Source organism: Diplotaxodon limnothrissa, linkage group LG22, assembly GCF_057381915.1.
Source record: "Diplotaxodon limnothrissa isolate DT_005_m linkage group LG22, D_limnothrissa_male_GT1.1, whole genome shotgun sequence".
Taxonomy (NCBI): Eukaryota; Metazoa; Chordata; class Actinopteri; order Cichliformes; family Cichlidae; genus Diplotaxodon; species Diplotaxodon limnothrissa.
Window position 1 is genome coordinate 27409809 of NC_140616.1, and position 72089 is coordinate 27481897.

Consider the following 72089-nt stretch of genomic DNA (forward strand, 5'->3'; position numbering starts at 1 on the left):
TGATGCATGCTCAATCATCCGAGTCAGTAAAGGTTGATTCTGTTCATCTGGACGTAGCATTTTCAGTGGGAGAAACATTTCGCCAGTCATCCAAGTGACTTCTTCAGTCATTGTGCAAATGTACTGTTTATAAGACTGGGGAAGCCTGCAGTCAGCTAACACTGAAGAAGTCACTTGGATGAGTGACGAAATGTTTCTCCCACTGAAAATGCTACGTCCAGATGAACAGAATCAACCTTTTGGGATTTAGGATCTTATGCTGTGAAAAGAGTTTGCCTCTTTCTGATTACTCTTTTTTTTATGTTTATCACACTTCAGTGTTTCAGAATGTTAATATTAGACAAAGATAACCCAAGTAAAGCCAAAATGAAGTTTGATTTCCCTTCATATATGAAGAAAACCTTTCACAATTGGTCATGGAATGCTCATTTTTCCCAAGGGACTGGTAGTTGTAAGTTGTTGTCAGGTGGTTATTAGTCAGTCTGTGTGACAAAGGCTTTGTTTAAGTTAACTGTCTGCTGGCTTTAGTGTGAAAGTATTATCAGTCTCCTCATCATTTGAAAACTTAAGCTATGCCAACTGGCTTTTTTTCTCCAGATCCACAGTTACTAGGCTTATATTGGGGTGCAGAACAGTATTATAAATGAAATCTGATCAAATCAAATATTTCATTTTGCATGATATAAGAGAAAAGGGCCCAGGTTGTGCTTCTTCTACTGTTTCTTAAACAATGTCAGAGGTAGCAGTGAGAAATAGTCATGACAGCAATGTAAGCTGACACACAAACAGTTTGGTTTTGCACAGTCTGATGGCAGACTGAGCACCAAACTGATATCCGACTGAAAGACATGCACAGCAGACCTTTTCCACCACATGTGACAAAACCTCAAAGTGGAATGTTAGCTAGCATGTTAGATTCAAAAATCACAGCCCTGACCCTGCATGCTTTATATCAAACTATATTTTGAATCTGACTTTGCTGTTGGCTCTTTTGTTCTCATGATAGATGACAGTCAGTCTGTCGTAGTTTTCAGCTATCAATAGGATCAATAGGATCAATAGGAGCCTTTAGTGTCCTCTGTATTCAATCCCAGTCAGCTGAGTGTGGCTGCGGAGGAGCAGATGGCGTTCACAGCCTGCCAGCATCAGTCTCCCTCTCTAACTGGATCTCTGGTGCTTCGCAGGACAAAGACGGGTGAGTGAGACACAGACACACATTGAGATGGGGAGGGCAAGGGGAGGCACAGAAGGGCTGTCTGTCAGCACTGTCCAGAGGCAGCACCAGCCAAAGTGTGTGTGTGTGTGTGTGTGTGTGTGTGTGTGTGTGTGTGTGTGTGTGTGTGTGTGTGTGTGTGTTAGAGGATTTGGTCTCATTTGGGGAGGCGAGACTTTGTTTGTGTGTGTGTTTGTGATTATCTTTTCATACATTCAGCCTTGTGGCTAAGACTGGGGCCTGAAAAAAAAATCTGTTTTTGTAATCAGGTCATTGCTTTGAATTAGGAGACTTGATTACTCATTTGAAATATTCTGATGAGTTTTCATTAAAACAGAAAAAAATCTATGTTAATATAGAAGTACATAAAAGATTCAATATACTGGTATATGCTTACAAGAAGAGAAACTGTCCATGTCTACATGGACATTTCAAAGCCTTGTGATGAAACAGAAGACAAGCGGTTGCATGATGGGGGGGTTGCATTATCTCCTACTGGGCAGCCACTGTGTCACCAGCAGCTGATCCACAGGAAGCATTCCTCTTTAGTTGTAGGAGTAGTGGAACCTTCTTTTCAAAAGCAGTCAGCCATGCTGGTGTGTGTTGTGGCTGGAGCTGGAAGCCTGACCCATTTTTTAAGTCCAGACAAACACAGTGTGCTGCACCACCAGCCTGCCTCCTCCCCTCTTTCCCTCCCGTCACAGAAACGATGAGATCCAATCATTAGCTGATCTGAAAATGGTAATGCTTTAATTGTGGACAGGAAGCCTGGTAGGTATAATGTGCCTCTGGGGCATGGTAAGGCAAGTGCAGCTGCAGGTAGATGTATCCCAGTGATGTTTAACTGTTGGCGGGTAGCTGTTTAGGACTAAAGTGCAGCTGATGATTCAAATCTCAGAGTAATCAAATGCTACTTTACAGAGAGCCCAAAAGCCCTTTTTGTAAATACTGCATGCAAGACGATACAGTCTGCCTGTTGTTACCATGGCTTTAAATCTATAGGACGTGTTTAACTGTAGCGATAACTTTTATGTAACTGTGAGTTACATAACAACCATCTCAGCTGTTTCCCTCTCTGGGAGTCTGCAGGCTATCTAGTAGTGGTTTCAGCATGCATGCCCCCACCCCCATTCTTGCTCTGCAAATGTGTGCACAAGGCTGTGTGTATGTCAGAGTGATGGCTGCTCACGTGCAGATTGAACCGTAGAAATGTGTTGTGTTTTAAATTCAGAACAAGGGAGGGGATTTGATCATTGTCTACAAGTGAATAGTTAAAAAAAAAACAATAATTAAAAATAAAATATTGATAAGCATTTGTGGCCTGTTGGTTAATATTAAACTGTTGATATATTTTATTCTTTGCCTTAATGTTTGTCTTAAATATGACAGAATAACCACAAATAGAAAGAAAATCACTGTGAATGTAATAGAAAACACAGATCACTGTGTATATGAAATCTATCTGTGATATTCACATGGTTTTCAATTAGGCTCGGCATATCAGGGCCGTATTCTTTCCCTAAAACTAATCCCATTAATCGTTATTGGTCATTTCCAGAATATCTAGACTCCATATTTCTCTTCATTAAGCATGATAATGTCTGGAAAAAAGGAAAAGTGACGTGATACAGACAAATAGCTATATAGACAAATACGACCATTCACTAGCTTAAAAGTATTGTCTAACAGGCGAGCAATGAGAAGGGCCATACCCTGAGGCATTAGGGCAATAATAAAGCCTTCCAGCATGTGGCCCAAAAGAGAAAGAAATGTGGCCCATGTGGATAAAAGTTATTATTTAGAACACACAGGATTACCTGTGAGCAATATTATGGTCTTAAAAGCAAAGTAATTTTTTCAGGATGTTGTGTCTATTTGCTAAGATGTGTTCCTACATAGAGCCCATGTAAAACCTAAACTCTTTATACACTGATCAGGCATAGCACTCTGATAACCTGCCCAATGTTTTGTTGGTCCCCATTTTATACTAAAACAGCCCTGACCTGTCGAGACATGGACTCCACTAGACCCCTGAAGGTGTGCTGTGGTATCTGCACCAAGATGTTTGCAAGATCTTTGTTTTTAAGTCCTGTAAGTTGTGAGATGGGATCTCTGTGGATTGGTCTTTTTTGTCCTGCATATCCCACAGATGCTTAGTTGGCTTGTGATTTGGGGTACCCCGACACCAAGTCACCATCTCAAAGTCATTGTTGTACTCCTCATCCATTCCTGAACTGTTTCTGCTTTGTGGCGGGGCACATTATTGTGCTAAAAGATGCCACATCCATCATGGAATACTTTTTCTGTGAAAGAGTATACAAGGTCTCCAACAATGCTTGGGTAGATGGTACGTGTCAAAGTAGCATCCACATGGATGGCAGGACCCAAGGTTTCCCAGAAAAAAATGCCCAAAAACATCACATTGCTTCACTGGTTTCCCTTCTTCCCATAGTGCATCCTCGTTCACAAGTTAGCATGGGCACCCTGACTGATCTGCAGCTATCCAGCTCCATACACAGCAGACTGAGATGCTGTGTGTATTCTGGCACCTTTTTATCAGCATGACGTTTTTTTTAGCAGTTTGACCTACAGTAGCTTGCCTGTTAGATCAGACCACACAGAACTGCCTTCGGACCTTACTTGGACCACTTTTAATGAATGCTGACCACTGCAGAACAGGAACACCCACAAGTACTGCAGTTTTGCAGATGTTGTGACCCAGTTGTCTTGCCATCACAATTTAGCCCTTGTCAGACTCGGTCAAATCTTTTAATACATCAACCTTGAGGACAAAATCTACACTTGCTCCTTAATATATCCCACCCACTAACAGGTGCCGTGATGAAGTGTTATTTACATCATCTGTCAGTGGTCAGAATGTTATGCCTGGTCGGTGTATGTTCTAACTTCACTTTGTTGCCACTGGTTGAATTGCCAACAGCATCACAAGTAAGAATAGCTGCCCCCTGGTGCATTTTGCCATAACTGACCATATTTAGCTAATCAATAAGATAACATGTACTGATTCTTATATAGCACTTTTCTACTCTCCCAGAATACTCAAAGTGTTGTATACAACATGCCTCATTCACTTCCTTCCATACTTAAGTGCAATCTAAGCATTCACACACATTCACACTCCGATAGATACATCAAAGAACAACTTGGGGTTAGTATCTTGCCCAAGGATACTTGGCATGCAGACTGGGGAAGCCAAGGATCGAACCACTAACCTTCCAGTCAGTAGCTGAGCTGCTCTACCACCTGAGCCACAGCCACCCACAACAATAATGTAAAATATTATAATATAAGCTTGGTTATGCTCAATGAATGGAAAGCAATAGGATGTCAAAATGTTTTTTGAGCTTGGTCCTTGTTGGGTGTGACAAACATGGCACAAGATGCAGATGGAAACATGGCTATGGGAACCAGTATTTTAAAAAACATGTGATTATGTTTTTTTAAAATACTGGTAACCTTCTGAATCCATGCCTCAGATATATCCCTTCTATTATTTAACTCCCCATTATTCCTCCTAATCTCACACCCCAACGCCACCTGCACTGTGGCCTTGTCCTCCCACTATCTTGTTGCCTCAGTGTGTACAAAACAGTCCCTAATGAAGGCTAACAGATGGGACTCACATCCACTCAAATAACAGGCAGGGGGAGAGATGTGAAAGTGATCACCTTTTTTGTTCCACTAGTCTGGACAGCACAGTAGTTTGTGTCTTTGTTCAGCAGTATGTCACTTGTTATGCTGTAAGCATCTAACAGAAGCAAAACACAGAGCTGGGATTGATATTACCTTTAACTCGCTGTTAATAATGCATGCCAGCGACACACAGCATAATGGAATTGAATTGGCTTTGCCGCATCAGCAAGTTTTGAAAGCAGACATTCATGTCTCAGTGTAATAATTTGGCTGTAACACAACTACATACTGTTATCATGGATATGTAATCAAAAGCAATCTAGTCTTTCAATTATTTTTCCCGTTTATTCACATAAATTGTTGCCAGTAATACAATACCAAGTAAATGTAAAAGTGGGGGAACCTTAAAATCTAATTGGGAAAATTATTCTAGTCAACATAAATATGTGTGTGAACTCCAGTAGATTGTTTTTTGTGACAACAGACCGTGTAATGTCCCAAATTCTGGCTTTCAGGTTTTCAGGGTTATGGCTCTTTGTGCAAAGCTTCTAACCTACAGCCATACTATCAAGGTGAGGTTCGACCTTCAACCTTCCCAGTCCATTACTGTAATCACACAGTTCATAGGCTGAGGATGTTGCTGGCTTTCACACAAAAGGATCATTTAATTTGCTGTCAAAGATACATCTCAAGATAAATTGATCGGTAACAATCCTTTTACATTTTTTGGAACATAGTTTTAGTGTTTTGGGTTTTTTTCTTTGTTTTTTAAGTTGGATGTCTTGGATATTTTTTGAACCCCAAAAACTGCTATTATTGGCTGTGGTCAAAATAATATTTTTAAAGCTTTTTGAAGAATGCATCATCAGCCTGGTAGCTGAAAACTTTACACATTGTAGTTTGGGCTGTTATCATGTTATATGAGACTTTAAATGTTTTGTAGGACATGAGCTTTTCTCCCATCACTGGAAGTCAGGCCCTTGAAAATGGAAAGCTATCAAGTCTAAACAGAATCTTAAATATAGAAAATACTTTAGTTTTCTTCTATATATTCAAGGCTTAGATAAATATTTTATTTTGGTGTTGCCCTGTTCCTGTTGTCCTCCCTGACACAGCCTATAGTGAAATAAGAGCCCAGGCCACATGGGAGAGCTTGTTTTCAGCACTGTAAAAACAGCCTAAGCTCTCTTAAGGCCATGGTTATGGGGTAATGGGGAAGAGAGGGGGGTGAGGAAGATAAAAAAGAAAGATGAGAAACATGGGGAGTCACCACTGACTACAAAGTGATGCAGGGTGGGGACATAGATGGGAATAGTTGGTGCTGAATCAGGGCTTGTTACCTCCTCTGGGACTGTGATGTCAGCCCCAGGACAGAGAGCGAATGAGAGGCAAACAAAGGAATAAGGAGGATGGAGGGAGGTGAAGTGGTAAGGGAGATCTTAGGGGGATTGACAAAGAAGACTTGCAGAGAGGAGATGGCTGCTGAAAGCTGCAGGCAAACACTGGATGTTAATGGAGATGCATTGCAGAACTACAATCTAATTTCAGTTCCCGTAATAAAATTACTTTTACAAGTAAAATAATAGTTATTGATTTATCACACTGATTAACTTGAGGAGGTGGGGCTTGCACATTTATTTATTTATTTATTTAACCATTGACCAGATTTGGTGCCTCAGCATTGGATACTGATTTGCACTGTCAGATTAGTCTGGGGTTTCGTAGTTTGCTGCTGAGCAACAGTTATAATCCCAGTCTGGGCGATTATCCTGATAATATCATACAGATGTTTGCATGTGAAGCTCAGCCCAGTTTAATTCAGAGTTTCATTACACACACTCTGTTTCAGTGGCCCTTAACTCTCAGCTCTTAGATATGACACTGATCTTTCACCTCATTGTGAACTGAACTAAGGCCCACACAGCTGTCTGTAAACAATGTAAGAAACTCAGCTCAGTTCGGTTTTATTTATATGGTGACAAATCACAACAACAGTTGCCTCAAGGTGCTTGGACTGTGGATTATGGGTGAAAGCTGGAATAGCCACAGAGAACCTACACAGACGCAGAGCATGACATGTGTGCGAACTCCACACAAGTTTTACATAAATATATGACATAAATTACAATTACAAAAATTACATGCAACTGCAATCCCAGCATTCAGTCCTAAATCAGGTCGTCTTCAGTTCAGCAGTTTGTCTTGTCTGTTGTTTTGTCCAAGTGATGTTCAGGTCAAGACAGATCGATATAAGCGCTGTAGAAGAAACTGCTCAGGATCCTGACATTTAAGTGTGATGAATCATGGCTGTTTTTGTTGTTCTCATGTGTAGAAATTCCTTCTAATATTCTTTTAGCAACTGCATAATGCACTGTTAAATCAGTGTATGGCTGCCAAAAGAGTTCAGTTACTAACAATAGCAATTCAGTGTAGTTCTCTTTGAAAATGGATTTGACTGAGCACCTCATCGATAAAAAGAATGAGTAGTATTTGTAGCTTCTTTGAGAAGGCACTGCAATTCAATTACAGCTTTTTCGAGGTTGAGAAACAAACTTGTGTGCTTGTAGATTATAGTTTATATATGTTTTGTTCACACTGATCACCTGCGTACAATTTCATAATGTTGTAAACCTGCTCAACATTTGGCAATAAAACCCTTTCTGATTCTAATATTGATTCTGATTCTCTAGAAGTCTGTGAAAGGCAGTCTGCAGACTGCGACAGATTTGAGTCCAGTGCGTGGAGGAAAAATGAGAGATGGAAGAAGGACAAGGGTAATCCTCCTTGAATCTGTCGTTGAACATGACCAATTAAGATGGGACTTTATCTGAAAGACGGCAGAGGGGGTCAAGATGTGGGGATTTTGACTGTCTGTCCTTTTTATCTGACTATATCTTTAGAAAGAAAATTCTGGAAAGAGGGAGGAGGGAGATTGGGCCTTTTTAAAAAAAAAAAAAAAAGGTCAAACATGCTAGAGATAGCAGGGCATAATGTTGTTGTAAAGTGACTTGGTCGCCGTGAGAACGGGGTCAGGCTAATGCTTGTTTCATCTTATTGGGAGAGAGTGATGCCAAGCTGAGCTGTCTGACAGAGAGCTTATGGAGGGCGAGGAGTTGTGCTGTCCTGCGTGTGTGTGTGAGTGATGCCAGGCTTACTCTGCCAGTCTCCGCCCCACCACTGTTTGGGTGATGTCATGTTTGTGTGTGTGAGCATGTGTGTGTTTGCAGCCTTGTGATCTGTCCCTGGACAAAGAATGAAGTCACTTGCAAGCTCACACACACTTTAAGGAAGACTGGATGCAAATGGCAAAAACAGTTGTTAATAGCAGCATCTATGCACTGAGGACGGGGGATTAAAATGGATGTTTTGGTTGCACTTACTTAACTCAACTGATGCAGGGATCAGCAGCATGTTCATAGATTGCACACTGCGTAATCTATCAGTTTGCCTAATGGTTTCCAACTAAATATGTTTAGTAGATTATTTTGCCTGTTTTATTTTGCCCTCTTGCTGAAGCCCTCTACCAAAAAAGATACAGAAATATTTGTTTTTTCTGCTCTTACATTCTCTTTGTATCCACTGATCTGTGACATTCCTCAAGGACGTATTCTAGGACGTCCTTAATCTTCTCTTTACATGCGTCTATAAGTGCACAAAAACATTAATGTTTGATCATGAGCATTGAAATGCAGTTAAATGCACTTAATCAGTTAACTGCATTTAACTGATTGGATTACCAAAGTAACTGTGGATAGATGCTGTTCCATCATTTACATTGAGCATCACATTGGTTAGCTAATGACAGCCCACACCACCCTGAGGGTTCAGCTGACTGGCAAACTATATATTCATATATGGTGAGCTCTTTAAGATAGGCTAGCCAGTCCAGAGTTGCTGTACACCTGTCAGCCACATGGCAACCCACCGCTACAACCCCAGCTCCTCCTATCATTTCTGTTAAGTTGATTTGTTTTTATTGTTGCCTGCTCTGTTGTCCACTGGAGTCTACACATGGGAGGATAGTGAGGGATACTCTCCTGACCTCATGCTGTCCACATATCAAATTCAAATTCAAATTTTATTTGTCACACACACAACCATACAGAGTATGACATGAGGTGAAATGCTTGTAGCTTGTAGCTGTGCAATGCCCGACCATTAAATGACAGTGGCTTTACAGTATTTACAATTTACAGGTTATACAAAATTGACAGATTTAACTTAGAAATTTACAGTAAAAAAATGTGCAAATAGCAGAAAGAGATTATAAATTATAGGAAGTGTGCATGAAGAAAAACCAGAGTGCGTGTGGTGATGTGTGTGAGAGTCCAGTCTTATAGTGATGTAATGTGTGTGGGAGAGTCCAGTCCTACACCTGGTTCAGGGCCCGAATAGCCTGGGGGAAGAAGCTCCTCCTCATTCTCTCTGTTTTGGCCTTGAGGGAGCGGAAGCGCTTCCCAGACCTTAACAGTGAGAAGAGTCCATTGTTGGGATGGGAGAGGTCCATCATAATCTTCCTAGCTTTGGTCTTGCACCGCTTGGTGTAGATGGACAGCAGGTCAGGGAGCTCTGATTGAATGATGCGTTCGGCTGAGCCCACCACTCTTTGCAGATCTCGTCTGTCCTGCTTGGTGCTGTCCCCAAACCAGGTGCAGATGTTTCCCGTCAGGACGCTCTCGATGGTGCAGGAGTAGAAGTTCTTGAGCACCTTCAGTGGCAGATGGAAGTCTCTAAGTCTTCTGAGGAAGAAGAGACGCTGATGGACTTTCATAGCCAGCATGTTGATGTGACAGGACCATGACAGGTCCTGAGTGATGCGGACACCCAGGTATCGGAAACTGTCTACTCTCTCCACTGGCGTGCCACTGATGATGAGGGGTTTGTAATTCCTCGCCTGCTTTGTAGTGAAGTCCACGATCAGCTCCTTAGTCTTGCTGATGTTTAGGAGGAGGTTATTCTCCTGGCACCAGGTCTCCAGGTTCCTAATCTCCTCCAGATAGGCCGTCTCGATGTTGTCGGAGATCAGGCCCACAACAACAGTGTCGTCAGCAAACTTGACGATGGAGGTGGTGTCTGATGTGTCTACACAGTCATAAGTGTACAGTGAGTACAGCAGGGGGCTTAAAACACAGCCCTGAGGCGCTCCAGTGCTGAGTGAGATGGAGGGGGAGACTTGTTTTCCCACCCTCACTGATTGGGGTCTGTCTGTGAGGAAGGTGAGGATCCACTGACACAATGATGAGCTGAGTCCTAGATCCGTCAACTTGGTGAAAAGCTTAGAGGGAATTATTGTGTTGAATGCTGAACTGTAGTCCACGAACAGCATCCTAACATAATTCCCTCTGCCAGTGTCCAGGTGACTCAGGGATGTGTGGAGCAGGTGAGATATGGCATCGTCTGTGGAACGATTAGTCCGGTAAGCAAACTGAAGTGAGTCGATGGTGGCAGGAAGTGAAGAAGTGATGTGATCTCTCATCAGTCTTTCAAAACACTTCATTACAATTGAAGTCAGTGCTACTGGACGGTAGTCATTGTGGCAAGCGGGCTGTTGTTTCTTTGGAACAGGGACAATGATGGACTGTTTGAAGCACGTGGGAACCACTGCTTGGGCCAGGGAGAGGTTGAAGATCTCCGTGGTCAGGGCAGGCTCTCAGGACCCGGCCAGGGATTGCATCTGGTCCTGCTGCCTTCCGGATGTTCACCCTCCTGAAGGTGTTCCTCACGGCATGCTCTGTGATGATGAATGCATTGTCTTCACTGGTGCACTCCGAGCGCGCGCAGCCGTTTGTTGTTTTAATTGCTGCGGCGTTGAAGCGAGCGTAAAACGTGTTCAGCTCATCAGCCAGTGAAGCGTCGGCATTTATCATTGAAGAAGCTGGTCGTTTATAGTCCGTTATTGTCCGCAGTCCTTTCCACAGGCTCCTAGAGTCACACTGTCGTAGCTGTGACTCTAGCTTTTCCCCGTAGCTCCACTTTGCCTTTCTGACCGCGCTGCGCACGTTGTAAGACGCAGCCTTGTATAGGTCCATATTACCGGAGACGAGCCCTTCATTGAAGGCAGCGGTGCGTGATCTCATATGTGTGGTATGAGGTACATATGTATGGTAGGGCAGAGAGGTTGCAGAACAGAGCCTTGCCACCACATAGTTGGCATGTTCTCCCCGTGTGTCTACATGGGTTCTCTCCGAGTGCTCCGGCTTCCTCCCAAAGTCCAAAGATATGCAGTTACACAGGGATTGGTGAAGGAGAATGGATGGATGGATGGAAGTAGCTATTCTTTTTGACAACAGTGGATCTGACTGAAATGTGCACTGTGTTTTGTAACACTACAACAAAATTTCCTTAATGTCCCCAAACTATCCTTATCTTTCCCTCAATCTAACAAAGTTGTTTTTGTGCCTAAAACTAGGAGGGCATACACATGATATTGATCTGTTTTTATAATATTCTTTATTTATTTTTTGGTTGCTCGCTGTAACAGAGGGTAATGGCAAAACAACCCTTATATGTATATGTTGATCCTAAGATGTTGGTTTTGATCTTTTTATGGGATTTGCAGCAATAAAAATGTGGAAGCATTTATTTTTTGAATTTATTTATTTTTTAGTTATTTTAGATTGTATGATAAATGATAGTAAAAGCAAGGAATAATTACCAAGCAATAAGAAAACACTGAATCGACGCTCCTGTAACTCCTTAACTTGTAACTCCTCCTCTTGTCCCTTTTGTTTTTAGGATCCCTTTTGTCTTTGACCCTCTCTCATGTCTTCTCCTCTCTTTCCTTTTGAGGCTCTTGGGCGTTGGAAATAGCACGTTGACTTCCACGTGAAGGCTTTTCTTTTCCCTGCCTGTCTGGCATCCTCTCTGTGACCCACGTCTGCATGGCCTCAGTGTCAGTCTTATTCATCCCCTCCCTTTCTTTAATTCACAGTATCTCTTTCTATATGTCTCTTTAACACTTACTCTGTCCTCCACAGCAGCTTTGTCATTCTCTCTTTGGCCTGTCCACTGGTGGTGCAAACAGCACAAAGAGCTATGGAGATTGCAATGGAGAGTAAGTGGAGTATCGTAAAGGATGCTGCTACTGCTGTTCATTCACTTAGCTTCGACTGATAGCACAGCGTTTGGCTCTAATCTGTTTGTCAAAGGAACCACGATGCATTTCTGTAGAGCAATTACACGACATTTTCCTTGAGGAAAACCAATAGCTAACCGCCTCTACCATGCTGTTCAATTATGTAAGAAAACAGAGAGCTTTTCTGCGTGCTGCTCTTCTGTTCTGTGGATTTAGAAACAAACTCTGTAGTAATTTATGATTTGTAAAAGTGTGCACAGTCTGATGTGTTAAGAGAGATGAATGCTAATCATGGAATTCAGAGTTGGCAGTTCACTGCAGCCAAAGCTATTTTTAGATATTGCTTCCACATTTCATGACTTGGTTAAAATAATAATAATAAAGAAAATAACAGGGTCAAGCACAGCTCCATAAACAAATGCATTTTCAAATTAATTCTTCACGTTTTCTCGTGTTCTAAAAAAAAGGGGAAAAACCTCCATAATTGCATTTAAATCAAATAAGGTCCAAGCATCTCTCAAGGCTAGGTTACCCTAGCAACATGTTATGTACCAGCAGTCTGGGTGAGGGAGCCACATCAGAGGAGTGGGGGATGTCTGAGAATGCAGGGGGAGACTTTTAGCAGAGATAATAAATCTCAAATTTATTAAACACTTCTGTTTTACTTGATCAAAAACATACATGGATATCCCATTAGCATGGTAGCGATTATTATGTATTTAACCAACAGTGCCTCCCTTACATAATCTGTGGACCACAGCATCAGTTAACATAACATAGGAGAGACATGTGCTTTACATGGTTCTCTCTGCAGAGAGAGGGAGACAGAGATGGGTGTGTCCAAATGCAAGTCATCACTGGGTTTTTAAATGAAAAGATGTGTGCAGGAATGTTAAATCCAAAACCTTGAAACTGTGATGTTTTTTAAACCATGATATTAATGTGATGCTTGGTACCTCTGCCAAAACTAGTGTAAAACAACTGTATTTCAGCCATTTTCGTTCTCCCAGACATAACAAAGAAATCCTCCCCAAGGTGTACAAAGATGATGTGAGGTGAATGATAATTTAGTGAATGTCTCCATCTGCTGCACACCAAGAGGAACTGCTGCATTATGTAACAGGCAGGTGCCAATATGCTCATACTTGAAGGAAAAAATAAGTGCTTGTGCACACTTTAATTGATCCACACATGCCCTTATTTTAATAATAATGGATTGGATTTATATAGCGCTTTTCAAGGCACCCAAAGCGCTTTACAATACCACTATTCATTCACTCTCACATTCACACACTGGTGGAGGCAGCTACCGTTGTAGCCACAGCTGCCCTGGGGCAGACTGACAGAAGTGAGGCTGCCATATCGCGCCATCGGCCCCTCTGGCCAACACCAGTAGGGCAGAGTGTCTTGCCCAAGGACACAACGACCAGAACAGCGAGCCCAGGGATCAAGCTGGCGACCTTCTGGTTACAGATGCGCTTCCCAACCCCCTGAGCCACGGTCATCCTGTTTTACAGATGTAGAGAGCGATTTTCACAACTTCAGCTGTCTTTAGTTATTATGGCTATTTAGGATTCTGTCTAATCTAGTCTTCTTTTGCCTTTGAACATCAACTAGCTGTCTAATCAGAGGTTTACTTGTCTTTATCAGTTTGCAGTTGACCCCACATCTTTTACATTAGAACTTTCAATCCCATGCTGTGGGACTGTTGCATGTAATGACTAACCAAGTGACAAGTGAAAAAAGGGAGCTGTGGGGCTCACTAAACTACCTTCAATAATTAGTTACTCCAAACGATGAAATGTGTCTGTTAGACTCCATTCCTAACAGACACATTTCAAAGACGTCCTGCCAGTAATTAATGCTTCCATTTTAAACATGACCTCTTTATCTCTGTTAGCACAGGCTTTCAAGGTGGCTGTAATTAAACCACTGTTTAAAAAATCCAGACTTAATCCAGCTGTCTTAGGTCATTATAGACTGATTTTTTTAACCTTTCTCTTTTTTAATTCTTTTTTTTTAAAGATTTGCAGAGGAATTTCCTGTTTGAAGAGTTTCAGTCAGGATTCAGAGATCATCATAACACAGAAACTGAACTAGTGAGAATCCCAAGAGTCAGCTCCGTGTTTGTCTTGTTTGACTCATGCATTCGATACAGCTGATCACAATATTTTAACTCTAGAATGCAGATTTCAGGTTGTGCATGTCTTCTCAAAGGTTGGTTACAGTTCCAGAGGCTTCTGTGCTGGAACCATTGATCCTTAATCAGCTCCAAATACTACAGAGTCATCACTCGCACCGAGTCTAATGACACTATTACCCCTATTCTCATCCAGCTTCATTGTTTCCCCATTCCTCAATGGATCCAGTATAAGATTTTGAATTTCACTTTTAAAGCTCACAGTGACTTGTTACCCCAATATTTTTCAGACCTCAGCCCTGCGCTCAGTTTCAGCTGGTCTTCTAAGTGTTCCTTAATTCAAATTTAACACCATGGGTGCCAGAGCCTTTAGCTCTACTCGCCTCATCTCAGGGGCTATTAGCACTTCAGCATCATCAGCTAGACTCTTTGACACAATTCAAATACCAACTTAAAACCCACCCATTTACATCTGCAAGTTAGCAATAATTATTATTATACTTTTTACACTGCGTATATTTTCAGTGTTATGCAGATGATACCCAGCTATATTCATCTATAAAGCCAGACGGCACAAATTAACTAGTCAAATCATAGGCATGTGTTAAAAAGATAAAGGACTGGATGAACTCTAATGGATGAACTAATTTGCTGTTTTTCTACATTCAGACTAAAAGAAAGTAGAAACTGAGGTTATAGTACTTGACTCAGAAATATGCTGTCTCAGAGTGATGAGTAAAGGCTAGTTCATGCATTCAATACTTCTAAGCTGGACGACTGTAATACATTATCAGCGGGTGCAATGACAAGGATGAGAAAGAGAGATCATGTTTCCTCTGTATTGGATTCTCTTCACTGGCTCCCTGTTAAAGCTAGAATTGAATTTAACACTTGAACTTGTAGTATAAAGTGTCTCCAGGCAACTGTTGTTGTAATTTGGCGCTAAAGGAATAAACTTGAATTAAATCAAAATGAATTGAATTGAACTGAATGTCACTGTTACTTTCTGGAGACATAAGTTAGCATATTTAGAGACTGGAGATTGAAGTTGTCAGCCAACATTAGCAAATAGGTAGCAAGCCACACCCTTGAATATTATCTGTCAGATAAATATATGTGTCAGATAAATTCATTAAAAACTGTTTTAAAATGCAACAAATTGTGAATACAGTTCAGAGATTCAATACAATAACTTAACTGAGGTGAGGCCGAGCACACGGTGATGGGCTAAAGCTCCTGTGTCAGCACACTTTCAAACTGGCCTAACATTAAGCTTCAACTCAAATGTAATCTGCTATTTGTTTATCCACTGAGACATTACTTACTAAAACAGATACTAAAGTATTTTTGTACCAGCTGGACCTCACAAGGCTATTTGAGCAACTGTAAGTGTTTTTGGTTTTAGCCATCAAACTTCCTGCTTGGTTACATGGTGACACTTTTGGCCTGTCAGTTGAGCTTGCTAAATTGGCATTTTCTTTGAAGGTGTTGTCAAGTAATAGTAGGATTGAAATGGATGCAGCATTTCACATGCTTCGTTTCTGTTACAGAGGTCCAGCACAGGGAGAAGAGGCTGAAGCAGGTCATCAATAAGGATATCCTTGTGCACTGCTGCATTTATCTTTCCATCTACCCTGACTACTCTCTCAGTTCCTGCTGCCAAAAACCATCCCTATTGCATGACACTTCCACCACCATGCCCCACTGTAAGAAAAGGTATTCGCCAGGTGACGAGCAGTGCCTGTTTTTTTTCCAAACATGATGATTCAGGTGGAAGAGTTCAATCTTTGTTTCATCAGACCAGACAATTGTGTTTCTCATGATCTGGTCCTTCAGGTGCCTTTTGCCAAATTCCAGGCAGGCTTGCTTTTAGGCTTCCACCTTGCCACTCTACCATACAGGCCTGAGTGCTGCAGAAATGGTTGTCCTTCAGGAAGGTTCTCCTCTCACCACAGAGCTCTTGTTTGTGTTAAATAAATAAAAAGGGGAATGGCTATGTGTTACTCTTAATCTGAGGTCAGAGTTATTTTAAATAATTAAATAATTTGAATCCGGCTGAACCTGATAAGGACCAGATTATTTTTTTTATCATGTCCTCAAAACCTTGGTGCTGAAAGAGGGTTTACTGTCTTTTTCAAATTACTATACCGAATTGTGTCCATAGATCCATACCTTCCCTTTTTGCCTTACAACTGGCAAAAGCACTTCTGGAGGAAATTTACAAAAAACAGACTGAGCTTTTAGGCGTCAAACACAACACCGTTTTTCTTCTGTTCTAAAACAGCATGATCTGAATATTGCAAATCCATCAATTCGACTGTACATGCTATTGGAGAGCTACTTATCAGACAACCCAACAACCCACCCTGGAGGCAAAAAAGCTTTATGCAACTTTACTCACATATGCAGCATTGTGAAATCTGTAAACACATTTAACCTGGTGGTTCCCCTTCATGCCAGGCATCTGTTGTTTAGACTTTTTACAAATACAGCAAATTAAGTTTATAATAGAGATATAATTAATTTGACAAAAATGGTCAGCATTTAGGGTTTTCAGTCAGGGGTTCAGTTATTCATGTTAGTGTATACGATTAGTGGTGGCTCCATAGTGTAGTGGTTCACATGCTCAGCTGGCAAGTAAAGGCTACTGCTCACCTTCTAGCAGGATAAACAAATCCCTGTTGGGGTTGCGTCAGGAAGGGCATCACAGCGTGTGTTGCTACCTGTTGTAGTGCTACTTTGTGACAAGAGAGAAGCTGAAAGTAGCTACAGTATTTACATGCTAACTATGAAAGGTAAACAACTCCTTTAACAGCTATTAGTGATTAAATATTTTGAAAATACGTCAATACGGGCCACATGTCAGACTCGTATAGCCAGTCTTGAATCAAAAATTCTAGCAAATATTAGAATAAGCAAATTAGTAAAAAGTATTCAACACACTGCAGTATAGGTAAAGCTTGGAGATTTAATATGGCAATTTTCACCACCAGATAGAATCAACATAAAGGATTAAATCCAGTTAAGTAAAATATATGCACCAGGACACTACAACATACACCTCTGATTCATCGGTCTCTTAAAATGTGTTGATCAGCGTCAGACAGACCACAGACACTTTATCAGTACAGCATAAAAAACAAAACAAAAAAAGGAATAAAGACAGACTGGGCAGCAGCACGTCAGGTTTTCCTTGTTGCATTTGTGAAACACATCCACATAAAGACAGGCCACCAGTCAACACATCTTCAAATAGAGACAATTACAAAACACCTTTTGTTTGTGGGTACAGTCCAGTAATCATACAGGCAGCATGTATGACACACATGGATTTTACTACAATATAGTATATGTACAGTAGCAGAGAGGGGATAGCTGGCAAAGTGTGAACTCTTGCTGTTGTTTCTCACTCTCCAGCTCGCGTCCTATTCACAGTTCTGCTCATGTGTTGATGAGCGCGAACAGACTTTTCTCCGTGCGAGTGAGACAGAAGGGGAACTGCTGCCATTTTCAGCACTAGAAACACATTGTGGAGATTGCAGCATTTGTTAACGCTTGCTCCCACGCCCAAGCGTATGCTGCTGTCACCGCAGACAAAATGGATTTTACGGCCAGTGTTTTCTTCTTTCATCCACAGTCCAAGTAGTTCAGATGGGTTTTTTTAACGATACCTCCTATTAAAACTGAGGAAATATCAAGAGCCCCGGAATTTGCAATAACAGTACCTCACAGAGAAAGAACACAACACCCACTTTTAGTTGTAAACTGCCACTAGGCACATTTTCAGATATTTGGAAAATGAAGAGACTTTGAAAAGCAAAACAATGAAACAAAAACAAAATGAAATCTTAATTTTTCTCTCAGTATTACAATGAAGTAGTGTTGGCAGTGGGAAACTATTCTCTAAAGGAATGTTTCAAGGTATGGACTACACTTTATTTGGTTGCCATATCATCACGTTGCACCAAATCATCCCTAAAAAGTGCAAAGAGTCCCTGGTTGCTGTTATGGTTAAAACAGTCTGGTGATGAAGGATACAAACTGTACAACTGCAGTGTAGTTATAGACTCATTTGAAAATGCACACTAGATCATACATATTTAGTGTAAAAAGCATAAATGAGCCGGATAACACAGTTCCCAGTTTTCTTAAGTCGTGTAATGAGTTAAAAAGGATCGAGCCACTACAGGCTGCAGTTAAACTACTGTCAAAGAACACACAGAGCTACAAAACAGAGATCTGCAGGAAATGCAAGGAAAATGGTGCGTTACATTTTGACTCGCAAGTTCCTTTTTTCTTTCGTTTTAAATAAATCATAGAAAAATTGTAATAAAGAGTGTACAGGACACAATCAGTCATTGTCCTTTTTATTCCCAATGTAGCGTATCCGCGTTTATGCATATATGCACACGTGCACACACTATGTGGTTCAGAACTAGGTGACGTCTGACTCTTTTTAGAAAGTACCAAAACAGTCCTAAGCTCTTGGCTCCAGTCCTTTGGGAGTGGATCCATCACCCTCCCTCCGTGGCTCAGCTTCCTCGCAAACGGTGTGACTCTCCACAGATCATCACTCATTCTCCCATAGGTCGCCCTCTGCCTCGTTCCTCATCCTCTCTCAGGTTATCTCTGTAGGCCTCCGGGGAGGTAAATAAACGAGTCCCTATGATCCCTCTTTCCCATCTGAGCTTTCTGGCGGTGCTGGTGGCTCCTCCGCCGTGGGTGACTGAGCCCCTCCCGGACCATCTGCACACAAAACTCAAAAATGACTTCTAAAGGCACAAATGTGGAACTTCTTTCCAAAGCTATTGTTCATAAATGACTGTGACAGTGCGTGCCTGGCATTTTTTGTTTTTGCTTTCATTTTAAGGCTGCTATTTTTTTCAGAAACCCCAATGCAGGCAAACAAAGTGTCTCTCTGCCACTGCTGGAGGAATTCCAAAAGATCCGAGTTCATGTGAGCAAACCTGTATTTTCATTTTTGGGGTCTGTAAGATGAATTGCACGACCATGTTGTGTTATGTTAGATGCTAATTTGTTTTCTACACATGCAGCCAAAGATGCTCAATGGCTCAAATTTGGCACTCCTGGTAGCTACACACTTTTAGCAATTGTGATGCATGACAGGGAAATGGGCAGCATTTCCCTAGTGACATTCCTAGCCTAAAGCTCACCCATCTGCTACTAAATGGAGATGTATTTAGACAAGGACAACCTTTCCTAAATCTCAAAAACTTTGCCATAGCTTCAAGCCATAGATGAGCCACATAAAGGCTTCCGGGGATCAAATATCTCAGTCAAGTTCACAAAAACATCTCTCAAAGTGTCCTTAATTTACATTATACTGTTTCTAAATAATCAAATATATTGCTTCACATGCTAAAGTACTAAGTTAAAAAAAAAAACACATTTAAAGGGAAATATCACCTTTTAGGGATAGCTCAGCCAGTTTTAGAGGTAAGTCACCAGGGTTTACACCCGCTGGAGAGCCCAGGATATCAGGCAGGGCATTTCTCCTCCCTGAGCGCCCCGAGGAGGCAAAGTCCAGCACTGGCTCCACTTCGGTCATTTCAGGAACTCTTCAGGAAAAAAAGAAGGTACAATGTTACGATTTTACCCATGTATCATGTATCATACCTTATATGATAAGGTATGATACATGATTTTAACTCACCTGAGCAGTATTTCTGCTAAGTCACAACAACAGTTGCCTCAAAGCGCTTTACATTGTGAGGTAAATACCCTACAAGAGAGCCTATGAGAAAACCCTAACAATCAGATCAACCTATTATGAGCAAGCATTTGGCGAGAGTGGGAAGGAAAAACTCCTTTTTAACAGGAAGCAAGCTCAGGGAGAACCAGACTCTGTCATCTGCTTCAACCGGTGGAGGCAGAGGGGCATAGCTCTCTGTAAAATACATCTATAAGGTATAAAAGGACAAAAAACTGTGAATGTCAAATTGGCCTCTGAAACCTATAAATATAATCATTAAAAAATATTGAGAATGTCAATGTGACATGTTTAACATCTAAAAACACAGCTTATATTTGGTTTGTGGTTCTAATTTTTTTACTTGTAACTTCTAGTTCCTTTTCTCATCTTGTTTTTCAGAGTTTGATATTACGGTAAATGGTCAACCATTTGCTTAGTTCGTTAGTTAGCTAGCAACGACCAAGAAGTTTGTTGAACAAATGAAGGGCTTTACATGCTGAGCAGGCTGCAACTGTTTTCAATGCAGTGTCATAGGAAGGCCTGAATATCACAGTCATTCAAGTTGTGTTTCCATCACTGCCTTGTCCCTTGCACACAGAGACATCTGCAGATTCTCTGTTTGTTTGAATATTGTGACATTTTTAGCAGTTTCACGCTGAAAAACATTATTAAAATATTGGGCTGCTCGCCTCTCAATCTTTACTTCTGGAACACTCGACCTTTCTTTGATGCAAGCAATTAGTTGTAACATGTTTCAACTCTGTTCCCTGTTACATTTTTTTGCGGTGTTGCTGGCACCAAATTTAAATTGGAATATATTTTTCAAAGAAAAAAGTCTTAGTACAACATATCAAATGTTTAAAAGCATGGATGCAGATATAAAATGGCATGCCATTTTTGAAGAGAGGACGTTCCAGGTCTTATTTTGTAACAATTCACTCAATCAACTCACAGTGTGCTGTTTCTGTTTGGTGTGTACTGCACGGGGAAAAGCTGTGTGGGGTACATCTTTAATGATATAGCTAGCCTGCTAATCATCCCTATATGTACCCTAGTAGTTTTAATCCCAACACTTTTAAAAAGTTGACACTACGTTTTATGTTATTTTTATGTTTTACATAGTCTAACAGTGGATATTAATTTTGACATTTCTCAGAAAACAAAATGTACTTAATGTGATTTGAACATCCAGAGAAAAGATTCATCACTGAAAAGGAGGATGTGTCTGTCTGGTCTCATGGCAACCAGCAGCTGGGGAGTCAGCTCCAGGCTACACTGGTGACAGGCAGAATTACATCCCTTGTCTCACAGACTCGCAGCACACACACATACAGCGAGCCATTGCTGCCATGGCAACAGTACAGAAAAAGCACCACTGGCAGGTAAACATATGACTGGAATCCATTCGCTCACTATCTCACTCTCTCTTCCCAGTCTCCCCCTTTTGTTGTGTTGCCTCCCTTTAAATAGCCATACCATTCTGTGGAGCGAAATCTCAGTTCCCATTGCTCTCTCTCAACAAAGGGCTGACGTGTGAGTTAATGCATATGTGCAGCTATAAACTCGCACACACACCATCCTCAAAAAGAGGGCCATAAGTTGACCATCTGTTAGCCTCGAGCACAGTTGAAGCCTTGCTACTGAGCTCATCTAAGCTTTAAATGTCTCCATGGAGAAAGGCACTTTGCTTCCAATATGTTTACATTATTGCATGCTGGCAGCTAAAACTGTGGCTGCAGGTAGGAATCATGGCTATGACTGAGATACTTTAAAACATGTACGTACCTTTGGTTTTAAAATATGTAGCATTTATCAAGCTCAATACATAATTCTGAAAAATCTACCTACGATTAACATAAATGTTTTATATATTTAATCAGTACAAATGTGTAATCACACTTTCCACAAAGCCTGTGTCCACCCTCCTCCATACCACACAGGATGTACACATAGCAAGTTGCTAATAATTCATGCAGCTTTGATTAATTGATGTCAAAATGCTGTTGCACAGTTACCATTACCAATACTCTGTCCGGGGCCCATTCAAACAATTCATTTTCATACTTTATTTATTTAGTTGATTGCATTTATTTCCAATTCAACTGTATGTTTGATTTTTTTTTCCTTTTATTTAATATGCCCAAAAAAATCCATTATTTTTCTCATTCTTAATAGTCAAATCTAAATATACAAAGTCAATAAAAATATAGCTGATCAGTGGGTAGACAATTACATCAAGGCTGGGTAGGATTCAAACAAATGCACAGGAAAACAAAATGTTGTATTTTGAGATTAACCTGAAAATACTACCAGAATTTAAGGACTTAGAGATATAAAAGAAAATAAGCTCTGACATGACAAAAATACTATATATATATTTAAAATTCTTCACTGCACTTCTTCTAGGTCAGCAGTCGAAATAAAACAGCTTACTGGCCATGTCAGCTTCCATCAGTTGTATCCGCCAATTGATGCAGCACTCAGATGGCACTGGATCTAGTTTTCTGCCACTGGTCACCTGTGTATATGATTGGATATCATGATATAAACCAAATCACTATTTCTGTCAAGCTTAAAGGTTCCTTTTCATTGAAACATTATTTATATTCTGTCAGAAGGTGACCACGACAGACAGAACATTATGGAACTTCAAACAAATAACGAAAGAAATGCACAATGAAAAAATCATACTCAATTGTTGTTCACTTTTGCTCCTAGACAATAAATAAATAAGATTTAAAATAGAGAGAGCAGTGGACAGTGAGGCCTGACTACTATCTCTCTGCACTCTGTGTATAGCTGCCTCAGAGAACTTTTTGTGGCCAGGGAGTTGGTAGCGAGGGCCAATTACTTTAATCAGCATCAGCTTCCTGGCAACACATCTTTTAAAAACTAGGCTACAATATTACTGTCTCTTTGTTTCTAAGAAAAATCTTGCATTGTTCAATGCATCGCACTGTACTGATAAACAGGCAACTGTACACTATGAGGATGCCACCGCTGCAGAGGGTGAAAACAATTTGTGGTGTAGCTGGCCTTTGTATGTAGTGTGTAGTGTATGCTACACTGAATTCCTCTGACTCTTCCTTTTAACAATATCCTCGTCTTTTGCACTTTAACCTGTCATATTCAGAAACTCGACCACCCGAGTTTTCTGTTTTCATTTTGTCTTTGATGATGCTCACTCCCTTTCATGTGGTCTGTCAAAACAAGGAAGTAATGGGATTTGCTGACTTTATATTGACCCTATCCCATGTATCTCTAGTGAGGAAAGGTTATTGTGCACCACATATCTTTATTGCTTTAGTGTCTTGCCCTAGCTGTGTGTACGAAAACACCTAAGATATCAAAAGTAGTTATCTGAGTTACTGTTGGCTTCCTATCAGCTTGAAGAAGACTGACTATTCTCCTCTGACCTGTGATGTCAAACAAGATATTTTCACCTGCAGAAGCTCAGCTGACTGGGTAGCTTCTCTTTTTTGGAGCACTCTTTGTAAACCCTAAAGATTTCACCAGTTTCTGAAATACTCAGAGCAGCCCATGTGGCACAAACAACAATGCCACATTCAAAGTTACTTAAGTCACCTTGTTTCCCCAATTCTGATTCTTAATTTAAACGGCAGTCTACATGCCTCCATGTCATTAGCTGATTAGACTCAGTGTATATATAAAACAAACGTAAATATATAGAATGAAATATAATGACAGCTCTTTCGGAGTACTGAATACTGGGAGTCTGTGATCCACGTGCACATCTTCGACTTTTCATAATAATAGTACTTGATTAAACCGGAAAAGTGTATTTTTCTTAGAAAATGTTAAAAAAAAAACAACGCAGAAACTGGCTTCAGACAGAAGATGAAGCAGGTGGTATGTTCAGAAATTTTGCATCTGAAGGAAAAGAAGCAGAAGCCTGTTGACGATTACACAATAATCGGACGCACACTACTTCTAGTTGAGGTGTCAGATGTCAGACTATTCGTCCAAAGAGAGTAAAGGTTTTTTGTGTTTTCCCCCTTGAGGTCCCGTGCTGAGCTTTTACGGTAGCTGCCTTCACTTGCTGCTTCCTTATGGGTCTGTCTGTCTTCAGTTTTCTATTTAATAACTTAAAAAGGTCCTCTATTGGCTTTAGTTTAAAGTGCCTGACTTGACAATTGAAGCGTATCCAATTTCTTTGCTCTTGAGAAACTCTTGCGTTTGTAGTGTGCTTTGGGAAATTATCCATTTGCATCATTTGGCGAGTCTCAGCAGAGTACAGGTCTGTTCACTTCAGGATTCATCCTGCTACTTCTATCAGTCACATCATCAATAAACACTAGTGACCTGGTTCCACTGGCAGCCATGTGATAACACTGCCTCCACCTCTTTGATGATATCGCATGCTTCATATCACGAGCTGTTCCTTTCCTTCTGGAACCTTTTCCTTTCCCATCGTTCTGGTACAAATTAATCTTAGATGTTTAGTCTAATCCAGCCCTCTTGCTCTTGAGTGTAACCAGTGGTTTGCGCCTTGTTGTAAACCCTCTTCATTTCCATTTATGAAGGGACCTCGACACTGATACGCCTCCCTCCCTAATAATGTTCTTGACTTCTTTAGATGTTGTGAGGCTGTTTTTCTTAACCATGGAAATGTCATCATGCACTTTGTCTTTTGTTGTTTTTCCAGGCCCTATTGATGGTGAGCTGGCCCGTACATTGCTTTTTGTAAAGAATATACCAGATTGTGGATTTGGTCACTTCAAGGCTTTGCTCTCTCTGAAAGCTTTATCTTTGGTTTTGGTTTTTTTTTTCAACATAACTGTGGCCTTCTTCACTTAAACTGACAACACTTTGGGATTCAACACTAAAACTATAAAAACAACAAAACACATATTCAACATTTCTTGAATCAACTTCGGATGTTTGCTTCATTTCATAAAATAACACAGAAACCATCAGCTAGCCATGAAACTGCTTGTTAGTCAATTGTCCAATTATTTTCGAGGCTACAAATGGAGGAGTGTGCATTTAAAACAGAAAACTTTCTATATGTAATTTCCAAACAGTTGATGCAAAATTTCATCCGCTAGAGCAGAAAGTCTGAATTTGAATCACATATTGACTGATTTCAAGTCTGTTGTGGTGGTTTATAGAAGCAAAACTACAAAAATTCTGTCTTTGTCCAACAAATTACAGACCTAAGTGTAAAGCCGTCATATTTACCAGTTGGTTTTAAATATTAGATGATTATTTGGCACTCTTAATTACAGTGTTTTGTTGCAATATTAACTGACTCAACGTGCAAGTCAAAGGGGTCAACTGAATAACATCAGCTGTCCTCATGTTTCTCAAATCACTACCATTAACTTCAAATATAAATACAAAGAATGAGCCATCTGTGTTCACATGAACACGTCACACCTGCAACTTTAAGTGATTTCAAGTGAATTACTTTGTGGCTGCAGTACTAAATTTAGCCATTCAGTAAGTTTATACTGTAGGCAAATCCAGAATATTGTTCCAAATTTCACCTCCAGGGCCACGTGTCAAAGCTTCTCTTTGTTCAGCTTGGAGTCTAACAATAGGCGTTTGGGTCACGCAGTAGGACGGATAGCTTGTCTCTCTGTGAAGTTTCAGTCTGGCTCAGAGGCTTCTCAAGCTGAGAAACTGATTATCACTGAAAAGCTCAGCTTTGACTGTTAATCCTGCTAATTAAAACCAAACTTTGGCTCTTACACTGACTTGCTATAACAACTTTTCATTTAATACCAGGTGGTGGCCACAGTCAGTCACTGCTGATCTGACAGCTTTCCAGGATGATTCAGCTCTGGGGTTTTTACACTGTCAGACTGAAGAGGAAGCTGAGAGGTTAAGAAGTTGTTTAGCCAGATAAAATCACTGGCTTTCAGTGGCTTCACTGCTGAAATGTCAGAATAAGTAATAGCTATTGTTATTCCGGTCCTAAGTAGAACACATGGTAACTTTCATTGAGCTACTGGATTAAGCACTGAACAGGCAGTGACCCATCATGTGAACAGTTTAATTTTAGCTGATAATCCAACAACAGTTTAGATGGGATTATCTTGTCAAGTAAACTGACCTACATAAGGTATCTGTGCCAGCTCAGGCAGACACAGGAACAAGCTGCAAGTGAATTATGCAAAAGGTTTATGTTATACAAGTCTTTTCATAAAAAAAACAGAGGTTGAAGCTGGCTTACAATAAAAAAAACTGAGGAAAGGTAAAGTCTATTTTCTCCTCTTCTTCTTTCAAACTCGTCACAGCTCTGCAATTACATAAAAACTCATTAATGTTGCAAATTGCTATCCAGGCTATTCCTAAACACAGCCACCGCTATTATTTTGTACCATATTATACACCACGTACTAAAGACATCCTGTCATGGGGCTACTGTGTAAATAATCATGCAGCTAAAATTATCCACTTACATTTGCCATGTGGGTATGTGCAAATGGAGTAAAAGCACTTTCACGTGTCTGCTTCTCGAGCTTTAAAAGGGAAGGCTTTAAACAGCACTAAACACATTTGATGTTGGAGGTTAGTTTCGACAACAACAGCACAGGGCATTGTCTCCAACCAACCTCACAGGCTCTCGGTGCCAAGGAGAAAGGGTCTTTTCAGAAGAAGCCTTGTTGGCTTTTACAATGGCGCACCTGCTATTCTCAATGGAAATGCAAGAGGAAGGAGGCTAAGCAAGAAAGCTCTCAGTCCTAACAGAAAGAAACCACGAGTAGCAAAAAGAAAGCAACGCTGAGAGCTCGATATCTTAGACTGTGCATCCACACAACTGATGTCAACATAATTTCCCTTCTGTCGTGTGGAGAAAATGCCAAACTTGAAAGTCGATCCAACAAACCTTTACCAACAAATCACAATATGATGCATGTCATTTACTGAAGCTTTTGGTAGCGTCTCTGCTAACATTTACAATATAAAATGCAACGAACAGACATGGTCCTGACTCTGATGACTCAGTATTTTTTCATTAATTAATATTATATTACGTTTTGGTTTAATCTGGTTATGTCTTTGACTAAGATTTCTAGTTTTTAGGTTTTGGTTCCCAGGTTCTCTCTGTTTCCAAGTCAGTCATGTCTCTGTGTAAAGCCCGTGTCTCTGAATCTGTGTCGTGTTTCCTGTTTTACTGAAGGTTCGTGTCTTATGTCCTCCATGTCTCATCATGTTGATTCGGTTCAGCTGTGTCTCCCTCCTGTGTGCCATTTCCTTGTTTCCCTCTGTATATATTTAGTGTGTGTTATCCTTTGTTCTTCATCGGTCCGTCTGCCTGTCATCCCCTGTGTTACCTCTGCTGCCTACATTTGGTTGCCTACATTTGGGTCCACGTCTCTCTCGCGCGCGCGCGCCGCACAATTTGCCTCTGCAAATTGTGACACCAACTCAATATGCTTTAGTTTGGTTCCAGAATTCCCTTTGCATTCATCTGGAATATCCAAAAAGATTTAATTTAAATAACTATGTTGTAAAATTTAGGGAGCAGAACTAAAGTCTGGCTCTAAACATATAGGTATATAATTAATCTTTTTAATTACTGTATGTTTAATTTTGTAATGTTTCACAACTTCAGAGTGTTTAGTGTTCAATTCATATCCGCTAAAAGACTAATAATGCATATTAATTTTAAAAGAAAACAGTTGGCACAAATCTCTCTTTTTTTTCATTAAATAGAACAGACACCATTTCTCTAAATGGAACCATATAAACCACCGAGGACAACATAACCACATAATCATTCCTCTGTGCAATGACTGAAGACACTCGAGGGGAAATTGATTCTAAATAAGGACACTGTGTCCAATGGCGTGTCCAGCGGGGTGGCCTGGGGGGGCACAGGCCACCCCCCAAACCAGACTGGCCACCCCAGGTGCCACCCCAAAGGCAAAACAATAAAATTCAATCAAATATCAAATGTCCGATTATGTTTTCACGGTGACGCTCAGATATCCGAGTGTAAGTGAATGCAGCATCGCTTCTGCGCTATGCGCATCACGTTAGCAAAGGTAGGAGAGCCAAGCGCGAAAGATGGCACTGCAGGAAACAATTTTTCGGTGAAAGAAAATGAGGACAGAATAAATGTCCCGGTAAGTAATATCAAGTTTGTTGAGTTTAGTAAACTTCGGTGAAATTAGAATACCAAGGAAAAAAATAACACTTAAAGAATTATTGCAGCTGTGGAATATTTCAGACAGTATGCTACTGAGGGCAGCTAACATAAGAGTTATAAGATATAATCTAAGTCGTAACATTGCTGTATGGAGCTGCAGATTTGGTTGCAGGTTAACATAGCTGGACTGGCCATCGGGCATATCCCCAGTGACTTATTTTTTATTTTTTTTTTGTAATGGCATGAACAATGAGAGGTGGTGGATTGGCCAGATGCAGGTCGATGTGTAGAAATAACTCCGTTGTTTGGTGGTGGCTATGACGGGGCTTCCACAGAGGCAACAGGTGGATGAGGGAAGGGGAGGCAGGAGGAGAGACCCGAAGCAGCCGCCAGTCCGAGTGTCAGGTGAACTGAACTTCAGGTAAGAAGTTATGACCTGCAGTCTATCTGGGTCAGATATAAACCAAGTTTAGGTGGAGTTTATTTTCATGTTGCTGACTTTTTACTGTCAGTTGCAATAACTCATACTGCGTTCTAGCCAGTTTGACGGAGTTTTTATACAGCTGGGTGGGTGCTATGATGTTACTGATAGTGAACTTTATTTTATTCATAAGGTTAGTAGAGTTGCCAACGGCTCCTTAAAAAATGGAATGGTCCCTCATTCAGAGAAAATATTACACGTTTCGTATTGAGCTGAGAAGAGACGCAGTTTGTCCCGGACTTTAGCTAGAATGGAAAAAAGACACAAAGCTGGATTTATTCTGTCTTTATGCTGCACAGCTGCCTCTTCTCTCATTCTCTCCCCCTCCCTCTCCTGTTGCTACTTCAATCATGAAACTGATCAATGATCAGCTGATCGGCTTTTCTCTCTTGTTTATCGCCCACTTTGTGCCAGAAAGAGGAAACCAGCAGATGTCGCGCTAAACAACAGCAGCACGTTTAAGCTTGATCAGCTGTTGTTAGAATTTATTTAATATTAATTTCTAGTATCAGCTGATGTTTGCTGGAGCCACAGCTGTAAAGCTGCTGGTCATGATGTCTGTTTAGATATGTGGTGAGAGGGAAACATGAAGATGAAACCAGGAGATGTCCTTACTGAACCATCAGAGCTGAACAGGTGATGGAGAAACAGGTTTACCTTTTAGGTGACATGAATGAGTTGAAGGGAAGTTATGAACTGTTTCTGAGAGACAAATAACACCAGGATCCTTTTTTATGTAGCTGACAGCTGGTAACTGTGCAGGGGCGGGTCTAGCAAAGTTTTGCCAGGGGGCCAGGTAGGGCATTAACAGGGAAAGGTGGGCACAAAGAAATACTTTTCTTTCTTATTCTCATTTAAAATACCTAGTTTTTATTAAATAATTATCTAAATCTTACAACCAAAGTTTTTATCTGACGTAAAATGTATAGAAATCATACATATACCAACAAGACTGTACATCACTGTCACAACAGGGTTTGTTTTCAGTCAAAGTCTTTATGGCTTTACTACCTGGTGAGTCGGTCTGTAGTAAAAATGCCCAATTTTTTTGTCCCAGTCCAGCCCTGCAGGTTAATACTGGCAGTGTCACCATGCCAGCTGACTGTATTTTATCATCAGCCAGTGTTGTTCTTGATCAATATTACCAAAGTTTACCATAAGGCAGCATAGAAAGTATTTACTTGCTTTCAGGTTTTATTCAAATGTTAGTCTTTTCAGTTGTTTCCCCACTTTTTTCCTGTTTCAAAATCAAACACCAGTTTGTGAGAAGATTATCTTCTTTTTTTAACAGACAGATAAAGTTTTGCATTGGCATTGGCTAATTTGTCAATTGTTTGTTACAAATGTTCGTATTTTAATTTTCAAAAATGTTTTTGCCCAAAACATATGTGCACTATATGTCAGTAAAAATACTATGCAAATATTGCTGTCCTTGAATGCTGAGTAAACACTGACAAAGCACTGATTGTATCTCTTGTACTTTATCAACGCAGTATCTAAAAACTTTGCACAGTAGTGGTTAAAATCTCATTCTAATAAGAGTTAAAAGTGCATTTGGTTATTAGGTTTATAGGATTATTGAATTATGGTTAAGGGTTGGTAGAATTTTTTTTTAAAACATTATCTGCCAATTAAATCTGCCACCCTTCTCCAAATCTGTGCCCCTACCTGGCCCCCCCAACAAAAATTTTCTAGACACGCCACTGACTGTGTCCCCAAATTACATACATACATACAGCAACTGTAAAAACACTCCATTAAACGTTACTTAACTCAAAGCAATTCAAAGCCACCCAAAATTGAATTGATCATATTTAACCAGATGATACCTTCATTCTTTCTTATTTTGTCCATGGATGGAAATTATAGCCAGAGCTATAAAATGGTTAACGATTGTGATGTGAAAATTATTCTCCAAGCTCATATCTAGCACACATATAGGTCTGGTTCCAATCTAAATGCTGGATGGTTAAGTAAGTTTATGTGACTAATAAGCTGTGAGAGCAATGCTTTCTATGACAGTTTCTCTCACTCCCTCTTATTACATGCAGGATAACAACTGCTGAAGAGATTTTATTGCACTTACGGTAACATAACGAATGAAAGTCCTGAATGCAGCTGATTAATTTAACACTGGTAACAGATGGTACTGAATATCTGCAGATACCTGGAGCAAGGGTGGCATTGACTCAGGAGCTAGAATGGGTTGCCAGTTATTCACAAGGTTGATTATTTGATCCATGGCTTCTTTAGACCATAAGACCAAGTGTCCTTGGCAGTTAGAAAAGCACTTATAAAAACAACGTATGAAGGCTTGAAAGTGGGTTGTATTAAAAAGCTCTTAAGTGTTTATTTACAGTAAAGAAGCACTATGCCCCCTTCCTGAATTCTTTCTCTTTATTTTGTTTGCCACTATAAATGTTTGCATGCTGACACAAACAAATGTCAGGCTACAAATTGGATAAAAGTCATTTTTTGAGACAAAATTATCATTATAGTCAAGATTTTCATAGTTTTATTGTATATTAAAGTATTTTGGTTCTGCAATGTTGTTCAGAGAAGTTAAAAAAAACAAAACGACACACTTTGGACTTTTGATTATACCAGTTGGAACATCAGCGATAACCAATGACATGTGCTGTTAACATAAAGGGCTAAGATCATGAAATTGGACTTACACATTGATAATCTGAGTGCAAAGGTTGTTAAAATGTTTTTCACATTACTGATCGATGTGCATCCATATAGTGCTGTGTAAAAGTATTTGCCCCTATCCTGATTTCTTACTTTTTTTGCCTAAGGGAAATACTTTTTCACAACATTGCGGGTGCCAATCTAATTACTCGTTATCAAGAAAAGACGTCGGAGCTGGAAAACAATGGAATTGTCCTTACTAATAACTTACGCAGTCAGATAAAGACAGATATTCACATGAAGTGCTTCAAATTTGAGTTCAAGTAGATGGACTCCCTAAACTCACTTGATGATATTCTTCACTGCAAAATCCATTTAATCAACCAGCAAATTCAGTGTAGTAACTTTGCAAAGTGACATCCATCAAAGCATTCATCTCGCTAAACAAGAGACAATAATAGATTTCTCTTCCCCGTGCACAGCAATCTGGCCGTGCCTGCTGCCTGAGGCTGACCTCTGCTCAGCTACAACACACTCTCATTCTCGCAGTGTGACAGGCAGACCTACTGCACACTCTACAGCTTCTTACCAAGTATAGCATATGAGCTGGCAATGATTAAATGTAACATTATAAGGCCGTTTTATCGCCATTTGCAGCAACATCAAGAGAAATATTTAATTACACATCAGCCAGCTGTCAGTACGGATGTTTTTCATAGTTACGTGCACCGCTATGCTGACTCTCATGCTCGCTCAGGAAGGACTGAGCGAGCATGACTGTGGGGGTTTAGGCTGGAAAACAGCCCGCCTGAAGAGGAGCTACAAAAGAAGTGATGTTTACACAGCCGGCACAGACACGAGAAGTTTTAGATGAATAAATAATGCCTGGGATTAAGTCCCTCGCTATTTTTAGTTCCTCATACCCTGTGATTAGACCCCGTTCTTCTCCTGACTTTTTTTTGAACTGTTATCCTAAAGCTTAACATGCTGTAGCTGCCATGGAAACTGCACCATTGTTATGAAGGCAGCTACAGTATATAGTGGAGGAGGGGAACCGAGGAGGAAACATTCAACTGCAGTTGTATGTTTGTTTTTTTCTAATAAAAATAAAAATGTGATTACATGACATGTAGTCTTAAGATTGAGACAATCAAAAGTGATGAAATATAAAGACGTGCAGTATTACGCAGTGCAAAACTATCAAGGTATACGTTTAATCACAACTAAGCAAAGCAATGATGGAAATAGCCCTCATCATCTCAGTCACATTAAACCAGGTGCACAGAAGGTCATGCATTTATGAGCGTAGACGAGGTGAAGCATGACACTGATATCAGCAGTTGGTTTTCAAAAAGCTACAATATTTCTTTTTCTTCCTAAGCAGCAGCAGTGAAGAGAGAGACAGAGACAGAAATGGAGGAAAAAGGGAGAGGTGAGACTGATCTAACGAGACACTGTGATCACAGCCTCCTTTCAGATCTCACAAACATCCAGGCAAATCTTCCGTCTTTCCCGCTGATCCGAGCGCCCCGTCTTCTCACCAAGGCTTCCTGCTTTTATGTTTCACAAACCAGACAGAAAATTCACCAGCGTAGGCTTTTACTTTGTAGATAATTTGCTTTTGGGGGGGGTGAGCATGTACATAAAAACCAGGATGACTTGGATGGTGCACAAAATCTCTTAAAAATGTTACATCTTATCCCTTTTTTCAAAAAAAGAAAATGTACGAATGATTTACTAAACATAAATCACATTTAAGGCCCTATATTAATGGTAATTGTTATTTCAGAGGGTAATCTTTCTGAAGGTGAAGTGAAACAGTTCACTTCACAGGCAAGTGAACTGTCCAATTGTAGCTAAGCGACTAACTTAAGTATTTTATTATATTCTATTCTGTACAGTTGTGTACTGTATTTATTATTGTATTCTAATTTTTGCTTCATAACTTTGCACTGTCCACTTCCTGCTGTGACAAAACAAATTTCCCACGTGTGGGACTAATAAAGGTTATCTTATCTTAAACAGGCTTGGCAGGGATTTCAGCTTTGAATTTTTACACATGCCACAGATCTGTGCATTGTACTCTAGTCATGGTACAGATTTTGCAGTGTGCTTCTCTATTTTTAACCTTTCCAAAAGTGAAATAAGTAGATTACTTCGTTAAGTAGTAACCTAGTGTTACATTCAAGGCCAAGGAGTATTGTGTAACAGATCTGGCAGATGATTATGAATGCCGTCTTAAAGCCCTAGAGTCAAATTTTCAGTTGGAAGAGCTCTTTGTTTCTACATAGTACTGTTAGAAATACAACAAAATAAATCTGCTGCTGCTGGCTCTTCACTGTATATTTTATAAGGCTACAGAAGTAGGGGGTCCACTGGGTCATCAAGGCTTACTTAGACTCTTTGCCCTAACATCATAATTTAGGAATTCCATATTTTCTGGTACTTGGAAAAGAATTCCAGTATCACGTGTTTCAGGTGACACGAGAAAAGGCCCCTTTCCCACTGGGAGCCAGTGGGGATATGTTTAAGCTAACATGAGAGGCCCACCACTCTAACGACAGTTGGTTTACTGGTGCATCCTCAGTGTTAAATGAAACTCATCATTTAGAATTATACAAAGCACACATGTGTTTGTTCGTTCTTTGTAATCACCTAAGCAGGATTATGATGAGTCTCAAGCCGATAAACTCAGCACAGACCAATATATCATCCAAATGTTGGATCGGTCATAAGAAACTTCATGTGTGACATCAAAGACTGGAAAGTTGAGATGGCAGGATGAGAAAGGTGTATATCCTTCACGAGGAAAAACAAGGATTTCAGTATCACAATCATTCAGTCCTAACAGAGTTTCAGAAAGAATCCACAACATAACAAGGATTTTTATATCATTCAGCTATACTGTTACTGGTAAAGTCCAAGTAGTACTTCACATCAAAGCCCTTTTAAGCAAACCGCCTTCTCTGTTATTAACCATGTTTAATGTGCAGTGGCAACAAAAACAAGCCTTTCTATAAAACGAGGCCCATAAAATGGGCTCCACTTTGCCAAATATGAGACAGATTGAGCAGCTTTTCAGAAGGGTCAATCACAACAACAGAACACCCAGCTATTTACAGCAATTAGCGCACTTGACAGAAAGCTGTAGAGAATGGCTGGCAGGCAGTGCTGGCAAAAGCTTTGGGGATGATCTGAAGAACAGACTGTTTTGGGGGAAGTACGACTTTTGAACGTCACGTTCTAATTAACTGATCTCGACTGTGCGTAAATAAGCTCCGCATTGGAAAGGTCAAATATTAGAAAATCACATTGTCAAACCCTACACAATGACCTATTTTTTGTATTTCACCATTCATTACCCAACTGTTGCTATTGATCTCTGTGGTGTTTCTAATTAGACTAAGTGAAGGTGAGAATGGATTGGTGGCTTCGGTGCATGATCTTTACTTGCCCTTTACAGGTCAGCACACACATTATCTAACTTCTAAGTAGGAATTCTACTCAGGTTGTGAAAAGTGTTTCATCTTCTTGATTTCTTGTAACAGAAGAGGGAGATCGCCTTGTAATCGGAAGGTTGCTGGTTCGAGCCCCGGCTTGGACAGTCTCGGTCGTTGTGTCCTTGGGCAAGACACTTCACCCGTTGCCTACTGGTGGTGGTCAGAGGGCTCAGTGGCGCCAGTGTCCGGCAGCCTCGCCTCTGTCAGTGCGCCCCAGGGTGGCTGTGGCTACAACGTAGCTTGCCATCACCAGTGTGTGAATGTGTGGATGACTGGATGTGTAAAGCGCTTTGGGGTCCTTAGGGACTAGTAAAGCGCTATACAAATACAGGCCATTAAATAATTCTGATGATGTCAGGGTTACTGTGCAACTTTTAATTAAAAGCCTTCATTGTAAATATTAATTTAAGGGTATCCGCATTTTGTATTTAGTGACAAATGTAAGGTTCAACACTGGAGCTTGACCCATACCATCAACTAAAAGTAAGGATGTCCCCATCTTTACTGCATTTTTCTGTATACATGGCTTACAAAATCACAATGCTTCCTTTAATGAACCACCAAATTTTCTTAAGTTATCAACCACTTAGACCTGAGGTCTCAAACTCGCAGCCCAGGACCACTAGCAGCCCACTTCAGCGCTACTTGTGGCCCATATATTGATGTAAAGACATATAAAGTAATTTGGCCCTTGACGTTACTTTCTCTGTTAGGGAGGATTTATTTGTTGTTGAGTTCAATGTTAAAATAAGTTCTTTAAAAAGAAAAAAATATTTAACATGAAGGCAATATGAGCAGAGAGTACAAACATGTTGAGGGATTGGCTGTGTTAGTTCAGTGAGAGAGTTATTTGTAAAGAAAACTATTTTCACTGGGAGTCAAAAACTAATGTTTACCATTTTGTCTGCATTTTATTTTTTAAATACAAACTAAATGATAGCAGAAGTGCTGCCACAAATCTGGCCAGAAAGCGAGCGTCAATTTGTTTATTTGGTAGTTCAATGAAAGGCTTCAACATCGAAAAAGGATAATCGATTAATTAAATGACAGACAGCTATAAAAAAAAGAAATCAAGAAAAAAGAAAACTAAACTTACAACTACACTAATATAGATGTCTTTGAACTTAATGTTGCAACTTATAATACTTATCTTATTTGAGTTACGTCATTAAAAAAACATTAATTTTAAGAGTTTGATCCAACTTCGAGAGGAGTCCTCCAGGAATAACATGGTAAAAAAAATAAACATGTAAAAACCCTTGCAAACAGATTAACAAAGGAAACATACAGTACTGTGAAAAATATTCGCCCTTTCCTAATTTCTCACTTATTTCACAATCTAAAGAAACTTAACAGATGAGAGACAACGTTACTGTCATCCATCTATCTGGATTCAAAACAAAAGAAAACTACTTCCAAGGCTTCGGGACTTCAGCAAACAACACTGAGAACCATTATCCAAAACTGGAGAAAACTTAGCAGTGTTACCCCTCCTAAGGATGGCCAGCCTAGCAAAAACTACTCTAAGAGTGCATCAAGCACTCACCTAGGAGGTCACAAAAGAACCCAGAACAACATCTAAAAAACTACAAGCCTAGCTTTCTATTGGTTAAGGAGAGTGTTCATGACTCGACAATAAGGAAGAGACTGGGCAAAAAATGGCATCTACAATTTAGTTCCAAGACTAAAACTATTGATTAAGAAAAAGAATACAAACACATTTGCCAAAAAACCTTTTTGATGATCCCCAGGAATTCGGACAAAATATTCTCTGCATTGACACGACATTTCACAAACGAACATCACACCAACAGTCAAAGTCAAAGTAAACTTTATTGTCATCTCTGCTATATACAGTACAGTATATAGAGAGATGAGACAAATATGGTGGTGGTAGTGTGATGGTCAGGAGTTGCTTTGTTGCTTCAGGACCCGGACAACTTGCTATAACTGATGGAACCATGAGTTTTGCTCTCTTCCTAAAGAAGAATGTCTGGCCATGAGTTTCATGAGTTTTACACTTCAGATGACAATGATCTGAAACACACTTACAAGTCTACCTCTGATTTGGCCGTTCAACCACCTTTATTTTAGAGCCATTAAAAGTCCAGGCTCAAAAACTCAAGAAATATCCAATGTAGCTAAAATTCTGCAACGAAGTAAGTTGCAAGTTATCACAAATGTTTGACTACAGTTTTTTCTGCCCACAGTGGCACGATCAGTTATTAGTTTTAGAGGCCAATTACTTTTTACATAGGGCCAGGTAGGTTTGGAATCTAATGAAAACATATAAAAACTGCATTTTGTATTTATTCAAGTTATCCTTGTTAAAAAAAAAAATAATATTTTTTTTAAATCAGAAACAGAGCACATGCTTTTTTTCCCCACAGCAAACTAAGGTGCACATGGATCAGAAAGAATTAGAAAACATTTTAAACCTTTGGACTCAGATTAGGAATCTGTGAGTTCTATTTCATGACCTTTGCCCTATATATTAACGATTCATCCGAATAACTAGCATACTCATGATACATGATAGGTTTTTGTTTATCATTTATAATCCCACTGGTGATATTAAGAGTCCAAAAAGCTATTTGCTAACTATTTTCTAAACAAGAGTCCAAAACCAATGTTGATACACAATAAATCTGAGAAATCTTGACAATAAAGAACATTTTGCATTAATAAATTGATTTTTATCCAAATTTTGGCATGATAATTATTATAGTATGTATACAGTCTTAAATTAGTAATATCCATTGCTACACAGCACATGCATGATGCAAGAAGGACAGTGCATACTGCTGTCATATCAATATATTGGCATAAGACCTGTTGCTTTGCAAAGTGCAACCAAGGCCATCATCCACCCTGAGGCATCCTCTGAAGAGAGTGTTGTGTCAGCAGCGATGTGGCACAGGCGGATGCAGCTACATGTGCTGCCCGGGCAATTGGGGCATTGGTCCACACAAACACACATGCGCACACAGAGCTGTCACCCTATGTCAGCAGAGGCATCTCACTTTTGTGTTGGGTTTGTTTGTGACTAAAGCTGCACTGACCTCCTAATTCTAACCTAACAGTGATAGAGGAGGATGTTAGAGCCAATTCTATACTGAAGTTTAAACTTATCAGCAAAGAGCATTTTCCCAGCATTTCCTTTAGCTTCTCCTGAAAAAAACAACAGCAACTATATCTCAGTGACCAGACATGAAATAGGGCTAAAATATAACCTGTTTACCTACATCAGGAATCCACAACATTGAAAAGTGCAAGGACGGATGTCATTGGCTGTATATGTGTTCTATAGTTTAAATAGAGGAACAATGGTCAGCATTTTCAAACCGTCTCTCCAGAAAAAAGCCCCCACAGCTAGAGCAGGGCGATATGACCAAAAATATTTATCACGATATACATTTGAAAATTTGCGATAACGATATAACTGACGATATAATTGACACTAGACAAAATACTTTACAACTCCACAACTTTATTAGTGCAAAAAGAAAAACCCCATCAATGTATTTACACTTAAACAAGCAGCTGTTTTTATGTGCATTAAAGTTATATAAAAATTTAACAGTGCAAATACAAATTCCTTGCTGACCAAAAGGCATTTCAAGTGGAAATTGGCCGACATATCCTCAGCATAACCACGTATAATATCCACAAAACTTAAAAAGAGGTTATACACACACAATACGGTAATATTATGTTGAAGCACAGTACGTATCACTCCGCGAGGCTCCTGCCTACGATAGCCGTAATGCTCCGACAATCCATCAAGCGGTGCGGGTTCGTAGCTTAGTCGTACTAAAACAGTTGACAGATTTTCGAGTGCCGTGTACGACATAAAATTGTTTCGAGGTCAGTAAACACAACCAGAATTCATACATAAGGCACACAGGATTATAAGGGGCACTGTCGATTTTCAGAAAAATCAAAGGATTGAAAAACAAAGGCACTGCGCATGGGCGTTTTACCCATATTTTATCGCGATATTTCATTTTCTTATCGTTGCCCAACATTATACCGGTGTTACCGTGAATGGTATGATATGGCCCAGCCCTACTCACAGCAAAAGAGAAAAATAACATCCATGGCACAGCTGCACATCTCCAGTTTTCAAAGTGCCAGAAATGAACAGATTAGAGCCTAATCTGACACCAGAAGGATGTGAGTGTGTGGATTTTTCTCTTTTTGAAAACAGCTATTAGCTACAAATAACAATATGAGGGAGGTGAGGGTGAACCACAATACCAAACAGTGTACTATAAAGCCCCACAAAGGCAAGGAGAGCAGCAGATTAAGAGAATAAAGTATTTTCATCATTAGTAAGGATACACTGATCAACAGTTCTGACTACAACAAAAAAGGGCAATCTAAGCAGCTGAATTTATTCAGTTCAATTCTGTGTCTGCAGCAGAGCAACATTTGTTGCTAACCCCTTGGCACCCCCCATTTGCAAGGGATAAATGTGTATTCCTAGAATGGTTGGCATGTGGTTGCTGGAACTTGGTCACATGATCGCAAAGAGTACTGCACCAAAAACCTCCTTATAATCATCTTGGTTGCTAGGAGATGGCAAATAACCTCCAAGTGGTCATGAAAGCTGAAAATCTGCAATGAAACCCAGGAACAATGTTTTGTGCTGCACCACAAACCTCTTTGTGATCTATTTTGCCTAGCACCTGAGCAAATTTCCTAGTTACCAAAGCAATCCCAAGCAGGACTTCCATACAGTACTATATAGCTTTGTAACCACTTTCACATAGTGACAACAAGCAACCTCCAGCAGTTGGCAGTTGCCAACTACCAATAACAATGGAAGTATTCAATAAAGACTCTCACATTGAAATAGTAGTAGTCTAAAAACCTTTTGAGTTCTTGAAGGTTCAATGAATATTTGTTCAAGAACATTAGTTGTATAATGGATGTCAAAGCTCTTCTCTTTCCCTTTGAGAATCGGGACAGATCACAAATCTACAGTGGGTTTAACTGTTAAAAATCAGAATGTTTTAATTGAACATTTAAGATTTTCTAATATTTCCACCTTGCTGCCATACGTAGATGCAAATGTGCCAAGTTGCCAGGTACAGCCACAGCGAGGCCTCCTCAACCAAACACTTCTCAATGGTGCCCACCGAAACACTGAAACTGAAACATCTGAACCTTTCACTCTTTGACAGCCTCTTCATTTACCAATCAGCAGAATGAATTCGTCACATGGTTGATGTCTGACAAACTGTTTTGAGATGCTGTGCCCGTTTCTGGGGCAGTAAGCATCTCACGCTATAATTACAGAGAAAAACGAAGCAGCGGATTCTATTGTATGGTCTGATACACTGATAGGGTCATTGACCTGTGGATTTGATGGATGCCTTGGGAATTACAAAAAAGCCTTTGTCTCCATAGCAAACCATCCATCCCATCATCGACTGTTCCCTTCCCATCTAATCAGTATGGATAAGCTGGCAGCAGGAGAGATGACACTGATGAACCCCCGTCCTTTCCCATAGAGTCAGGCAGTGGCATGCTATGAAGTTTTGTTGCCACCCCACTGGCAGGGCTGCTGTGAAAACAGGCATGAAGAGGTTGAGGTCAGAACAGTCTAACACAACCCTCTGTTCCTATTATCATCTGCTGTCCTCTGCATCTCAGCAAAACATCCCTGCCATTTCATATGCCCTCCACAGCCAGGTGGGAAAAGAACTGACTGACATGTTTTAATGGCAGAAAGATAAAAGTAGCAGCAGCTAAATGGCAGCAAGCCATAGGTCACAGTAAAGGGCAACAGGCTTTACAGAAGTAGCGGCTTGGACTACACTCTTATAGGTCACTGGTCAATACATAGGAATAATGAATGACTTGCATTTTGCACAGAAAATTACTGCTTCCAACCTCAAATAGGCAAACCCCATAATCAATGGGAATTGCATTCAGCACCTGGTGGTAAAACTGTTAGCGACAGGCGACAGTTAGCTGTTGCCGTCTCTCTCTTGCAGCAGAGAGTCGAAATTCCAACTTTAAAAGTGGGCCCATCTTCATCAAAACTTCATCCATCTTCGAGCACAAATTTAAGGCAGACAGCAGATGTGTTCACACATCGCAGCTTCAAAACAACACGTGGTCCTTTACTTTCAGTCTTGAGCTATGAAAGAAGGGCCAGAGCATAAGTCTCACTGAAACATTCTGAGCATTCCCCTTTACGAATTTCTGATAGAGAGCAGAACTCGTGGTTCCATCAATTATGGCAAGTTGTCCAGGTCATGAAGCAGCAAAGTATCCCTAGATCACACTACCACCACCATGTTTAACTGTTGGTGTGATGTTATTTTTTATAACATTCTTTGTTAGTTTCATGTCAGATGTAACAGAAAGCTTCCAAAAAATGAAACAGACCTCAACAGTCCGCAGAATATTTTCCCAAAATTCTTGGGGATCATCAAGGCGGATTTATTTTGGCAAATGTAAACCCTAATAGATTTGTAATCCTTTCCAAACTGAGGGGGGTGCTATTTAATTTTTTTTTCCAAATTTAGTTTTTTCCATCTCCAAAACATAGGGTTGGGGTTATTGAATCTCAAAGGACTAAAAGAAGTTAACAAAGTGCCTCCAGCAGGATAACTATCACTTGTCATGGCTGCCCTTCTCTGAGTCAAGTTCTGCTAGAGGTTTCTTCCTGTTAAAAGGGAGTTCTTTCTTCCCGCCGTTGCCAAAAGGTTTGTCATAAAGGAATGTCTGATTGTTGGTGTTTTCTCTTTAAGGTTGTAGGTTCTTTATCTTCCCATATAAAATGCTTTAAAGCAACTATATAAATAAAAATAAACTGAAATTGAAACAAGCTGATCATTTTCAAAATTAGATTCATCAGCTTTGTGGATACGGTCATTTCTAAATGCATTGATTTTTTTGTCAAGATTTTGTCAGTTACTTATAACACTCTGAGCTGAGTTGATTTCTTTGCAAAGTGCTGCATAAATAAAGTCTGATTGATCATTAGCGTACTTAATATTCTGATGAACATGTCATTTGTGAGTGTGTATATGTGTTTTTTATCATAAAGATTTTTATAACAATTATTATTTAAATGTATCTGTGGCTGGTGTGGTTTGTGGCTCAGCTGCAGGGAAGGAGTGGAGCAGCGGGTTCAGAATGTGGTGTCAGGGAAGGTTGGTTTTCGCAGCCGGCAAGCATCATCTAATCATGCCTTCCCTATTTCAGTAGCGGCCAGGCCGCAGAGGAGGAGAGAGCTGCTGGAGCAAAGAGCCGGTGCAAAGTCGGAACAGTGAGCACTGCAAAGTGTTGAAGCGCACAGTGAAAAGCCACAGAAACACTGTGAATATAATAAAAAGCAAAACGTGACCTTCTGAGTCGCGTCGGGTCCTTTCGATTACAGTATTGTTACTTACATATTAAAATATCTGTATAACCCAATAAGAAAACAATATCTCCAAAAAGTCAAAGTGCCATGATGTCATTACTCCATTATGGTATTGGTGTGTGTGTCTATCGTTATCATTCAGTTTTAATAATGCATCGGATTAGTTTAGTGGCTCCGTTGTTAGCTTTCTCCTGCTGTTTGCCATTTACAACCTCTGAGTTTCATCTTCTTTACTGCAAGATGATAAATGCCACCACTATAAGTTATTAAATAGTGACTCTAGTGCAGGGGTGGGCAACTCCAGGCCTCGAGGGCCGGTGTCCCTGCAGGTTTTAGATGTGTCCTTGAACCAACACAGCTGATTTAAATGGCTAAATTAGGTCCTCAACATGTCCTGAAGTTCTCCAGAGGCCTGGTAACGAACTAATCATGTGATTCAGGTGTGTTGACCCAAGGTGAGATCTAAAACCTGCAGGACACCGGCCCTCGGGGCCTGGAATTGCCCACCCCTGCTCTAGTGGGTTAAATTGGTGGATGAACCTTTTAGAATAACAGCAATTTTTAATCTAACTTTTAATATCATAAAAGTATTGCAATAGTTTAGCAGTATGGCTAAGTATGACATTTTCTCCCACCTCTAAAACAATCTGTGGTATTAGCAGCAGGACTACCTCGTTAGACTACCTAATTACATTAAAAAAAAACTAAACACTAGAACTACCGACAATGGTGCATTTTAGCTGGATAAATGGCTTATAGCTAACCTCCATACTGTAAATTTGTTAATGCGTAATCTGTAATAAATTAGTCATTAAAGTTGCTGTTGAGAATCAATCTAAAGTGTGTTTTTAGTGCTCAAGTAGAAAATCGCTATATAAAAACCAGTCCACTTATCATATATTGTAAACTAATCCCTCTAATCTTTTTGCCAACAAAATGTTCAAGTTTTGAGAATTATTACAGAATTTTGCTCAACACAACACATCAGCTTTTAATATCTTTGGTCTAAAGATCATCAGTGTTGCTTAAACTTCGATACACGCTAGTTCTTACTCAGTCTTGGCTTTTAATGAGAGGAACTGTTAGATAAGAGCTGAAGATAAGCTGCTCAGCAATGTGGAGGCCACTGAAGATTAAACAGTTTTATAGGTAGAGCAGTCACCTGATTACTGATAACATTGGCATGCTTGGTTCTTGTAAAAGATAAAATTATGCTGACTGGAACTGTTTTCAGGAGGTTACTGATAAAGGACTGAGCAACGAACCACATCTGGCACTTCTGGGACTGCGAAATCACAACGGGTGGGAGGAGAGCATGGTGTGATGCCATCATCTGTCGGCCATCATCAATGTTAAAACAAAGTGACGTGAAGACTGATTCTCAAGAAAGACCAGGATGCAGTACAATCCTTCCACTCCTGCATCGTATAATGCTTACACAAGTACATTTGAAAAGCTTCGAAACTTTTATGTTTTTGTATTTTACCAACATCAGAGCTGGTATGATCACTATTTAAGAAAGATTTGTTTTAATGTAACAAAATGGTCAATTCATTTAAAGCTAAATGTAAGCCAACAACATACGTTAAAAGTGACACCTCTTATGTAAGCAGCTTTACAAAGCTTTTGAGCCTATTTTAGCTACTTGTTTTGGTTTCGCTGTTCATTTGTTTTGGTTTATTCGCACTGCTCTCATTGAGACTGTTTAGCAAAAAGTGGAGCCTGACTGATTTATTGGCAGTCCGATATTATTGGGTGATCTTAGCTATTTGGTGATCTATTGGCACCAGCATTCAACAAATTACCAGAGGGTATTCTGCAACTTCCTAGGTGGCAACACGTTTGGAATATCACAAGCACAATAACTATCTGCTCTGACCAGAGTTGGCAGAGCATGAACAAGAATAAAAGTTTCTTGTTTAGGCCAAGTTACTAGTAGCTCATAACCTAAGATAGATGCTGTTCATTACCCAGGCTTCTGTCATAAAATGGAACTCATTTGCCATTTTGGTTAAAGCCCAATGTATATAAGATTATATGTATATAGGTCCTATATACATATAATCCTATATACATATAATCCTATATTATAGGATTATATGTATATAGGATTATATGTATATAGGATTTTTAAGATCAATGTCAGTAACAATATTTGGTGATTTTAAAAATCCAAAATATTCTAATATATCAGCCAGGTTTTGTTTTTTTTGCTCTTTTAGACACACGAAACATAAACAGATTTCCCTAACTTTTGTTATGTGTACTATACTCTTTGACGCTCTCCATTTAGCTGGTTGTTGCGTTTATGTATGGGGTTGCAAACGTATGTTTTCCTAATACTGCTGAGTGCCCTCTGGTGGAAAACTGTACAACGTAAAATAATGTACAATGTTAAATTTTCCCTTATTAGCAAATAGATCAGCAAATAGTTAACATCGGTCAATAATACTGGCCTACCAATAAAAATCAGATCGGCTCTATTTTTTGTTTTAAACCGAGAATTACGCAACTGTTACCCACTTCCAAATTCCTGGTATCATACTGGGAGTTGAATGAAACCTAAACAGCCCCACTAAGTAATGACAATATTCTTCAAATAGCTAGAAACACAACTTTAGATAAATGCTAATCTTGCTGAGGCAGTTGTTTGCCAACACTGCTGTGACTATACAGTATAAAAGGTTACAATAGGTCTTTTTTTTTTAACATCAAAAGGATTCCTTTTGTAGAAGAACGAATAAGTTACAATAAACACGACCAAAACTCAAAAATAAATGAATAAAAATTAATAACAACACGGGCAGGGTTTGGTAATCTTTACAAAAGCGCTATTTTACAACAATTTCCTACATAAAAACAAAAAGGTACGGAGCCTTGAGACATAATGGAGCGTTATAATACCTGCTTATTAAGCCATGTCTATTGTCTCAAAAACATTTTTAACTGTTGTCACAAATTTTCCGATGTTTGAATAAATAAAGTACATGCTGTCTAATTCAATTCAGTTTTATTTATACAGTGTCAAAATGACAACAACAGTTGCCTCAAGGAGCTTTATACTCTAAGGTCTAATCTTATCTTAATGAAGTCGCCACCGCCTATTAAGTATAAATTAACCTATCGATATATATTAATATTCTACCACATGTGACTATTCTGCAGTTGGCTGGTTAGGAGGATTATTTAACTATAATCACTGCAATATTTGATTATTTTAAATACTAGAAAAACAGAACAACAGTGAAAAAGAAAAAATGTGTAGGCCCACATTGAAATAGAGTAACTAGAAAGCTCTGCGGGCCACTTTGAGCCTTACCTATCCAAGAACAAATAAAATTAAAAGTATTCCATTTCATAACAAATAGCAGCCCAACAGCTTTGAATATAGTCAATTTTAATTTAATGAAGACAAACTATATATGTGTCTACATCCACTGCTATTGAGGTTCAGCAAAATCAAGAGTTTAATTTTCACATTCCTTTAGTGGTTTTGTGAAAAACAAAGGGAGCCACTGGTTTGAGACCGCATTGCCCACACAGCGTGATTGACAGGTATCACTGCATCACAGAGGCCAAAAAAAAAGCCCCACTGGTGCCAGCTACTGATCAGAACTGAGGCTGATTCTCAAACATGACCTCATGGTGATGTAATTAACACAGGGTGAAATCATAAATTGAAACCAAGTGCCTCGGAGCTAAAATGACTATGAAAAATAGGAAGGCTCTGCTAACACCCAGGCCGACCCCGGACTGCAATTTCTTTACCTGACATTGTACAACTATGATTCACTACAGAGCTCGTGCAAGACGATGCAACACAGAGAGGCAGGCAGACAGGGTTTTAAATCCTGAGCTGTTTTTGGGAACATGTTTAGCTTCACCAAAGCATAAAGACTGAGGCTTGTTCAAGGCCCTTTGCTCACTAGGGGGTCTGAAACTCATGGATAAGGACAAACATAGCAAGGCTATTAAGAGTTTAGTAGATTAAAGGGTTTAACAGTGTCACCTGTTAATATATAACAGGCAGGTATGAAGCATTATAAAAGATTAATTTTAGTGAAGGTTTAGAGTTTCCAGCCTCTTGTAGTGATGTTTGTGGTAGATTATGTATCTGTATCCTTATGAAAAAAAGGTCTCCTTTAAAATAAAACCAAAAGCCTGTTCTCCTGCGAACATCCATCATTGTTTTCAATCATTTTAAACGCAGCCTGAGAATTATCTCAACACTTCATGCCTGAAGGTCACAGTTTACCCACCTTTTAATAAACCAAAGCAGATAATCCAGCTACCATCAACCTCGCTGCTGGGAGCCTGTGGCATTTTTATGTGAACAGCTGATGCGCTCAGTGCTACCAGCTCATACGGAGTTGACAGGTAGGCTGCTGGAGTTGACACCTGTCAACGTTTACAATAAGGTGCTGTTCGGTTTGAACGAGCCTTCAGCTGGTGCCAGATGTGAGTGCTGCTGGCAGATAAGTCGATGCTCCTGTTGCTTTCTCTCTCTCTTTTTTAATCACTTTCGGCGCACATAATGGCTCCAGCATGCCACAATAATTCCACCCTGCCTTTAATCTATGGAACCAGCAGCTCTCCTGCAGTCTGCCTCGGAGGCACATGAGCAGGCAACAGTCTGCTGTCCTACCTGTAGAGCAGAACAAGTGTAGGTATATGTGCGCAACGACGAACACTCACCAACTGATTTCAGTGCGCTTCAGGCGAGGGGGGGCATAAGGGACCGCCAAGGAGTAAGAAGTTGGAATTAGCCGCCAGCCACCATCTTCCGCAGGGACGAAGAAGAGAATGTGCGCAGTGTCAAGGAGTCCGTCCGATACGACACACCACACCGCCTCATTCCAGATGACAGCGCCGGACCCGCGGCACGGTGGACTAAATGATGAGCGGTGACAGCACACGGACAGAGGAACGCTTCACTGCGCGCTCAGCAGCGGCAACAAGGAGGCGGGTCAAGACGCACGTGCTTAGGCCGGGAGATACAGGAAGAGAGGGTAACTCGGCCTTCAAAATAAGAGCAACAGCAAGCGTTAGAAAAAGTAGGCAAGATGACAGAAACAGAAAGATTCATTGAATATATGGATTAAAAAAAATAAAGCAGTACTTAGTTGTAATGTCAAGTAATTTTACAATGACAGCAAATCCGCTTTGTATTTAGTGGACGACAGTGACAGCCATAAAAAGTTAAAAACAAGCAGGAGGGATTTGGAAAGCTTGAAGAGTTTGACTAAATAAAATAGAAAATGTGAAAACAACCAATTAAAAATATGCAAATAGCATATAGATGATTTATTATTATTATTATTATTGATAACAACAACAACAACAACAACAACAACAACAACAATAATAACATAAGTTAAAGGGCAGACTTGTGCAGCTGAGTGTAAGGAGGTGCAAAGTGCAAACCAAAACACAAGTGTACAAGAATGGCAACCTTACATAATAACCTTTGTAAGCCTTTGGCTACTGTATCATTTTCTACTTACCAAATAGATATTGACCCTCTTCTCTTCCTTAATTTTTGAAAACCCTTCATGACAAAATTATCGCAGATGTTTAACAATCATGAAATCAACACAAACCAATTATCGTGATCAAAACAGATTCCACCTCTTAATATTATTGATTTTGCCTTCTGTAATCTGTTTTCTACAGTCATTGATCTGAATAGCTTTATTTTATTTTGAAGGTAATTTGCTACAATTTCCGTTGTTACTTTTCTTTTCTGGGCTTAGTCTTGTGGCTCAAAGGTTTGTACCATTGTTTTATGAGTGAGGGGTGCGCCTTTTTTATACGTTCAGATGATCAGAAGCAGTATCACTTGTTTACATGCCCTTTGACTAAATCAGATAAGTCCACCATATGTCTTTAGTCCTAAATACCACAAATATTTCAATCCTTCCTACTGCAGAGATTGCAGTGAGAGTGCAATATGCATGCCAAGGCTGTTTAAGGCTTCCACCTTAAAACATTAAGAGAAGAAGAGCGATGCTGTAATGGCAAAGCGCTTTCTGAGGTTGTTTTAGTCAACAGGCAATTTTACACTCTAAATACGTTGTTCAGTGGACCTCTTATTATCAAATGGCATCTAGAACAAGTCTAATGACAGGACACGGAATGTTTGGAAAAACATCGGATTGATTATAGTCATGATTTTATGTATCAAAGGGTTTGATTTGAACATCTTTTTATCTGGTAGAGAAAGCAAGTGTGAAGAGGCGGAAAATAGATCCTTGCACCGTAACAAATTACTCACAGCTGAACACCTTCACCGCGTCCCTGAAGGTCAGGCACACAAACAGATGGAGGTTTGCACCCTACTGCTTTAAACTCACCTTCAGTTTTTTTTTAAATTTACTTTTACTTTTACTTTTTCTTTTCTTTTTTTATTTGTGCTGTAAGCTGTAATAAATCAAATAAACATGTATTTAACATTTCTTTACCACTATGACATTAAATGTTAAGGCATTTAAAGGAACACTATAAAATGATCACTAGAATTAAAATGTCAATAAAATGGATGACGACACAACACCCTATGGTTTTAGAGAACACTCATTAAAACAGATACGCTATACAACATAATAGGAAACATGTTTTTCATATAATAAAATCATTGTTAATAATAATAATACTATTTAATATTGTCTTTCTGCTTTTTTAATGACTATTCTTTTTACTTGACCATAGTTCACTGAGAAATTTAGTAGGGAATTCTAAGAAAACGTGATATACGTTTGGGTTTAGGTGTTTGAAGGCCTGTAAAAGAAGGGCATTTTCGCTATTGCGCATTAGCACATAATTGGCCACATTTCTGGAGGGACAACTCACGGATCCAATCACAATAGGTTTTGGATGGCCAAAAGCCAAATATCTGGTTATTAACAGTAACGCCCCAGAGAAAACTGTCATGCGCGCAGTTTTACCCAATTTAGCCAAACAGTGCCGGAAGTACAGTCGATTAGGCGTCAAAGTAAAACAGAGCAGCCACAGTTTTAACAGCAACAGAACGTTCCGCGGATTATTTGTATTTCATATGAGGGTGTAAACTAATGCAAAAATGTATGATTAACTGAAATATTTGTGTTTTCAGTTATGGATCATCCCTGAATTGTGTACGTGCAGACAAAGAATTTTTTTAATTTGAAAATCTCGTGCGGACGTCTGTCACTGTGTTCCGTATAATTAACCTGACTCCATTGTTTTGCGTCAGTTTCTTCCTGAACTTTTCGAGCTTTGAGGACTTTTACGGAATTAAAACATCATGGGTGCTTGTTTGGCTCTGGGTTCACTCGGAAGTTGTGTAAGTATACATTTGCCAGTTGTCGTGTTGGCAAATGAAATACGTAGTAGTTTTTAAACGTCTTTATTTCTTTGTTTTTATCTAATTCTTTTGCCTTGCTTTACTAGGCAGGCCGACATTAGGCAAGGGAAATGACACAACTTCAAGTGAAACCGCTAAAATTAGATTCGTTTCCTTTAGCCTACTGACAAACTCAACACTACACATGTCCTGTGACATTTACTTTGATCTTATACTTTCTTTAATGTTCTAAAGAAATCTGTGCTGGATAGTTGGATTCGAGGGACGTCGGAATTATCAACTTTCTGAAGCGTTTTAGCAGATAACGTGAGTAACTTGGTTTAGTGTTTTAGAGTGACGATGAATGGTGAGTTTAGACACGTGGAGAGAGGTTTGCGGCTACGACCCACATCATTTCAGTCAGTACATCAGTAGACGACGCAGCTAGCTGTCCAAGGTGGAGTTTCCGGAGTTTCCCCAGATATAAAGTCACGTGCCACATTAAAAAAACAGCATCACTGTTTGTGCTGTTCATGTGCAAATGATGATCTAGTTTTTGAGACTTCTGACACAACATATTGTGATGAAAACCAACGTTTTTAATGACTTGTTCAAACTGAAATCAAACGTAAGTGAAGACGTCATTCAGTGGGAACTGATTAGATTACCTCTCGGCAATTTGAAGATTGTGATCCGTGTTTCAAAGCATATACAAAACCTCCAAGACAACGTCATTTTGAGTTTTTCAAGCACTACTTTAACATTTTATTTGTTTATTTTAACTGCCATATTCAAATATCGGATCCAGGGTCGGTAGCTAACATTAAATCCTGTCACATGTTAGAACATTTAAAGTATGAGAGATGGTTCTGCAAGGAAAATGTAGCGAACGAATGTCCTAAAACAAAATCCAAGGTCGCAGCTTTTGAACTTTTGACTTTTTAACACACTCAGATGTCGTCACTTCCTCATCGCGGTGTCATCTAAAGTAACAGTGGTGTGTTTTGGGCGCAGGAATACGTTGTGATGGTGAGCCATAGATCACGTCAACCAAAACCGAAACTTTTTTTTCTCATTCTGATGACCACATTTGCCAAGAAGAGGAAATCATTCATGCTGTTAAGGACAGAGTCTGAGATTTATTGCAGTTTCTAAGAGCTGGAAATGTGGAAATGACTACAGTTTGAAAAATAGTGCAGTATTCTGATTTCAAGAAGCCAGACATTGCTTTTTCACTCTCTTTGTTAGTCCAATCGTTGTACCTGTTTATTTAATGGGGAGTGTTTTTTTTGTTTTGCTTATCTTTTTGTTTGTTGACACAGTAACGCTGACCTAAAAATTATTCAAGCATAAAAAGGCACCTTAGTCAGAGAGTTGAACCATTTTTGTGTCTACACATAACAGATACATTAGCAAAGAAAACAACTGCCGATTCCTGGTGTTCCTGGATAAAAACAGAACACACTACCAGTCATGGATTGGCCTCCGCAGAGCTCAGACCTCAACATTAGTGAAGCAGCAGCAGTGGAATCATCCTGACAGGAAACAAAGTAAAAGGCTGGTAACATCCAAAGAAGAGCTTTCAATGACCTTCAGCAAGCCTGGAGAACTATTCCTGCAGATGAAGGAAATGACAAGAAAGCCTGCCTAAGAGTGATGAGGCTGTGTTAAAGAATGAAGGTGGTCATACCAAATACTGCCGTTCAAGCGGTTTTTCTCTAAATGTGGCACTAAATCCACCTTCTGGAAGAGATTCTAGGTGTGCTGAAGTTTGCCATTCACCTTTTCTCATGTTGTACAGTAAAACCAAAATATTTAATTAGCTGACATGCATGGCAATCACAGCCGGTTTCTTCTGGCAGTCTTGGAGAAACCTCACGATTGGTCAGCTGTTCAGTTCATGCTGTTTGTTGCCAGCACTCTGTGGCACAGGCCCGGCTCAGCCGTAGAAACCGAATGCTTTTCAGCGCAGCTGCAGTGTTTACACCCTGGGCTCGTGTCCTCTGGAGCATGCTTATATTTAGTGAAGGATGGCTGCTCTCAGCTACAGTCTCCGCCTCGGTGCTTCATGCACCTCTCAGCAGCAAGCGCGTGAATCATGCAGAAGTCCTGCGTGATCCGGTTTGCAGCGCCGGATCAGAAACAGACAGGAGGAGAGATTTGTTATGGTGGCATCTCTAATCACAGACTTGATTAGTACCACAGGAAGGAAAAAATGGCTTGTCATTGCTCTCCTGAAAACATGCAGAAGAAAGAGAAAGATGGTTGCCCCTGACAGCAGCAGCAGTATCTTTTTTTGTTGTTTTTGTTTCCCCCCCCCTCCTAACCACAGTGTTTGCAAGCCATGCATGCATTATCCTGATTATCCTACACCCCCCGAGTCCAATCCCTGAGTTGCATAAAATATGAAGCTGTCCTGATATTTCTCTCTTTCGTCCTTCTCCAGGCATCCTGTTTGTGCGGCTCGGCCTCCTGCCTGCTGTCATCATGTTGCCCTTCCACATACAACTCCACCATCAGCCGGCTGGCCTTCTCCTTCCTGCTGCTGCTGGGCACGCTGGTGTCCATCATCATGATTCTGCCAGGCATGGAGGAAAATCTTAAAAAGGTTGAATGAGATTTAATGGCTATGAAAACAGTTTATTAACCGCTGTAATCCATCAACACAGATATTTCAAAGTGACCTAACTGGATGTTTGAATTGGGTTATTTTATCCCAGAGCTTCCTGATAAATCTAGATGAATCAGTTGTACCCCACCGTTGCCCTTTCACCCTTTAATTTCCTATTTGCGTTCACGTCAGATTCCAGGGTTCTGCGTCGGCGGTTCGCACATAATTGGCATAGAGAACAAGGTGAACTGTGACATCATCGTGGGCTACAAGTCTGTGTACCGCATGTGCTTTGCCATGGCCTGCTTCTTCTTCCTCTTCTCCATCATCATGATCCGAGTGCGCAGCAGCAAGGATCCCCGAGCAGCCATCCAGAACGGGTTAGTGCTGCAGCTTTGTTTTCTCTGCTCCACGTTGCCACAGCATGCTGCCCTCTGGTGGCCAAACGTGGACACTGCACCTTTTAAGAATGCATTTACACAAACACTGATAAACCGGTTTGCTGTGTGTACATAGATGGAATAACATTGATTTTTTTTCCCTCAGTTTCTGGTTCTTCAAGTTTCTGGTGCTGGTTGGTATAACTGTGGGAGCGTTCTTCATTCCAGATGGAGACTTTAATACAGGTATGGTTTTAGCCACAGTGAGGACAGTTCTGATAAAATTCGAGCTTGAATCTTAATGCCCGTAGTTAAACTTTTTGAAATTCTGTGAAAATGGAAACTTAAAGTGGGGACTTATATTAGTATTCAGTTACATACCATTGTATTGTTTAGTGTATTAGTCCATAACTGATGTAGAGTATGACATTCAGTAGTATCTACATGTTTTTTTTTGATATGTCTAAAACTTGGTATGAACCCAGTAGTCTTGGCATAAATTTCCCACAATGCTATGCAGCATTGACAGATTCCTGGACAGCGACAGAGAAGAGAGCTGAGCTCTAACGTCAGTAACTCATAAAATTAAGTCTTTCAGTATAAAAGTTTTAGCTTTGTTGTGATAGATCTTTCAGAGTTGTTTATCAGTACAGGGCTTATCTCACATGAATTTGCATTACCATGGAAACGTGTCTTATCTGTTAGGCCTGATCAGATTTTAATGACGATGCTCCTGATCCAGATTCATGTTGTTGTAAACAAATGTCTGTAACACCACACAGAGAGCAAACTTGTGGAAAGTTAACCGATCTCATTCTGTCTGCTACAAGTGTGGTATTACTTCGGCATGGTGGGCTCCTTCATCTTCATCATCATCCAGCTCATCCTACTGATTGACTTTGCCCATTCCTGGAACCAGTCCTGGCTCGAGAAGGCGGAGGAAGGAAACACCAAGTGCTGGTTTGCAGGTATAATACTACCAGATCTTCAAGTGATAGTTCTGTGGAGAAGCTGGAGTTTCCCAGATAAGGGATAGTACGGGATATTATGTAAGATTAGGCTATGTATAATACTACATGTACTACTTTTTTTTTTCCTTAATCATTATACAGATAATTTATCTGCATAAAAGCCACTGAACTAACTTTGAGGTTGTGCTGTAAAAGTCTAGGATTTTGATCAAGAAGCTGATACTTCAGTGAGTCAGTGTTACTATACGACCCAGCACTTTAAAACGATTGTCTCTGATTCTGTTCTTGTGTTGTCCCCACAGCTCTCCTCTCCGTCACCTTCATCAACTACGCTTTGGCGTTTACAGCCATTGTGCTCTTCTATATCTTTTACACCCAACTTGACGACTGCACAGAGCACAAAGTCTTCATCAGCCTCAACCTCATATTCTGCATCATTGTGTCCATTGTGTCCATTCTGCCCAAAGTCCAGGTGATGTAGAAACTTGAGGAGATAGACTTCTATAATTTACAGAAAAAGCTGCTGCCACGTTAATGTGGTGGCCCTGAGAGGTCAGACGGATTGGAACTTAAGAAAAAACTTGCAAAACACGACGGCAGTGATTCTGGGGTCGCAATAACACCACGGACCAGCTGCAGAAATCACAGAAAGGATTGCACTGAGATACACTTAGAAGCAACTGAGGGTTCATCAGTGTTGTAGGGAGAAAAAGATGCAAGTTTTAAACACATGATTCATATAACACCGTAGATACATTTGCTATTAGCTGTTCACTGTTAGCTTGTCACTTCCACAGCTGTTCTGTCATGGTACTGTCTCCCCAGAAACGTTGAACACAGAAACGCTGTTGTGTTTTGTAATTATTTTTTTGTAGCTTTTGCATCATTTTTTTTTCTCTCTTTGCAGTGTGTTTTATTCAATTCCATTGTGTTTTGTGTGCTTTTGGAGCGCTTTTCTGTTTGCGGTGCATTTGACCTCTCAGGGCCACCGTATGTTAAAGCCCCGACAACTTCACTGGAGCATTGTCTGCCGCTCACTGTGCCGTAGCAAAGAAAGTGAGAAAAAAATCACTGAAAATACTTTTCTCATGAGAAAAGATCAGTAATCAGGTGACTAATTCAGGCTATTACAGCTGTCCAGTGTAATGTTAAATTAAATTTGTTTGAGTTCACTTCTAACTTCAGTTACTTGCACTTGATGTGATTTTATTTGATAATGAGGTTTGTGTTAATGATAAAAGGACTTTGTGGGCTGGTACTATGATGGTGCTTCACTCAAACTGCATTTTTACAAAAAAATATTCACTAACTGCTTTGTACACACTCACTCAGATGGATGTAGCAGGGGCAAGCTCAGTATCATGTCCAAAGACACAGACATGCAGACTGCAGGAGCAGGGCCACACCTTTGATTAACAGACGCTGCCTTCTTTTCTAACGTTTGGCTTTCTCCACGTCTCCACAGGAGGCACAGCCCACCTCAGGTCTGCTTCAGGCCTCCCTCATCTCCCTTTACACCATGTATGTCACCTGGTCAGCCATGACCAACAACCCCAGTAAGTCCAATAATTGAGCCACTGTATGGCTGCAGTGTATTCAAAGCTAAAGAAAACAAGTACACATGTTTTTAGAGCTACATGCTGTTGTGGTCTTAATGGAGACAATTCTCATCGCTAACTGTTAGTGCTCACCCGACTTCCTGCTTTCCCACCTCAGACCGGAAGTGTAACCCCAGCCTGTTGAGCTTGGTCCAATCCAGCAGCCCAACTCCAGCACCAGGACCCACCTCAGCCCCCGGCACCACCCAGTGGTGGGATGCGCAAGGCATCGTGGGATTGATCATTTTCCTGTTCTGCACTCTTTACGCCAGGTATTTTACTGCTGCTGCTGAAAGAAAAGAAGTGTTTGATGTATTATCAAGCTCTGTCTGTCAGTGGGGTCATAAAATATCAAAAATGCTTCAGATTGAAGCAAATCAACATGGTTAAACACACGATTGTGTTGATTAAGCAGCGGAAGTGTAAAAAAGGAACCCTGCTGTTCATCCAAATGACTATACTGGATTGTTGTAGTACATAAATGCTACTAGCTTTTAAAAAAAGACAATAAAACATATATGGAAGCATAGAGGATGTTTAAGTTGTGCTGCTGTTGATAGAGATTTTCAAGCGAGGTCATTGAGTCAGTGCAGGAAGAGAGATGAGCAGTAGCAGTAAAGAGGATTCAGACTCTCAGAATGTAAAACTTTAAGTAAGCCAGCAGATTTTACCTGCAATCTGGACTAAAACTGATTAGTCAAGTACTCGCAGAGTGTTCATATTTACTTATCAGACAGGTTCAGTGTTGTAAGCCCCAACCACCAAATTTCAGAAAGTATCACCTCCATGAACAGAAAACTTTTACGGGGTTAAAAGTTCATGTGACAACTGAGAGAGAGACAACTGCAGGATACATTTCTTCTTCGGTAGATACAAAAAGACCCATCAAACATGCTGGTGAATAATGGAGTGGCCAAAAATATAATTATTTGTTTGCATGTGGCATTGAATTGTTGCTGTAAAAAACTACTTTGTAATAAACACGCCACAAACTCCACACAGAGAAACGTAGAAAAAAAATGCATAAGAAATCTAAATATTCACTTAGTTCAAAATGGAAACCAGTTCAAAACCAGTTTGTCTGCATCCACAATAAGAAGCTGCTGAAATTTGCTGCTGTCTGTGAAAAGTGAGTTTTTCATGCTGTTCCCCATCACAGCATCCGCTCATCCAACAATGCTCAAGTGAACAGACTGATGCAGACTGAGGAAGGTCAGGGTCTGACCGCCAGCGAAGAGGCCCCCGCGGGGGAGGACGGAGTCCGACGGGCTGTGGACAATGAGGAAGATGGAGTGACCTACAGCTACTCCTTCTTCCACTTCAGTCTCTTTCTGGCCTCGCTCTACATCATGATGACGCTCACAAACTGGTACAAGTAAGTATGTCCTGTTTGCTGCCACTACACCTTAAAGAGGTTCGCTTCTCTCCCAGTGCTGACTGTCTCTTGTGATTCTCTAGGCCTCACACTGACTACCACGCCATGCAGTCCAGCATGCCAGCCGTCTGGGTGAAGATCAGCTCCAGCTGGATCGGCTTGGGCCTCTATCTCTGGACTCTGGTGGCTCCGCTGGTGCTCCCTGACAGGGATTTCAGTTAAAAGCCGCCATCTGCACTTTTGCCATTTGTACCTTAAGTAAAGAAAGCTTTTGCTTAAACTTGTTCTGCTTGGATGTTGTACAGAAACAGAGCTTAAGAGCTTTAATCACATTCCAGTTTGTCACCTCAGGTAATTTTTCCTCATTCTCCACTGTTGCAAATATAATTGAAAGCACTATATGCCTTTTATAGGTCATTACCAAATGAATGCTGACTTCTATGGGGAATGGTGTTTCACTACATTTACATCATACTTTTTTTTAATCATTGACTCTGTTTCAGTTTGATGGGAACATGTTTAGGTTTCTAAGATGTATTTGAGCTACCCTTTGTTTTTGTTTTTCACACTTTTGTCCACTTCACATATTGTGCCCTTTAAATGTTTTGCACACATTTGATATCTGTAAAAAATTTTGACATGTAGCTTTCACTCAATATAAGTAATAAAGCTGACATTCTTTTAAACCTGTATGCAGTAATATTACTGTCCTGCAGATGGTACTGTTCTCCCTTTAACTCCAGCATGATTAGCAACATTGTTTGATTTTAATTATTGCAAAGTCTATAAAGATGTGTTGTACTTTTATATATAGACTTTTTCAAATTTATTTATTAGGCTTCAAACACTTTATGCTGCCTGCTGAACTCTTGACTGGCAGACATTTCCAAATGCTTCACTGTTCGCCCTCCATTGATCACATGGTGCTGTGACGATGTTATTCACTGTGTTCCTTCTATGCGGAATTCTCTTGTCCAGCACAAACACAACCATTTGGCAAGTAGTGGTGGGGGAATGTGCTTTTTCCCATCACAAGATCAGCCTGAACAAGCTGCTTACACACAACTGTTTATTCAAGCTATCTTTTGGGGATGAGCAGCAAGTGACTGGCCTATAAAGTCTTGCCTGGAGACTGAACAGCATATTTTCTCTTCAATGTTCTCATGACATTTTTGAATATTTTTCCAACCACACAAAAATAAGATTTTCTTGCACTCTGGGTTACTCACAACCTCCCCCCCCCCCCCCCCCCCCCCCTCCGCTACATACACTCCCTGTCCTACCTCTCTCCTGACCTCTTCCCCACATACTGACAAGGTTTGGAACCAAAAATTTCAAATATGGATTCATCACGCCATAAGATCTGTTGCCACTGATTATCAATCCAGTTCTTATGAAAACTAATTTGTGCAAACTGCACCATTCTATAGCAGGTTAAGTTTTTAATAGTTACATAATACCAAAACACATATGTAAACAACATTTATTTAGGGCAAAACAAATTGATAATTTAAACTCTTAGCATAATTTGTTAAAAAAACAAACCAAAAAAAAAAAAATCACAACATGACACAATAACATTAAGCCAGTGTTCCCATAAGGCTGACAGGTAACAGCTTTGTGGACATAGGTCACTAAACAGGTTAATTTGCTGCAATGACTGGTTATGGGAGTAATCTGGCGCTAGTACAGTTGCACACATTAAAAACCACAAAATGCGGAATTTCTGGTCAAAGTTGTGGTTTTGTGAATTGACCCATATTGATGTGGGTGACTGCCCGTGCATCCACAGCTCAGCTATGAGCAGCAGGCCAACCTAATGCTGTTATATAATGCAGAATGAGGCGCTGATCAGTTGCATAAGCCAGTTATAGGATCATGCTGTCATTGGGGACTCGCTGCTCTCCTCTCCCGGTAGTCCTTTGGTATTCTCAGCATTTCCCTAGGAGACCCTTCTCATCATCGTCATCACCATTGTCAACAGTGACTGCACCTCTAGTCTTTGGAGGGTTTGAAGAACCTGGCAACCCATGTGGAAATAAACAAAAAGTACCGCCCTGGAGCCCTGCGACATATTTTAATAGGCAGCCCCAGTAGTCTTCATTACACTCATGTAGGACTTTCATCACAGATCCAAGCATATGAGGACTAAACATCAAGATAAAGGAAGGCAAAATCCTGGAGTAAAAATATATTTAAAAGTTTCACATATTAAATGAGTAAAAACATATTTAAAAGTTTCACATATTAAATTTCAGTATTCAAATCATCCATCGCTTCCGCTTATCCTTTTCAGGGTCGCGGGAGCCTATCCCAGCTGTCATAGGGCGAGAGGCAGGGGTACACCCTGGACAGGTCGCCAGTCTGTCGCAGGGCCAACACGCAGGGACAGACAACCATTCGCACTCACATTCACACCTAGTGGCAATTTGGATTATCCAATTAACCTATCCCCACAAGCTGCATGTCTTTGGACGGTGGGAGGAAGCCGGAGTACCCGGAGGGAACCCACGCAAACACGGGGAGAACATGCAAACTCCACACAGAAAGACCCCGGCCTGATGGTGGAATTGAACTCAGGACCTTCTTGCTGTGCGGCAACAGTGCTAACCACCGTGCCGCGCATTCAAATCAATAAAGTCAAATATGTTTTTGCATAATTAATGACTGCATCTCTCCTGCTAATGAGACTGCATTAAGAATGAGATCATTCTGCTGTCAACCCGTTTCAGCGATTCATTCTCTAAATCTTATTTTGTCATTTCACTATTTTGTTTTATTTTGTGCTGTAAATGCAGTGCGAGCCACTCAAAACGGAAAAAGTCCACATTCTTTGATTTAAGAAAACACAATGACGAATATAATATTCATGCCACAAATACAAATATATATATATATATATATATATATATATATATATATATATATATATATATATATATATAAACTCTCACGCGTCAGGAAAGAAATTATGTAGTTTAACATGAACGTAGTTTGTTTGTCTAATGTTGTTGGGCTGTAACATTACTGTAAGGTGACGGGTCTCCTGGTAGCGCGCCTAGGTTTGTGTCTTGCGCTCCAGCGGTGGCATGACGTAGCCCTCAGTTAAGCTCGTCTTAATAATAAACACGCAAAGCGGAAATTAAGCGACTAGACCACCAGAATAACTGCACAGAAACGTCACCACGTTCGGATTTTATTGCTGTTTATTAGCAAAACCTGTTTTACTGGTTCACGTATACTTCTTAATAAGTTACAAATGATTTTGTGTTGAGGTGACTGGTGTTGCCTTAATTTTTGCTTCACTTCAGAAATATTATTACTATTGAAGCTGTTCCTGCTTTCTTGTGCTTGTTTGTTTGAAAAGCAATGGCCGGAAATACTTCATTTTTAATTTACCGGACATTGACAGCAATGATGCTAGCGCGATGGCAAATTACAGCGTACACTTTTGGGGGAATTCGCTTCGTCCCGCTACAACTACCGCATCTGGACTGGACTAATTACGTTAGCTGGTAACAACTACGCTTCTTCTCCGCCTGGTGTGACACAGAAAGCTTCTGTCCGAGTCCACAGGATAGGGAGCCGGAATTCGGCAGCTGGAGGTGTTACGATAAATTAGCATAAATACTATTATCTGATGTGCTGTATGAGGTGTTACTGAATTATGCTAGTAACAAGCTAGCTAGAATGGCATGTGGCGATTCCGGTTTTAAATGTGACATTTGGCTGTCATGAGTGAAGCTTTAACCTAAGCCCATTGACTTTGGTTTATTTATTTGTTTTCAAACAAACGTTAAAGCTATAGTTTGTAAATAAAATAAGCGACGATTTATTTTCGTCCCGTCAACGCCACAAGACTAATGGCATGGTTTTTTTTCGCTTTTAGTTTGAACGCAAATCTGGTCATTTCCTGTCTCCTCTCGGACAACCTCGGTTGACTTAACGCAGCTGGTGAAGCAGTGGACGCACCGCAGGGAAGTGAAGTTGAGCATCCTGCAGGTAATGTAAGCTCATATATGGTGTCAAGGGGGCGTTGTTTGAAATATTACCATTTGTTGTGCTATTTTAGTGTATTTGTAGCATTGTACACGCCTTTGCTAAATAGTTGTAATCCAGCGTGTTTTTTCTAGTCGCTATTTGTTATGAATGGTAAAATTAAAATATAGTCAACATATGGTGACTAGCACGGGCAGAGCAGTCGGAGGACGCTTTTATGCGTTTGTAATATTTCCTGCTTGCACGATAGAAATGTACGCGGCTACCTGAGCTGCTGGTGGGCTTGCCCATTCCCAAAACTGGCTTCATTCATTGTCTGCGAGAGGGAGGAGGTGATGGTGGTGAGCTGCGGCAAGTCGGTCAGAAGTGAACATAAAGGGACAGGAAGTGCATTGATTTCAGCCTAAATTAACGCCTTGTGACGTAGAATACGTGGGTAACTGGGGATAAAAGCAGCTGGGTGGTGTTAAAATTGTGTGTGAAGTGAACAGCGCGGAGCTGTGGTTGAGAAAAAAAAACACAGGAGGAGAAGTGTTTGGGATTTTTTTTACGACGCCGTTTTATTTTGAAATCACGTGGATGGTGGGTTTTTTTCAGTAAACTTGACGCCGAACGTAGTAGCTCACCTTGGCTCTGTGTGTGGCATTATGTGGAAAAATTGGAGTGGTCTGCCTCTGCGTGTCCTGGGTGTTTTGCTAAATCTGTATTTCCTTCTTGTGACAGGGCTGCGGCTTGAAAACGCTGCTGTGCGAGTATTCAGTGCCTTAAATCGCAACAGCTATCTCCTTTCACCCAGTCACTCCGTTTAAAAGCCCCCAAACTTGCTGTTTTACACAGGTGTGAATCACTGCTCGTGGTTTGTTATTGATTAGTCAGTGTTTGAGTCGGCAGCGCGTGATGTTGCTCGGGGCTTCAGCAGCTCTTTGTAGCAAACTAGCCTCCATTCAAAAAAATCTGGCACTTCAATATTTATTAATTCTTCTGAAAGTGCGCATGCTCAAGAACACAGTTTCTTTCTCACTTTTTTGTGGTCAGTGTAGCATCCACCTACGAGCACTTTTATTCCCATTTTTGTGTAGAAAGACAACCCTGTATGTTCAGGACCACCACCACCCCTCTCCCCCCATTTATTAAAAAAAAAAAAAAAGATTTTCGTCATACCGTTGTGAGCAACATGGAGTAAAATGCGAGATTTTCTGAACGGACTCACGCTACACGCAACGGAAAAAGGCAGCTACGCTGTCTGCATTACGCCTTCCCCTTGCTCGGACATTTCTGCATAACCTGCTTGGCAAAGAATCCAATATGACATCATGCGTGAGAAGAAAAGCACTGATAATGTTACATAATCACAACTGAGCTTAAATTGGTGGGCTTGATTTGTATGTCAGTGTGGTTGCCAAATGGATAAACTTTACTGTCCCTGTGTTGTATGTTTGGATTTCTGTAGCACCAGTTGCTAATTACTAGTTGAGATGAAAATGGTGTGTACCTACAAAAGGGCAAGATTTATTGTACTGCTCTGAGCTAAAAATGATGCTGGATTCCAGGGCATCTGGGGACAGCTGTGGCTGCTGACTTTGCTACAAAAACAACAGTGTTGTTAGTTAATCCTTCCAAGACAGCATTTCTGGAAGCAAACTGGAGCTTGGGACAGTGCACTGGTTCAGTATTTTTTTTTTTTTTTTTTTTGGGGGGGGGGATAGTCACTGATTATCTAAATCCACTTGTTCCTTCAAACGTTTCATGTTATTTCCTTTTACTAAATGACTGAATTGGGGTTCAGTTTTTCATTGTAAACATGTGTTTCTGCTCCTGCTGAAGTGAAACATGTTTCTAGGAAATACTAATGGATCACAGTCATAAATTATTGCTCATCATGAGTCAAGCTGGGTAAAGCAGTTTGCTTCATAGTTTCGATTTTACACGTCTCATATGGTCATGTCTCGCTTTGTAGTGAAAGGGTCAGATTTTTGGCATTCCCTGGAAAGGCTTCATGTTAAAGCCTTGGGGCTGTGACTGTGGTTGTTTATTATAATCTTCTCTTCCCCCTGTGCTTCACCTTGTGAAGGGTGCGCAGGGGACACAACAGTGCAGCACTGGGTCTTCCAGCAGTCAGTGGTGTTCTCCGTGCCTGCATCAATCACTCACTCACTCCCAAGAGGAGCAGAGGCAGCTCCTGTCAGTTATAGGATAAATAAATAAGATAAGATAAGATAACCTTTATTAGTCCCACACGTGGGAAATTTGTTTTGTCACAGCAGGAAGTGGACAGTGCAAAAGTTATGAGGCAAAAATTAGAATACAATAAGAATAAATACAGTACACAACTGTACAGAATATGAAATGCATGAAAGCACAGCTTAATATTTTTGAAGCAGAAAGCTGTTTGTGTTGCTGTAAATATTAACTAAAGCCTCCTTTTGAAAGGATTCCCATTAATCTCATGTAGTTTAACGTGTGTCATGATCAGGGCTTAAAGTAGACTTTGGAACCTAAGATCCATGTTGTGCTGGAGCAGAGGAAAATGACTGAGTTCTGGTGTTCTTGTTTCATTTGTCGATTGTCCATTTAATAGCTGCACCGCTGACGTTTACTTCTCAAGCGACCAGCAGATAATTCATAAAGGTATCGCACAAATGATGGAAAAATAATAATTGTTTCATATCTGTTGCTTTGTTGTTCACATAATTATTTAGTTTTAGTTAATTTAGTCAATTCTGTTCAAGTGCAATCTTGAGTCAGTCCATATCTCCTTCCAATGAGCAAATTCTTTTTGTAATTTTTTTTTTTTTTTTTTTTTAAAGGTGGCTTTAAGCAATTGTTCTCCTGGCTTTACAGAATTAGTATACTCCCAGTATCTCAATCTAACTATTTTCTGAGCAGCGTGTTGTTGTTTTGTTTTGGGGTTTTTTTGGTTTGTTTTTTTTGCCTTCTTGTTTGTTAATTTATAAAGGGTTGAACCTGTTTAGTGTATACACATAATGAACAATTTACGCACTTTGTTACTAGCAGCATTTTGGAAAAACACATGAAAATGACAAAGATAACAGTTTGGCATATCTTCGCATGGTGTCCAGTGTCTTCTTAAAAAAAATTTGAGGAATCTGGACAAGTGCAGGACAAAAGAAGTAGCAGAAAGTACAGCAGTATCTAAAAATTGCGATTAAGAAATCAGAGAAAGTCCAGCAACGACCTGAGACACGCCCTGAGAAATGCATTTGTGCCTTCAGTTGACCCCTCTGTTCACCAAAGCTTATCAGAAATGGTCTACAAGGCACATTGTGGAACATTCAGTCATGGACTGGCCTCCTCAGAGCCCAGACCTCAACGTTACTGAAGCAGTGTCCTAGCAAACATTACCCGTTGAATAACTGTTAGTATTTCTATGTTTATTCATGGTTGGAAAACAGTTCCAAAATGAAACTTGAGTTCAGTGTTGCCTAGATGTTATTTGACTTTCTAGTAAGAGAAAATTTCTGTTCGCTAATTATTTTCTGCTATCTTTGTATTAATTAGAATAAAATGAAATGTGAAAAAAAGTTTCTCAGTAGATTGAATTTAAAAAATAGAAAAGTAGTCTATAATGCTTTCATAAATGTGGAGGAGATCATTTTAAGAGTCTGTGTCAGCATACCACAAATTAAATACAATTTAAATGTAGCTAATACTAGTCTGTATGCTTTCTTCCTTTTTTTTTTTTTTAACCTAATAACACAAAATCATATGTGATCAACTCCTGTAAATACAGTGTATAATAGATATGAATATGCTTTGAAATCGTAAGGTCACATTTTTAAAAATTCAAATTTTCATGTCAGTAAACTCTGTTTTAAATTCTAATGGTTTAGGAGGCCATGCTCTTGGTAACACCCACATGCTCAGTAAGGATACGGTAATCAATACTGCAAATCCTAATTTTGAATTTTGAACAGCTTTGACAAAAATCAATAGGAACACTTCAGATTAACTACAATTTCCAGAGAGCCCTGACGGTGCTCAGGACACCCGATAACTAGCTGAGAGCAGCACCTGTTGAGCCCATGATTCAGTGGTGAAACTCAGCCTCAGTGAGTGTGTGTGTGTGTGTGTGTGTGTGTGTGTGTGTCAGTTCACCTCTCCCACTTGTACAAAGTAGATTTTACTCTTGGTCTTGAATAAACCTTTGATTATGAATAATTCATTACCTTAATGTGTAATTCTCCTGCAGTGGCAACAAACAAACAAAAGAAAAGGGTGGAGTGCCCACTACGGGTCAGGGACGAGTTCCTGCCCCAAGTGGAGTTTAAGTATCTCAGAGTCTTTTTCACGAGTGACGGGAGAAGGGAGTGGGAGATCGACAGTCGGATTGGTGCTGCAGCTGTAGTGATGCGGACGCTGTACTGGTTTGTCGTGGTGAAGAGAGAGTTGAGTGTAAAAGCACTGTACCGGTCGATCTACGTCCCTACCCTCACCTATGGTCACGAGCTGTGGGTAGTGACGGAGATCGCAGAAATTGACTTCCTCCGAAGGGTGCCTGGCCTCTCCCTTACTGATGGGGTGATAAGTTCAGCCATCCGCGGGGTCCTCAGAGTAGAGTTGCTGCTCTTCCACATCGAAAGGAGCCAGTTTAGGTGGTTCGGGCATCTGATAAGGATGCCTCCTGGGTGAAGTGTTCCGGGCATGTCTCACCAGGAGGAGGCCTCGGGGCAGACCGAGGACACCCTGGAGAGATTATATCTCGCAGCTGGCCTGGTGTTCCTCCGGACAAGATAGATAGATAGATAGATAGATATATATATATATATATAGATAGATAGATAGATATATAGATATATATATAGATAGATAGATAGATATATAGATATATATATAGATATATATATAGATATATAGATATATATATAGATATATATATAGATATATATATAGATATATATATATATATATATATATATATATATATATATATATATATATATATATATATATATATATATATATATCTATCTATCTATCTATCTATCTATCTATCTATCTATCTATCTATCTATCTATATATATATATATATATATATATATATATATATATATATATATATATATATATATATATATATATATATATATATATATATATATATTCTGGACCTCACAGAAGACAGAAGGGCCAGCGTGTCTAAAACAGCCATTAGAGAAGCATTGTGGGAAGTAGCTGTAGGTTCACTTATTGTCATATTATTAAGTGATGACAAGCAATGAAGTCGAAACACATGTTCAGGAACATTATTGTTGACTACAGCTGTAATGCAGTTTTATCCAGAACAACTTACCAAGCTCCTGATGTCTGCCAGTGTATCAAGCATAAACAAAACCATCATTATCACCATTATGCTGTAATTCCTGTTAGTTTGTAATGGATCCCTGTAGATTAGCATCACTCCTATCGGGCCTGATGTTCAAGCAGGAGCATAATGGCCTCACTGTGGCATTGATAGGCACTAAGCCCAAATAGCTTTCACTGGCTTTGCCACGGGAGAGGGAGAGAACATGTTGAGTGGAGCTCAAAAGGCAAGGCACCTGGTTCTTAACACGTACAGTAAACATTTATGCAGCATGCAGAGTCTCAGTGGGTGTTATGAAGTCCCACGTTGTGCTGCTATGTTATAAAATGGCATAGTTTTTGCTACGTCCTTTTCACAGGTTCCTCTGTTCAGCAAGGGCAGTGAAGCCAGCGAGGACAACATTGATATTCATGCTTCCTGTTCTTAAGGGAGTCCCCAGTGGGCACCTTGTCACTCAGGTGCCAGTCACTAGTGTCCTTGGTAGCAGGTGAAGTGTTCCAGGTTAAGAAGTCAAAATGTATTTAAACAAGTGTAGAATTCTTCATCAGGCTGGACCTTTTTGAGTTTAAATGGAAATCTTTTTATAAATAGTATGTTAATCATGTAAGCATTACATCTATTTGTCAGTAAGTTACACGACTGAAACTCTGACTCTCTTCCAGTGTTTCCTCGATTGGTTGGGGATGAGAGACACTCACCCCCAACCAGTCAAGGCAAATGGTGGCACCTGCTGAGGCTTTTTCTGCTGGAGGTTTCTTCCTGTTAAAAGCGAGTTTTTCCTTCCTACTGTTGCCAAAAGCTTGCTCGTTGGGGTTTTCTCTGTATTATTGTACGATCCTTACCTTACAATATTTAAGCGCTGTTTTGCTTGGTGCAAAATAACTAAATCATTGAATTAATATATGCCTTCTAAGCATTCATTAGGCTTTGTTTAAATTATTATTTTTTAATTATTATCATGAATTTGCTTTGGTGTACTTTGGTAAAACACTCTGTCACTGATGATAGGTGTTTGAATTCATCTTAGAGTGTAACTGTTTAGGAGCAAAAGCCCACACATGGTCACTTGACAAGATCAGCCATACAAAAACCCTTGTTGAATTGAAAAAGTAGCAAAATGGTTGGTTGGTATCAAACTGACTGGCGAGAAATAACCAGTGCTCCTTACATGTCCACAGAATTTTGCAGAGCTCTGAACAGCCTGTAAACCCATTCATATCTACTGGTTTTGCCAGTGATCTTAACTGGATGAGTGATTTTTGTTTATTCCAGTTTGCTGCAAGTGGGCTGTGCATTTTATTTTATTATTATTTTTTTAAACTAACTTTTAAACTATCATGGAAAAGAAGGATTACATATTAAGGCTCACTTAAAAAATGCAGTCACAACTAATAAACAAATACCATGCAGATAGCAAAAGGACATTTGTTACTTGAGATGTAAACCAAGAAGATATTTTCTGGTAGAGTTTTTTGGTAATCAGAGTTGTGATTTGCGCAATTTCAAACTGGGCAGTAGCACTCTAAATAAAGATGACATCTGACATACCACTAGAGCTGGGAGTCCCCAGACACCCCACAATAATATGATATTGTGATATTTATTTATTATTTTTAAACATTTTGCTTCTTGCTGACTATTGCAGTAAAATATATTGCAATTTACTATCTTTTTTTGTAACTGCAAATTATGAAGTTTGAAACTTAACTTTTACCAAGACCTGTGTTATCCTGTGCAATAGGTTTATGTCAAATTTACTGCAAAATGAGCTTTTCAACTGTATCAAAACTGTTACTAAAACCTGCTGTAAATATTGATATAAGACCGAGTCAGTCTGTGATTGCATGTGGTGAAGTTGATAGTTATTGGCAGTCTGTTTAATGAACTCTCTCTCTGTTATATATACATCCACACACACTGTGTGTGTGTGTGTGTGTGTGTGTGTGTGTGTGTGTGTATATGTTGTGTCTACATAGACAGAATTTCACTTGCGTGATAGCGCCATTTGGTTGCTCTGAATTCCCATTGTCAGCTGTGTCCATCATTGGGTGGTTTTTCGGTCGTGTTGATTTCATGTAAGTTATCTCAGTGCTACATGAGATGAGCTCTCTTTTCACAGTACTCCAAGACCATTTTAATTTATTTAATAAAATATCGATGTTTGGTGTCTCACCATCAATACAATATTGCCATTCAAACACTGCAGTACTATGCTGTATCGATTTTTTTTTCTCCCACCCTTACGCTGTAATTGTAGAAGTCTCAACCAACACCAAACACACCACTTATAAAGAAATGTATATATATTTTATATTTATACATTGCATCATACTATTACGTTTCAAGCTTTTTGTTGGTGGTTTTACACTGTTTTGTCGACTTAAATGATCACCAATGACTTGGTTTTAGTGTGTATTTTTAAGTAACAAGACTATAACTACTTGCTTCTGGCGAGCCACTGCAGTTCAAGTTTGAAATAGGAAACAGTCATTTCCTATCCTCTACACTGGCTACAGTATATAATACTGAAATTGCACTGGAACAGATCGCTTCCCAATGTAATATATCATCAAACTCCTCGTGCCTGACAAATCCCTTTTTTTTTTTTTTTCTTCTTTTTCTTAACTCTAAGCAACTACAGCAGTAATAAATAAGATTCTTCACTTATAAAGCTCACGTATGTATTATGTACATCCTACTTTAGGTCCAAGCACTGACGTGTGCAAGGATGTGTACACACACACACACACACACACACACACACACACACACACACACACACACACACACACACACACACACACACACGTGTATGTGTTGATGAGGGTGACAGTATTCTAGGTAGTCATGCAGTAGAAGACCCTCTGTTGGCCCTGATCATCAATCAGGACAAACAGGGCTTCCCCCAGCCACAGAGACGCTAGCTTGAATGTCAAAACTGCCATCAGCAAACAGATTTCCTCCCCACCAGCGGCCAGCCTAACACGACAGGAGTGGAAATTGACTTTCATCCTTGTTAATGAAAGGATACACTCACCCTGTGTGGGTGTGCGGGTATGGGTGTGGGTGTGTGTGGGTGTCTCTGCGTGTATACGCAGGGAAAACATGTTGGCAGAAAAGCGTGCAAGTGTGCTTTGTGAATGCCGTATGCTCGGGTGTTATGCATGCAGTGCGTGCGTGCGTGTGTGTGTGTGTATGGGAATTGGAGCATGTGTGCTCTCTCTGCGAGCTGTTAGGCCATCGGCCGAGCTGCAGCCCTCTTCTGGAGGGGGTTGGATGCCATCAATGACCCCGGAGGCAAGCGTATGGGCCCAGCTTGGGTTTCTGTGAGGTGGAGAGAAACCTCTGGTTTCTGTGACCCCTGAGGAGAGAGCAGCCTGTGAGGCAGAAGGCCTGTCAGCTGCAGTTCTCATTCACAAATCACCTACACAGAGGGAGAGCACAAAATGTACCCACATTCACCTTTCTGGCAGTTTTTAATTCATCCATCAAGGTTATGTGTTCCTGTGTGCTGCAAGGAACCATACACACTATTGTGTGTAAGTTTTTTTTTTTTTTTTTTTTTCCTTCAAGCAGCCTGCTTTACAAGAAATAAACAGATTAGTGTAATTGGGGCTTGCGAGTCTTTCTAAAGTTGGTCCCATTGCTACCATCTTGGAGTACAGGTGTAGACGGCCGCAGTTCTGCTCCACAGCCTCGGTGAGCTCAGTGCAGAGAGGTGGAACAGATTCCACCTGTTGCAGGTTGGTTAGAGTTGCCCTCCCACTCACAGCGGAATAGCAGAACAGAAGGAGCACCTTTCCCTGCTGCAATAGAGACTGTATTTTTTATATTTTTTTTAAAATGGATATATTTACCATGGCCTCCTAAACTGGCTTTCGGGCTCCATGTTTTGAAACCTAAACCTTAACATTTTGTCTGCCCTCATGGTGGGGTGGTGTTTTGTTGCTAAGGTGACCAGAGTGTGAAGTGCAAAGAGTGTTAATTGTATCAATGACCTATGCAATGCATAGACATGTATTCATGGTAGTTATTGCAAAAAAATAAGTAAAAAGAGTTTCACTTGCCAGAACTGGATGACAAACTATTTGGATGGCCTGCATTTCACAGCAAGTATTTGTTAAATAATTCGATTAAATGATCTAAAAGGCAACAACAGCACAAACATTGAGGAAAGGTCCAGTTCAATTACTTAAATTAGTGATGGTGAGGCCAAGCAGACAGGGATTGGATACAGCTGACTGTGTATGTATATTTATTATTATTTAAAATGGCAGTGCCTCTAAACTTATGCCTTAATTAGTAGCAGAATGCCAGTCAAGCATCAGTTGATAGTAGATATTCTGATGATAACTACAGATTTTTTTTTTTTTTTGGAACGAGTGCAGAAAGGTAAAGACGTCCAGGAACACCACAGCAAGATACAAGAGTTGTCAGCAGTAGGGCTGTTCGATATAGCGATATATATCGGATGACGATATAAAAACGTCTATCGTTTCATTTTACGCTGTCGTTTGTTTCGTGGTTTCGCAAAATAAACTGTTTACGGCAATATTGTTTTCATCATTTTGATGGACACTGTAGTGGCTATATTCATTTCTTAAAGTTCTCTCTTTCTCTTATATTTAATATACGTAATATACACTACGGACGGACAAGCGCCTGTTTTTATGCGTTGTGGTTAGCAACAACGACGGTAACAGCATCGCGTGTCCGCTTGTTTATGTTCCACATAAACCTTTCACAATAAAGCTCAAGATCCTGTTGAGACTTTTCAAAATAAACTGAATCACGTGAAAGAGCAGATTATTTACGGATGAGAAGCAAAAAAGAGCCGCCAGGTGCTAAAAAATAAACCTTAGACTCAAACTTTAGAACAGGCTTTTCCCCGCAGCACGCCGTGTAATAAATACTCACAAAGAAAACAGCGGGCGTTACAGCTTATGTCTAGAAATGTATAGTTTCATGCATCGGTTAAAACACTCGACTCCAGCTACATGACGCACAGCTGCAAACACTTCACGCAAGTCGAGCTGCCCGAGATTCACAGAATTTACAGAAAATGTTACATTTTTGTGATTTATATCGTTATCGGGATGATAGAATTGTTATATATGAGATTTTGGTCATATTGCACAGCCCTAGTCAGCAGTATTTTTTTTAATCTAATTCAATTTGTCTTATTGGTGTTTTTAAAGACTGCAGGATGGTCTGTTTTTACTTTTTTTTTTTTTTTTTTTTTTAGTTAAGTGCGAGGGTGGTCATGCCACTGGCCTTCAGCATCAAGCCCACTGTGTTATATTTAAAAAAACAAAACAAACCCCCCACCTTTATCTAGTTGTTATGAGGGGGGACCAAAGAGACCAAAACCATGTTTGTGCCAGCCTGTAATACCCATTATCCAAATCAATACCCATTTTGGGTATTGATTTCCTTTTGGATGCAGCCTCAAGTGGCCATTTTAGGAACTGAAGTTTTTAGCACTTCCACTTTGGCTTAATTTTTCAGCTCTGGAGCTCGCGCATCATTCATCTTGTTTTTTCTTTCCTAGTTTCATCTGGCTACAAAATCAAATGGTTTCAAAATGACGTCACTGGTGTGAGATGTAATAACTTTTAAGTCCAATAGTCATTCTCTTATTTGTGTATCAGTCTTGTTCATGGGCCTGCAGGTAAGTCACAGCTATCAGAGCCTTTTCATTTAGAGAGGACCAAAACTGTAAAGTGTCAAAATTCACCACAACACCAAAACAGTGATGTGAAAGATGCTGAACTGCTTTATGAAGCTGAGGGTGGAGAGTAACTTTCTGTGGGTTTGTGACGTGTAATGCATTACACTGCCACCTGATTCATTAGTCGTTTAAAATGATTGATTCTAGCAGCCTTAAAGTGGATACATGCTGCATTGTGTGTGTATGGTATTTAGGGTTGCATCACACTGTCTCCCTCTGCTCTGCATGCTCCTGTTGACATGTCATTGTTGTTAAAGGCTGTGATTTTCTGTGATCCCCATGGTAGTAGCTTCTGTGTTATGTTGCTTTAGTTGTGTCGGTGGCTTTGTTCCTCGGTACTACTCTTATATCTGATCGTGCAGCACTGGTAGATAGCATGGTTTCACACAGCTACTGCTGACTCAGCTGGTACCCACAGGTAGACCTCGAGATCGTTCGTGGCCACGTCCCAGTTATTGCTTTAATTCAGAAGTGTTTGTCAGTTGTTACTGCTGCCTACAGTAACAGCAGTTTCTCGCGCCACTCTGTGTGTTGACAGTATAGATTCCTGAACAAGCAGGCTCTTTGGCAGGTTGCCTCAGCCCTGTCTGTTGATTCACTGTTGGTGAAATAAGAGCACATATGGCTGCTCTCTCTCTGCATTACGTCACATTGAGATCCAGGCAGATTGGTTTGCATTTACTGCCCAGCTTGAGGGGAAAAAAAACCTCATTGTATTGGGATTGGTTTGATCTGAGCTGTGCTTTCTCCAAAAATTGGCACGCTGTTTTTGAAATGAACTGCGCCTTAATGAGCTGGATGCACAAAAGGTCAGCAAATTATTTATTCACTTATTTATTTAGACTTGAAATAAAAACAGGCTA

The 72089-nt window shown here is 40.1% G+C and overlaps 2 protein-coding genes across 2 annotated transcripts; one reads left to right on the forward strand and one right to left on the reverse strand.

Annotated features, from left to right (window-relative positions):
* Nucleotides 1-18679: 18679 nt before the first annotated feature.
* pkib (protein kinase (cAMP-dependent, catalytic) inhibitor beta) lies at nt 18680-19651 on the reverse strand. Its single transcript, XM_085346795.1, has 2 exons — nt 19510-19651; nt 18680-18828 (listed from the first exon to the last, which is right to left on the reverse strand). The coding sequence occupies exons 1-2, from the start codon at nt 19649-19651 to the stop codon at nt 18746-18748; spliced, it is 225 nt and encodes a 74-aa protein (XP_085202921.1). The 3' UTR covers nt 18680-18745.
* Nucleotides 19652-49152: 29501 nt separating this feature from the next.
* Nucleotides 49153-56745, forward strand: serinc2 (serine incorporator 2). Its single transcript, XM_085345862.1, has 10 exons — nt 49153-49237; nt 51684-51845; nt 52041-52228; nt 52395-52474; nt 53059-53196; nt 53502-53671; nt 54665-54755; nt 54916-55069; nt 55957-56172; nt 56256-56745. Exons 1-10 carry the CDS (start codon nt 49199-49201, stop codon nt 56392-56394), a joined length of 1377 nt encoding a protein of 458 aa, XP_085201988.1. The 5' UTR covers nt 49153-49198; the 3' UTR covers nt 56395-56745.
* Nucleotides 56746-72089: the final 15344 nt, after the last annotated feature.

Excerpts from the sequence above, each read along its gene's own strand:
- pkib (XM_085346795.1), bottom strand. The coding sequence starts at position 19,651 with ATGACCGAAGTGGAGCCAGTGCTGGACTTTGCCTCCTCGGGGCGCTCA. Across the intron at positions 18,829-19,509 it reads GGCTGAGCTATCCCTAAAAG|ATGGTCCGGGAGGGGCTCAG; the intron begins GTGATATTTCCC and ends TTTTGTGTGCAG.
- serinc2 (XM_085345862.1), top strand. The coding sequence starts at position 49,199 with ATGGGTGCTTGTTTGGCTCTGGGTTCACTCGGAAGTTGT. Across the intron at positions 54,756-54,915 it reads AGCCATGACCAACAACCCCA|ACCGGAAGTGTAACCCCAGC; the intron begins GTAAGTCCAATA and ends TTCCCACCTCAG. Across the intron at positions 56,173-56,255 it reads ACGCTCACAAACTGGTACAA|GCCTCACACTGACTACCACG; the intron begins GTAAGTATGTCC and ends GTGATTCTCTAG.